Source organism: Ricinus communis, chromosome 2 (assembly GCF_019578655.1).
Source record: "Ricinus communis isolate WT05 ecotype wild-type chromosome 2, ASM1957865v1, whole genome shotgun sequence".
Classification (NCBI taxonomy): domain Eukaryota; kingdom Viridiplantae; phylum Streptophyta; class Magnoliopsida; order Malpighiales; family Euphorbiaceae; genus Ricinus; species Ricinus communis.
The window spans coordinates 4,323,472-4,389,325 of NC_063257.1; the positions used below are offsets into that span (position 1 = coordinate 4,323,472).

A 65,854-nucleotide genomic window follows, 5' to 3' on the forward strand; every position below is an offset into this window, starting at 1 on the left:
ACATATATATGATTAACTATTTTTGGAGTTTGATGTATTATTATTGGCTAGATGTCAAATTTGCAACCGTTTCTTGGCCAATAATGTAAAGTATATTAGACCACCCCACATGCAAAAAGAAAAAGATAAGAAAACTTTAGCTATATAATTGTGCATCAAAATGTACACTTTCTTTGTACTGCTGATTTTAGAATTGAAATCACTGCATCCAACATTTGTAACGGGGAAAGATATCCAAAGGGCAGTTAATAGTGAACAGCTGCTATCATACCAGGCTAAGGCTATCAATTTCAAGGTCCCTGTAATTGTAGTACGAAAGGATGGTTATATATTATAGAGTGAGCTGTCTGTTTTATTTTATTGGTGGTCTGATTTATGCTAACATTACTGACCTGCCAAACCCATGTCAGACGGTACATCTCTTTACCCTATCGCACTAGAAAATCCCACCATCTCAAGATCACGGTTCACTCGTGCCTTCACTCATAAGTCATAACTAGCAGTAATATGCTGGTTCTTGAGTTGTTACTGGCAATGTTGGTGACACTACAAAATGTATGATTAACCCATTCAATGCCACGCAACTCGAGTAAAACTAACTCAGTCTATGCTATCGTCGCAGTTTTATATTGGTATTCCATCTGGGATGCATTTTTTATTTTTCAAATATAATATGCTCTTTTATGAGATTGGCCTGTAAATAATAAGTGCTTTACTAAAAAATATGTAAGAATGTGTTTGATTCTAGAGTATTGGGTCTCTCATACAAAAAGAGTTAAATCAGGAACTCAAATACCTGATTAGTGACTTAAGCCTTCAAGGGCAATGATCATGCTCCAAAAGTCCCTCCTTATGACTTGTGTGGTCCAACTAAACGACATGTCGCCTAATTTGATGGTAATAGCCAGGGTTGTTTAGAATTGAAAAAGAAACAAGCCCAATAAATGTTTAAACGTTGGGCTCAAAAACACGCCCCAAGAATATTAGAAAACTGGGCCGGGCTGATCATTAACTTTGCAGGTACTTTAAAAATTCCATGAACTCTCGATCACTTGCCATGTTAAAATAAAAGTTAAAAACAAAAACCAGGAAAAAAAAAGAAAATTCAATCAAGAACCGTTGAATACTGTCACGACCGACAAGAACGCGCCATATCTATTAACCCGTTTCCACACTTTTTTTTTTTTTTTTTTTTTCAACAACATTGAATCACGTTCAAAGAACAAGAAGCAAAAATAACACAAATAATCAACAAAGAAAAGAAACTAGATCTAAGATTTGATATTTCAGGTGTCAAAAAGCATGACGAGGTACAACAAATTCTAAAAACAAATCCTCACTTTCTGGCTTATCTCATTGTCATTATAACTTCAATTCTTCTGATCTGAACTTATTATGATTAATGATTGATTGTTTTTGGAACAGCATAGTACTAGTGCAATTCTAGGCAAATCAAACGGTTTTTCCTTTTAAGAAGATAAATAACAGCAATGTCGAGAAGGACGGGAAATCATTCACGGAGATATGGAGATAGCGGAGGATTCAATTCAAACTCACGCTCTGCTCCTTATTTTCCAATTCTTATTTTTGTCGTGGTAACTTTTATTAATTAGGAGTTTTTTTTTTTTTTTTTCTTCTTTTCCTTTTGTTAGAATGTGTTGCATTGGGAATGAGACGGATTTGTCATTTTTCTATTTTGTGGAACTTTTCAGGGAGCTCTTCTTATTTTCGGCTATGTATACAGGAGCTCAGGTCTGGTACTCTCGAGTTATAACAATTATTTTCTTGAAGAATGCAGTTTTGACTACAACACATGCTAAAGAGGAGTAACTTTCAATAAATGAATATAGAATTATAGTTAGAATAGGTTAAGGTAGCTTTCCTAATCCATATTTTCTAAAGCGTGGTTGGGGAACTTACAGATGCAAGAATTCAGTTCCATTGAATTTCTTATTTAATCAATTCCTTACCTCATAGTATGTTAGATTCAGTTGTTTCAACTTAAAAAGAAAAAGAGAGAAATTAATCATGCCAAGGTGACATGATGTGTATGGCTCATATATATTAGGAAGGATTTAGCTCATTGCCGAAACCTTGTTAAATCTTGTGTTCACTGTTTTCTTTATCTGCATTATTTCTCAACACAGATCTTGCACGACCTTTAGTAAATTGAATCTCTGAACATGATTTATTTCAAACAAGGCCACATGGAAAATATCCTTATTTCTTACAAAGATGCCCATTGATCATCTAGACACTTGCTATGTAGACCTATGTGAAAACTCATTTTGGCAGTTATAATTCTGGCTGTACAGTTACTAAGTTGTCATGCTTTATCCTATTGCAATTGTACATTTCATGTCTTGACAATCTGTTGAAGGTTAAATGAGTTGGCTATGCTTTGACTTAACTCTGTCTTTGTCTTCATGTCATAGGTGGATATGGTGGCAAGATAGGAGCTTTTAGTAGGATTGAAGGTATAGCCTCCAGAATCTTGCATTTTATATCTTCAATTTCATAATTGCTATCTCTCAGTACCTTTCTTCGCCAATAAATGAGTTTACAGTGTTATGTCATGTATTTGGTATTAGCTACATATGCAATAGCCTAAACCTTTTTGTTTTCTTTTTTGAAAAGCATTTTATTCATTCAAAGCAGAAGTCCAAATTTTAATATTTGAAACTTTGTATTTAATAAGGGTTCTGATTCCACATTTATGAAGAAATGATGCTAGAAGTATTAGCTTTTTACATATCTTTAGAAAAACGCAACTAAAATAGTTTCAGATGAAAGTGTGGTGATGTGAATTTCAGTTGCATACTTTTTCTATTAAGCAGCTCACATCATCTGCTGTTTTGTGAGAGATTAACCATGTCCATTCTGACCTGAACTTTAAGACTGTGATTGTGAATTTTTTCCAGAGAATATTGAATCGTTTATCATTTTATTTTAACATATAATTTGTCTGTGCATGCAGGAGATTTTTCATGCACAGTAGAGGTTCAACGAGCAATTCCAGTTTTGAAGAAGGCCTATGGTGACAGTATGCATAAAGTCTTGCATGTTGGTCCTGATACTTGTTCAGTAATTTCTCAATTGCGGAAAGAAGAGGAGACTGAAGCCTGGGGTGTGGAACCATATGATATTGAGGACGTTGACAGTCATTGCCGAGCGCTAGTGCGGAAAGGCATTATACGTGTTGCTGATATAAAATTTCCTCTTCCATACAGGCAAAAGTCATTTTCTCTTGTAATTGTATCAGATGCCTTGGATTACTTGACTCCAAGATACCTCAACAAAACCCTTCCAGATTTGGCTAGAGTATCAACTGAGGGTCTTGTAATATTTACAGGTAAAAGAACTGTCTACTGTCTCTATCTTCCATGTCACCTTGCTCAAAATCTTTTGTTTGTTGAATCATGCTTTCAAATTACTTGAGCTTTTGCCATTCAGGTTTTTTTGGTCTCTATTTTTTGTAAGAGCACATCAGCCAACAACTTTGTACCATTTTAGTGTCCTACCTGCAAGATTAGCCACTGCACCCACCGTTTCTTCCAATCATTGAGTACGATCTGATTATGTGATACAAAGGAATGGGATGAAATACATGCTTGCAGGACAAATATAGACTTTTTATGGTAAACGCTTTTATGAAAATATCTTGCACCTGAACCAGCCGTTAGTTCAAAAATCGGTTAGACGAGTCTTTTCATTTTCGGAGATCTTCAACTCAAATTATTTCCATTTGACCTTCTTTTCCTGTTTGTTTCTAGCGCTCGAGTCTGATCATTTATCTAATGGTCTATGCTGCATGACCAAACTCTTTTGATATTGCAAAATGGTATGAAAGGATGTTTTACAGAAAATGTTAATACCAATATTAATCTGAAAGATGTAATCTTATTTAGTGTTTGTATGTGATAATCCTTATTAACATTGTTATATATATATAAATTCATTTATTTATTTATTTTTGCCAAGGCTCTCTCTTCATTATTTATAATATAATTTTCCTTACACTTCACTTCTTTTGGTTTGATGTACATTCTATGCATAAATTGGAAGGCCACAATCTGTGTGGCTGTCAATCATCATTTTCTAGTTCTTCGAGAAAATCATGCCCTGTTCTGGAAGTTAGCTTTTACCTGTCATTACCATTTTTCTGGTGCTAATATATTACTTGTTAACATTTAATCTTCTCTTCAAGTTACAAGGCATCTGCCTTGTTGCAATGAAGTTGAGAATTATAGATATTTTATGGGCAACCTCTCTGGGTCTTGCTTAAATGTTGGATTTACTGATCATATTGGCCCTTCCGTCTTGCTGGATACACAAATTAATATCACTTCCTTCAATTGTACCTTTCACTGGTACAAATACATATACAGAATATAGCAGCAGCTATTAAATGAAATATATTTTAAAATGATTCCTGATTTTTTGTTTTATGCTTGCAGGCTTTCCAGGTCAGAACAGAGCAAAAGGTGCAGAATTGTCCAAATTTGGAAGAGCGGTGAGTGACTTGACCATGGTTTCTATATCAATGCTTAATTGTTTTACTTTTACTTGAGTTATGCTGCTGTCTCTTTCATCCGAGCCTCTGCAGGAAGTTCCAAATGGATTACTATAAACTAACTCAACTCATATCAGCCAAGTATCGATTCTCATTTTACATGGTTCATGTTCTTCAATTTCACTCAATACAGTCCCATTTTTTACTATTTTATGATGCTACTGAGCTTTTCCTTACTACTTTACCTCTAGCCAATTTAGGTTAACCCCTGCGGGGAGAAGTGTTTTAAATGACCAATTGACGCAAGTAATTTGCTGATAAAAGGATATCAATGCTCTTCTAATATGTATAGCTTGGCTTCTTGTTTTATTTGTTATCTAGCGCTGGATGCGGTGGAAAAGAACATTCCATACTCTTAGTTGCTGACAGTCATATAGAGTTTTGGTGGCATTTATTATCTCTTGCTCTGAATTTGAAGTCCTGTGCTCTCAAAAGTAGTTGAACTTTCCCACGCTAGTTGAATTTGGTCATCCATTGAGAACTGTCTCTATGCATGTTTTAGAATATATGAATTGAAGATTTGGTATTTGAATTAAATATTCACGAAATCCAAATAAGCAAATTCTGTTGCATTTCATCCAAATAAATGTAGGAATTTCATATATGCATTGCACTGAGAAGAAGTGGAGATAAGAAATATAATAGTTGATATCTAGAATTTGATTCCTGTTCATGCTGATCTCATACCTTCCTTCATCCGGAGTTGCTGCTAAATGCAAATTATCCATTATGAATTTCCATATCGATGAAATTTATGTGCTCTGACTTGCTGCCAAATTATTTATTATGAATTTCCATATCAGTGAAACTTATATTCTCTGACATGCTATAATTTTATTTTTTTTTCTGCTTAAAATTCTACAGGCCAAATTGAGGAGCTCATCTTGGTGGGCGCGATACTTTATCCAGACGAGCTTAGAAGAAAATGAAGCTGCTTTTAAGAAATTTGAGCAGGCTGCAGCAAAGAACTCATATAACCCTGGTTGCCAAATTTTCCACCTCAAGGCATACAATTGATTTCTCTACGAATTTCTTCAAATTTTTGCTGAAGCTTATTTTATAGTCAAACCAGAATTCCTTTTGCTTCTATCTGGATCAAGTAATTTAAATTCTTTATAGAAAATCTGTTCTAATTATTATTGTCGTCCTTTATGCCAACCCAAGATGAGTGCACTTGCACTGTTAATTTCGGAAGCAGACATGGATAAATCTCCTTAGCTCAAATTAGGCTTTCACAGTCCATTGACTGTCGCGACCTGAAAAGAGGTTTTAGCCATTGAGGTTAAGTTGTATTATTTGATGAATTTTTGAATACTCAATATTGCATTCATTCACACCTGAAAAGGTAAAAAAAGATGGTTGCTTATGGTGTACACAATTCCAGTCCCGGATGATCTCGCAGGAGCAGCATTGCATTATCAATGGGTCTGTCCAAGGCTATTTATCAGGCTTGAAAATCCTCAACTGGTAATCATATTCATAGGTCCAATACAGATTGGAAGGGAATGCATGGTTTTCTGGTTTGGCTGATTAAGATAATATTTTGATTTAGCTAAATGTCATTTCCGGGCAATTCAGTATCTAAGATGAATAACATTCTCATTTCAACTGAAGTTTAATAGTTGTTATGAAATCAATCATAAGCTGGAACAAAGAAAGGTATAAGCTTTTCTAGACATGATATTTAGGAACCAAAAACAGTTCTGTACATATTAGTGAATGAATTTATTTTTTCCCTAAAGAAAAGAAAACGCATGTCCAGTAGAGAAACTTGTAACCAGATCCACTTTTCCATATAAGCATTTATATCAGTTATTTAGCATCTGCTAATAAACTGGATATATATTGTAAACAAATTTTAATATTTAATCTCTATAATGTATTGTTAGATGTTAGGTTATTTAAAGCATCTTATTTTACCGATATTTCAAATTACATCAATTAAAATATTAAGATATTAATTTAAAAAAGAATCTAATGGCATATATATACACTCTATACATCACCTGTCTCTGAGATGTAGTCATCTGTCTTGTAGGTGTTTAAGATCTCTGCCCTCCCCGTATCTGTTTCTCGTTTTCACATTTGACCTTTTTCATGAACTGTCCCACACTCTAAAAAAGAAAGCAGCGTCACTTTCATGTTAGATTCACAAAACTATGTTCCCTCTTCCCTTCCAAGGAGAGTTACCGATATATTATATATATATATGTATAAGTATCCTGAGGCACGTCCACGCATAACATAGAAATTAATCACACATGAAAATGGTGGACAATAAGCTACATCTGCAGGTGCTGCTGCAGGAAAACTGATTGCAAAACAGGGAAAACAGGCCATTTCCAAGTTACTTATTTGAATCAACATTGACACAGAAAATCATTTGACCATATAGACTGGACAAGGATAAGACAGGATACATGGATGGCCTGCCTTGCCCATTTTGTTTCTCTGCCTTATTGTTACAAACTGAGAGTAATCAAATTGCCACAACAAACATCTTTGACTTGAGTAAACCCGATTGTGTAGTTTTCATAGGAACAGCAGGCAATGGTCAGACAATTTATAAAGGGACCTAGGACTTTTTTAAGTTTCTGTCTTAGTGCCACTGAGACAAGCCTAGGTATTTTCTTTTTCTTTTCCATTTCCATGCTTTTGTTAGGCCCTAAATAGTCAGGTCTGTCGGGGATCCCTTTATGCTTGTGATGGTGCTGTTAATGTGCGAAAATTTATTGTGCAGATTTACTTATTATTCGTATTTAATGTATCTGTTATATTTCGTTTCATTTCACATTATTTAGCTTATTACAGTTAACTCCATTTAAGTTCAAAAAGAATAGTGCTCTAACTCAGAATAAGGTCTTAGCACAATTGCAAATTTAGCCAACGGGAAATGACTGCCAAGCCAAAGGCGTAGTGGAAACCCTGTAGTTGATGTTCAAGGTTAATGATGATAAATGATTAGTTTCTAGCTGAAACCATAATCGGATATTATTTTTCCAACTCTATATATGATTAAGGATTAACCCCTTACAAGTCCATAGAAATGGCCCGACAAAGTCAGTTGGTTTAATTGATTAATTAAAGGAAAACCACTTCGAAATATTGCCGAATCACATCATTTCGTACAAAAATAAAAATAAAAATAAAAATAAACTAATTAATGCTACAAAAAATTAATTTTTTTTATCTCTTGCTTTACATGCGAATACATAAATTCATAGAATGGCCAAATAAGATTAGTTGATACGTGAAAGAAAATTGCTTCTACATAAATTTTAGTAGAGTTATTTTGCTACAAAATTTTAAACTATTAGGTGGTCACAAAAATAATTTTATATCTCTAATAACCTCACATATTTGGACTTAAAATATGGATAATCCATTCTCATCTTATGTTGCTGATTCTCAATCTCCAACAACAACATGATCATACAAGAATAAGAAATGATAGATTGCTCAACTTAATTAGGCAGTAAGCATGAAACGTACGATTTTGAAGATTTTACCATTTGGGAAAGGGATATTTCGTATAATGAATGCTAAACATATTTTTAAATAGAAACATATTTAGTAGTCAAGGTTTTAGACATTTTAATTAACCTTATTAATCACTTGGCAATTATATTCATAATATGGACTCCACGTTCATCTTGTCCTTTTTTCCCCTAATATTAACCAAAGAAAAGCATAACATTGACCAACTGAACCAAAAATAAATTTGTACTTGTCAACTTCAGCGAATCACAACCTCAAAATTTTCCCACGCTATTCGCAAATCAGTAGTCATTACACTTTCGAAGTGAACAACTTCCTTACGCAATATCTAATTCGCCTCTCTAGTTTGGAATACAACATTAATCAATTCAAAGTTCAAACATTTCTTGGTAAGGAAAAAAAAAAACAAAAAGAAGAATCTTTCTTTGTCTCTTCATGATTTTTCCCATTTAGACGCGGGTAAAAAACAGTCGGCCGCCTGGCTTTGGTGGGACGGTGAAGCTTGATGCTCGTGTCAGTACTGATGGCAGCCATAAATACGCAACTATAGCAATATATTACGTAACTTCAAATCATATATAATAAGACTACTGAGATTGATTGGAATGTCAAAAAATCAAAAGGTTATACTATTTATATGTGTAAAAAGAGTCTTCGACGTTTATCAAGAAAGTTGAATGTAATTTCCTCAGTAGCTAATTTTTCTGCAGGCACACATAATTATTTAACTGATTTTTTACTTATTATGAAGCAGTAGTTCAACTATTTTCTTGACTTGGAGCATATGGTCTTTTTAGTTAATTATATTGTTCTGTAAAGTCCTTGCCATTATTATATTGGACTTTTTACTTACATAGTTAACTGTTTTGGATTGGTTTTGATTGTGTAGTTATGAGATTATTACCCGAAACCAGCACGAGTGTGTAGAAAAGTTGACTTGGTTTCTTTTCTATCTATCTTGTCCCTCTAGTAGTAATTAAGAGCAAGTGGAATAGCTGAACCTAACAGCAATAGCTGTAGCGTGGAAAACAGTAATGGAAGTCTGAAGAATTACCTAGCTTAGCATTACGATTTAATGTCAATCGTGGAAGTCACACACGTCTGTTATTCACTATAGGCAACTCATTCCATTTCTGGTGCTATTCAATTGCTCCTAGTCGGTAGATGTTGTTTTCATAGACCACCAAGAATTTTGTTTAGTTTATCTGTAGTACAATTAAATTCAAAGAAATAATGAGTTAGTTTTGGCTGTGATGGAATTCTGAAAAAAATTTGAAAAAAGAAATCGAAGAATTAGAGAGCAAAAAAAAAAAAAAAAAGGAGAATAAGAAGAAGAAGAAAGAAAAGGGTCCAATATGTTGGGGAATGGAAGGAAAAGGTTTGTCAATGGATATTATGATCAATGAGACATGGCTAACATGGGGGCCATGCTGGTTTGTAAATAAAGCGCCTGTTTATATGGCTTTCTTGGCGTCCTATGATAATTTCTTGTTTTTCTTTGAGAACAATAATATTGTTTGTTTTTTTAAAAAGGTGCCTAGGTTTTGTAGCCTCTTAACAAGGTTTTCACACATGATGTAATTCAGCAGTAACCCTTTCCTTCTGCTACAAACCATGTGCTTTGCTCCAATTATTATTTCATCTTCTTACAACATGTTGTCATGTTATGTCTATTGCAAAATAAGGAAGTTAATCAAGTTACTTTATATGGCCATAGGCTCTCTCTGTTTGAAAAGATTTAACAATTGATAATTGCCAGATTTATCAAAGACATAAAATAATTTTAGCTAAGGTAGTCAATGAGAAATCAAATAATTTCTGTTATACATGTCTACTTGCTGCTAAGGTTACTTGGATGATGGCCTATATAATTGGTTGGTTTACACTCTCTATAAGCATATAAGCACTTGATCCAACTTGTTAGTTAATATGAGGAAGGCCTATCCTCTCGTTCTTTCTTTCTAAAAAGAGAGGGAAACATGGTGAGTGTTTTTCCTTTTAACTTTTCAAGTAGTTTGGGAGAGAAACAAATGGCATTTACACATAGAAAGAGGTCCCAATGGATAGGGGCCGGCCATGCAAATATGTAATAGTTCTGAAGCCATGAAAAGACATAATTCCACTACATAACTAGTTATGGCAAAAATGAAAGATGGTTGAAACCTAGTATAATGAAGGGTTTGATTTCTTATCCTGTTTTTTCTTTTCTTTTTTTTTTCTTTTTCTTTTGAAGCTCCACTATGTATGAAGAAGAGGGAAACAAGCTGCCTTCCATCAATCATGCGTGAACAAAAAGAGTTATCGCCCAAGTTTTTTGATTTTGATTTCTTTTGAAGTTTGGTTCCTGATGGAAATATAATGTATCAGGCATTGTGAAATAAGTACAAAGGAAAATTGTTCCATTTGTCATGTCCAATATTTTGCATAATGAGAACTTTTGCATTATAGCCTCCGAACCATATTCCACAAGCTGTACCTCGCTCTTCTCCTATAAGAGTTTCATCTTGATAAAAAAATAAAATAATTATAGAATATGCTTGCATGAAATATGTTATGTATAGAAAGTCTGAGAAAATAAAAATAATTAAAGAATGCGGTTGCATGGTCTACATTTTATATTATTAGATTAGAAATTATAAAAAGCACGCACGTGGGTTTGCATGTTAGCGTGTATATAATATAATACAAGACAGGCTTTAGGATTAGTGCATCAATCTTGCACATGCGAGGAAAACGTCATCGTTTATGGGTTCACAATTTTATTTATATGAAATTAATTGGTATAATCTTATCTGTTATATTTTCATAAATCTATTAATAATAATAAAATAAAAAAGCAATTTGAATTCAAACTCCTTTTTTTCTTAGGAAACCCAACAGCCTCCACTTGATGTTTCAAAATTTAGATTAATATTCGAATGATCTAATTATTAATAAAAGTCCTAAATTTTATAGTTTTATCTAATTATTTTATAATAATAATTTTTACACAATGAGAAAGATAGTGTCATAGATTGACAAAAAAAATTATAAATCAATAAAAATTTGATACAATTAAATGTAAAAAGTATAATACATATATATAAGGCCTTTAATACCTATATATTATTAGATTTAGTATTTTACTGTATCTTCTAGTAAGTATATTTAATTTGTCATACTATTTTTATTATAAAATTACAAAAACTATCTTTTAAGAGTATTTTTAAAAAGAAATTAAAAATATGAATACTTATTTTCAAATATTGAGATAATTAAATAGAATTATTAAAAAATATAAAATTCAGAATTTATTTGATAACTACCCTTATTTGAATACATTAATACCAATTAAAACATAATCACCCATGGTGTGAGTGTTAGTATGTTTCACATTCTGATTTGACCACTTATGATTCCATTTTAATTTAGGCATATTAAACATGTCACACTCATATGTAGCATGGACAGAGTACAACTCAATATAGATAAACTATAAATTCAAATTAAAATAATTTTAGAATTCAACATTAGGTGTGACAGGGACACATTTTCAGAATTCCAAAATCTTGACCATCTTATAACTATCCGAAAATGTTAGGCAAGAGATATACAAATGTTATCTACACAATAAATATAATTGAATGATCCCTTCCTTTTTTTTTTTTTTTTTAATACTATTTCTGTCCTTCCGAGTGACATATTTAAGATAATGCAAATTATTGACGCATAGAAGGCGTCCGTGCATGCCTTTGTAGTTACCACTTTCATAAACCTTATTTACTTTCGAATTAGGTCTGTCTCTCGTTCTTTTTGAGAGGGGACAATGAATTATCATTGCAACAAAGAAATATCACAAAGCAATTGTTCTAAACAATCTTGCATTAGGTATACTCATTACTAATCCACATTATTGGCCTTTTTTCTTTTCATAAATAAACTTACGTTTAAATTATAGTAAGAAGTCTGTGCTTATTTATTACCTACCATTAGTAATAATATTAATTATTTCTAATAATTATTAAAGGTAAAAACAAAAATCCAATAAGGTTAGAGTTTTTTTTTTAATAATTAATCAACTCTAATTTAAAAAATAGTAAAATAGTAAAAAATAGACAAACAGTAATTTTACCATCATAATTACATCTCATATTCATCTATTGGATAAGGGTTTTTGTTTTTTTCTTTAAATTAACTGATGCTATTTGATATAGAATTGTTAACTTTTTGGCTTCGAATCTTTTTTTCCAATTTATCAAAATATGGCCTTAGTCATTATTTATATATATACGTACGAGTCATGCAATAGCCTAAAGTGGATGTATTGGCTTGGTTAGATTGGTTCCACCACTTAAAGAAGAAAGGGGAATCATTTGGAAAAAGAAACAACATTATGCTCGTTTTCAAACAGTCTCACCACATTATAGTTTGCAATTGTATGTTGTCTTGGAGTTCAATCATTTTCGAAAATGATCCTGAATTTGTTTCGAATTAAATCTAGCTCGATTTTTTTTTTTTTTTTTTATAACGTGGAAGAACAAAAACAAAATTCCTGATATTGCATGGATGGAGATGGAGACAGGTAAAATGGCCGACAATAATGGAGAAAACAAGAGGGACCGGGCAAGAGTCGGAGCAGGAGACAGCAGGTTCTTGGGTCAGCAATTGCACTTTCTGAGGATAATCTGAAAAATCCTGAAATGGACCACCCAGTTTCAATGTTGATCTCAAGACACGTTGGAAACAGCCGGCATCCTTTGCTTTGCACAACTACTTACAGTTCTTAATTATATGTTACTAGTATATGTCATCCTGGTTCCTGGATCACCATGCATCATCATCATATATATATGTATATATTATTTCCTTATCCAACAGGTTCTTGGCTTGTTGCTGTATTTATACATCACTCTACTCTTAGAATCAAATTTTGAATTCTTATTACTTTTTCTATTCTTTTTCAAGATTTATAAAATAATACCTATATTTATTTTTTTTTAATTTTTTTTCCAAAACAATTTCCCTAAGAAAATACAATGGATGGTGCTGAGGCATGACAATCATACTTTTCCTATAAGAAAAAGCGACGAGTTATCAAAAAATGACTGATGTATGAAAATGCAAACATAGAGTGGCTTTAGTGATTTAAGTAACAAAAATATTTATTTCCTCCTTCATATCTTCATCTTCTACATCTAAGATGCAGCTACATATTTGGATGTCTTTGAGCTGTGCACAAACTCCAATCCATCTAATATCAATTGCGCACAAGTTTCTGCGATTCAATTCATAAGCATTATCTTGAGCATTGAGTAATTAGAGTTGTAAATTTTAATTATTTTGAAATTATAAATTAACTTCCTCTAGCTAACTAATCCTATATCTGATTATTCTAGTTAAAAGAAAAGTTTCTGAGAAAACCAGATAATTATAAATGGACGTCCAAATTGCAATAAATAGAAGTATTGACATTTATGACTTTGTTTATTTCTTAATTTCTTTTTAAGACTAAGAGCTGAAATTTATGACTTCAAACTCGATTTAGCTTCTAAAAACAGAATGATGGTTGAACTCACCGGCATTGTCAGGAAATCGACTTCTTTGAACTTAATTTTCTTCTGTTTTTCTCTTTTACGGGATTTTATCTTTCATAATAAATAGATTATTATTTAATGCTAATTCAACTCAGGATTTCTCTTTCCTTCTTAATAATAAACCTCAATCTTTAAATTATTGCAGCAAACAGTTAAAAAAGAATAATAAATTTTTATATAATAATTAGAATACGTAACACATTTTTATTGTCTACAAATTTATAAATATTCTATCTACATGTTATATATTCAACTAGTACTGCACAAAAATTATTTCAAACGAGCAAACTGAATTAATCTAATTCAATCCAAATTAAAAATTATAGTTTAGATTGTTTTACTATTAATTATGGTTTTAAAATTTTTTATAAACTAAATTTTTTATTTTGATTTTAATTAAATAAATAAAAATCCAAATCCAAGCAATTATATAATAAAATTATGTTCTCTTTAGATATCTATTATATTATAATAGTTTTTAAAAAAGTATCATATTATAATAGTTTCTTAGTTCTGCACATGCAACGCCAAAGATCTCTACGTATATTTACATTCCATTTTTCATAAAATTTTATCTAATTTAATTCTTTTTTTACTTACAAACTTCTCAAAATTAAATATTAACCCTAATTTGGAGTAAGCTATTTTAGATGGATGAATGCTTTGCACTTTACTTAAGCATATGATTTACTTTAATAATATGTAAAGTATAGCTGTAATTGTTTTTAGAAATTAAAGATATCTATTGAATTTCGATATTTTAGAGAATTTTCATTTATTTCTTTGATTTCTACTAATTATTTTAATTTTAATTTTTATTATTATTATGCTATAGAATTATAAATACACGACCTGAAATTTGTAATTATATAGTATTTTTGTATAAGGTTGATTGTTATTGATAATATAATTTTACTTTTATATTTGTTAAATTTTTTTTTATAATTTATTTTATTTTTTACTTTTATCAAATCGACTAAATTATTTAATTTAGTTAAGAGTGAAGTAGTTGTTGAGTTTTTTTTTTCTTTGTTTTTGACCCATGAGGAAAGCCCAACTATTGAGCCCATTAAATTCTTATTTAGACTTTCTATTTTGGGAGCATATTATTAAAAAAACGGGTCTGCCACTATCTAAAATATAAGGACAGAAAAGAGAGGAGAAGTATATAACAAACACATAACAGAGAAAGAGAAAAGAGAGAGGAGAAGAGAAGAGAATACACAGCAGCAGAAAAGTTCCGTTTTCCGTAAATTGAACCGTTGGATCGTCGTGATTTTTGGACAGCAGCTACACAGCATCTGGGCCAATATTTTGGACGGTGGAGATCGGGTTTTGAGGTCCGGAGGTCGGGTTTCGTTGGTCTGGACAGTAGCTAATTTTCTGGTGATATATTTCTTATCTTGGCTCTATTTTGATTCCATACACCTTGATGTGCTTACTTCCAAGGATATGATGATTTTGTATGCCTCTAGTATTATCTAGAGAAGACTTTGTATTGCTCCTTTGATGATGATAGTGGATTTAAGCGGCCAAAATGGTCCCGTGGTTTTTCCCTAGTTTATGGGTTTTCCACGCTAAAATTTCGGTGTCTTTGTGTTGTTGTGTGCTTACTGTTTTAGCTCAATATCTTGGTGCATAGCAGTGGTATTGTGTGTGTTCTAATTGCATTAAGAACACCCTATTTGTTTGCATCCTCAGGGGTTCATTCAAGTTGGGAAAGTTTAGACAAACGGAGATTAATTCCGCATTTATTTATTTACCGTTTGTGGTTGTTTTTCCCATCAAATTGGTATCAGAGCCTGGTTCTTCTGTATTGGGTTAAACTTGTTTGAATGATGGAAGCTAACACAAGTAGGATGATCAATTTGAATGGTTCTAATTATCATATTTGGAAAGGCAAGATGGAAGACCTACTTTATGTGAAGGATTATTATTTGCCTGTGTTTAATACTGATAAACCTGAGAGTAAAACAGATGCAGAGTGGAATATTTTGCATAAACAGGTTTGTGGGTATATTCGTCAATGGGTTGATGATAATGTTTTGAACCATATCAGTGGAGAGACTCATGCTCGCACTTTGTGGAACAAGCTTGAACAGTTGTATGCTAGAAAGACCGGAAACAATAAATTATTCTTAATAAAACAAATGATGAGCTTGAAATACCATGATGGAACTCCACATCGCGATCATTTGAATTCTTTTCAGGGAATCATAAATCAACTTGCAGGAATGGGTATCAAGTTTGAAGATGAGATACAAGGCTTGTGGCTCCCCGGGCACTTTACCTGGGACTCATGGGAAACTTTTAGAACATCATTGTCCAACTCTGCAGCAGATGGTATTATCACCATGGAATTAGCTAAAGGCAGTGTTTTAAATAAAGAGATGAGAAGAAAGTCACAAGGTTCTTCTTCACATTCTGATGTCTTAGTTACATAAAGCAGGGGGAGAAGTCAGAGTAGAGGTCCATGTAACAAAGGGAAGCATCGAAGTAAATCCAAAGGAAAGTTTGCTGATTTTGAGTGCTATCATTGTGGTAGAAAAGGGCACACAATACGGTTCTGCAGGCAATTGAAAAAGGAGAAGAATAAGAGCGATTATAGCAATCAAAAGAACCATAAGAAAGATGAGGGTGGTAATGGCAATGCTGAAGTTAACACTACTACCGATGAGTTCCTTATTTGTTCTGATCTTGATATGATCAACATTGCACATGTTGATTCGAGCTGGGTTGTTGATAGTGGTGCTACATGTCATGTAACATCACAGAGGGATTTTTATTCATCTTATACTCCAGGTAACTTTGGTAATGTTAGGATGGGTAATAATGGACTATCAAAGATTGCAGGCATCAGAGATATTTGTTTGAAGTTTGACACTGGGATAGAGTTGGTTTTACATAATGTAAAACATGTTCCAGATATGAGACTTAATTTGATCTCCGCGGGCCTACTTGATGATGATGGTTACAGCAACAACTTTGGTAATAGAATATGGAAACTCACTCGTGGTTCTTTGATCGTGGCTAGAGGTAAAAGATGCTCAAAGTTGTACATGACACATCCAAAGATCTTCAAGGATAGGGTCAATGCTGTGGTGAATACTGACATGACTGATTTATGGCATAAGAGACTTGGTCACATGAGTGAAAAGGGGATGTCTCTTTTGTTGAAGAGAAATGTGTTACCGGGTGTGCATGATATTCATCTAAAGAAGTGTTCTCATTGTTTGGCAGGTAAACAGAACAGGGTTTCCTTTAAGAGCCATCCTCCTTCCAGGAAGGAGAGTATACTTGATCTGGTATACTCTGATGTTTGTGGTCCTATGAAGACTAGGACACTTGGTGGTTGCTCCTACTTTGTCACATTCATTGATGATCACTCCAGAAAGGTATGGGTTTATACCTTGAAATCTAAAGATCAAGTATTTGAAGTGTTTAAGCAGTTTCATGCCTCGGTTGAGAGACAGACTGGAAAGAAGCTTAAGTGTATTCGGACAGATAATGGAGGTGAATACATTGGCCCATTTGATGCTTATTGTAGAGATCATGGTATTCGACATCAAAAGAGTCCTCCCAGGACACCACAGTTGAACAGATTAGCAGAGCGGATGAACAGGACTTTGATGGAGCGTGTCAGATGTTTGTTGTCACATGCAGGGCTGCCAAGTTCATTCTGGGGAGAAGCTTTGAATACAGCGGTACATGTTATTAATCTAACTCCTTATGTTCCTTTGTCTTTTGATGTACCTGACAGGGTTTGGAGTGGCAAAGATGTTTCTTACGGTCATTTAAGGGTCTTTGGATGCAAAGCTTTTGTGCACATTCCTAAAGATGAAAGATCAAAGCTTGATGTGAAGTCAAAACCATGTGTTTTCTTGGGTTATGGCCAAGATGAGTTTGGTTACAGATTATATGATCCTGTCCACAAGAAACTTATTCGAAGCCGAGATATTGTGTTTGTTGAAGATCAGACCCTGAAAGATGTTGAGAAGAAAGAGACAGTTCCTCAACATAATGATGATGTTACTGATTTGGATCCAGTGCCTCCTCAGCATGTAGAACCATCTCTTGACGATGATGTTCAGAATGATGAACAACATGATACTGATGATATTGATGCTCCAGAACAGCCAGAGGTGGATGGAGAATTTCATTCAGAGATACCGGTACCAGACGTGCCACCATTTGTCCCACTTAGGCGGTCTACAAGAGATCGTCATCCTTCCACTCGTTTTTCGGCCTAATGAGTATGTCTTACTCAACGATGGGGGAGAGCACGAATGTTATGCAGAGGCCATGGAAGATGAGCACAAAAGGGAGTGGGTTGAAGCCATGCAAGATGAGATGAATTCCTTACATGAGAATAATACTTTTGAGTTGGTGAAGTTGCCTAAAGGCAAGAGAGCTTTGAAGAACAAGTGGGTCTACAAAGTGAAGATCAAGAGCACACCGCACAACCTAGGTACAAGGCTAGATTGGTGGTCAAAGGGTTCAGTCAGGAGAAAGGGTATTGATTTTGATGAGATTTTCTCTCCCGGTCGTGAAGATGGGATCTATTCGTGTTGTTCTTGGTTTGGCGGCCGGCCTTGATCTTGAGGTTGAACAGGATAGATGTCAAAACAGCTTTTCTTCATGGTGACTTGGATAAAGAAATCTACATGGAGCAACCTGAAGGTTTTCAAAGTTAAGGGAAAAGAAGGCTATGTGTGTAGACTTGAAAAGAGTCTTTATGGGTTGAAGCAAGCACCAAGACAAAGGTACAAGAAGTTTGAGTCAGTTATGGGGGAGCAAAATTACCGAAAGACTACTTTAGACCATTGTGTTTTCTTCCAGAGGTTTGGTGATGATGATTTCATCATTTTATTGTTATATGTTGATGACATGTTAATTGTTGGCAAGAATGCAGAAAGAATTACTCAGCTGAAGATACAATTGAGCAAGTCTTTTGCTATGAAAGACTTGGGGCCAGCAAAACATATTCTTGGCATTCGGATCACTCGAGATAGAGCTTTGAAGAAGCTACACATGTCACAGGAGCAATACATCGAGAAGGTGCTTCGCAGATTCAACATGGATAAAGCTAAAGAGGTTAGTTCTCCTCTTACTACTAACTTCAGGTTGACAGATAAAGATTGTCCATCTTCTGAGAAAAAGATTGAAGAGATGGATAGAGTCCCTTATGCCTCGTAGGGAGCTTGATGTATGCTATGGTGTGCACACGACTGATATTGCCCATGCGGTGAGGTGTTGTTAGTCGTTTTCCTGTCAAATCCGGTGTAAGAAGCATTGGGAAGCAGTGAAGTGGATTCTCAGATATCTACGTGGTACTTCCAAATTGGGTATAACATTTGGAAATGGAAAGCCGATACTTGTTGGTTATACTGATTCTGATATGGCAGGAAAGAAGGACAACATAAAATCCACTTCTAGATATTTGATGACTTTTGCAGGGGGAGCTGTGTCATGGCAATCGAGACTGCAAAAGTGTGTGGTTTTATCCACCACCGAGGCTGAGTATGTGGCTGCAACAGAAGCGTGTAAGGAGCTATTATGGCTCAAAAGATTTATGCAAGAGATTGGCTTTGTGCAACAGCGCTACGTGGTTCTTTGTGATAATCAAAGTACTATTCACCTTGCTAAAAATTCTATGTTTCATAAACGAACCAAGCATATTGATGTGAGGTATCATTGGATTAGAGATGCACTTGAAGACAAACTATTTGAACTTGATAAAGTTCATACTGATGATAATGGTGCCGATATGTTGACAAAGGTTCTAGCAAGGAAAAAGTTGAAGGTATGTTGCTCCATCGCCGGTATGGCGAACTCTTCCTCATAAGTCAAAAAAAAAAAGGGGGGAGATTTGTTGGGTTTTTTTTTTCTTTGTTTTTGACCCATGAGGAAAGCCCAACTATTGAGCCTATTAAAGTCTTATTTAGACTTTCTATTTTGGGAGCATATTATTAAAAAAATGGGTCTGCCACTATCTAAAATATAAGGACAGAAAAGAGAGGAGAAGTATATAACAAACACATAACAGAGAAAGAGAAAAGAGAAAGGAGAAGAGAAGAGAATACACAGCAGCAGAAAAGTTCCGTTTCCCGTAGATTGAACCGTTGGATCGTCGTGATTTTTGGACAGCAGCTACACAGCATCTGGGCCAATATTTTGGACGGTGGAGATCGGGTTTTGAGGTCTGGAGGTCGGGTTTCGTTGGTCTGGACAGTAGCTAATTTTCTAGTGATATATTTCTTATCTTGGCTCTATTTTGATTCCATACACCTTGATGTGCTTACTTCCAAGGATATGATGATTTTGTATGCCTCTAGTATTATCTAGAGAAGACTTTGTATTGCTCCTTTGATAATGATAGTGAATTTAAGCGGCCAAAATGGTCCCGTGGTTTTTCCCTAGTTTATGGGTCTTCCACGCTAAAATTTCGGTGTCTTTGTGTTGTTGTGTGCTTACTGTTTTAGCTCAATATCTTGGTGCATAGCAGTGGTATTGTGTGTGTTCTAATTGCATTAAGAACACCCTATTTGTTTGCATCCTCAGGGGTTCATTCAAGTTGGGAAAGTTTAGACAAACGGAGATTAATTCCGCATTTATTTGTTTACCGTTTGTGGCTGTTTTTGTCATAAGTAGTTTTATTGGTTTAGTTAGAGATGTTTATTTCCAATCTATCCCTAAATTCAATAATAGCAAAACTATGTTATTTTAAGTCAAATCACTGGTTTTGAGGTCAATGTGGCCGAAAATCTTATTGGGCGCATTTAGCATGGGGATGCTTCACTTTCAAACAAGAAATGATAGCAATACTGTCGGTAATTCTCTCCACTTTGAGTATATCCGCAATTCTAATTCTATATATTTAAATCTATTTGTATTTTTCTTTCTTTTAACGCCCAATATATAATGTCACAGTAAACTTTAAGCAACCAATCACGTGTTAAAAGGATTTCGATGTATTTTCAAAATAAGAATTATTATTGATTTATACGGCTGTAGTGCTTCACACCTTAATCAAAATATTTGGAATACACAATTTTGGTTGTAATTAATCACGTGTTATATAGTTGTGGCGTACTTACCCCACCTTAATCGGAACAACTTTAATCAAATATTTGAACTAAATTGTTTTCATCATAATGTGATAAACTAATATATGCTATCACTGACAAAAATAAATATCAAAATATATTTAGCACTTATTGTTTACATCATCATTAATATATATATGTATATATATATATATATATATATACACGCACACTAGTGTGCCTATGCATTTAATGCCTCCTATTACTTCTTATTAGAAAAATTATTATTATTATTTTAATTGTAAATAATAATGTGAAATAAATTAATAAAAAAAAGTTAAAAACTTACAAAGTAGTAATAATTTAAAATACTTTTAAATACCTTCCAGATTTTTTAATAATAACTTAAGCTTCTATTAATACAGTAGATATAATTAAAAATCACATTAAAAATGTTTATTTAAATCTTTTTGATATTTAAATTTATCTTACATATAAATATACATATTTATTGTATAATCAAAATATTAACTAATAAGTTATTTTTATAATTAAATAGTAATTTTAATCTTAAGAAATATATTAATTTTATTTTTAGTATGATATTAATATATTAGATAATAATGTTTAAAAACATTAAGTAATAAGTTATTTACATGATTTTAGAATATTAGATACTATTTGTTGTAGTGTTATTAACCATATATTCACTTAGAGAATTGGAGAGAAGAAAAAAGAGGATAGACCTCGAGGGACGGAATGGGAATTGAAAATAAGGGTTTGGATTTACCTTTTTTGTGTGAGTTTATAAGAATATAATAAAAAATTTGGCAAAGTGTTAGACGTGGAAAAAAGATTAGAAAATAAAACATATAACAATTATTAAATACAGCTTAAATTAAAAAGTAAACGTTTTATTACATGTAAGACTTATACGTGGTCTTAATTTTAAATTTATCTATTAACTTAACCTATTTTTTTTGACAGAATCATTAAAGGTAATATAATAAACGCATATTTACTAAAAAAATTAATAGAGTCAATCTATGACAAGAAAGAAAATGGATGTATATGTAATGCCACTTATAAAAAGTTTTATTATTAACATATTAAATATTTATATTCTAATATTAAATAATTACTTTGTTATATAAATTTACTTTATAAACTTTATTGATAAAAATATAAGATTTAGTGTATAGGGATACATGTTTTGGGATTTAGATGAATGGGAACAGAAACAAGAAAATTTGAAATATATTTTAAGGGATGCAGCTCTAACAAAAACAGTCTCTCGGTGGTCAAAAGGAATCAGCACCATCCATTCATTGAATGCGTATTGTCGGGAAACTTTGACGCCTCTGGGCCACTCCCTCTGCTTCTCCTATATATATCCTACTCCATATGCTTCACTCCCTTCCCAAGCTAGCTTAGCTATACCACCCTTCTCTCTCTCTGTAAATACGTGAGAGTGTCTCTCTTAGCTAGATTCTTTGTTCTTTCAAATATTCTCTCTTAGAGTATTAGTTCTAGGTACCTAGTATATTCTAGATATACATGATCAACATGTTGTCTACTAAAGCGGGTCGTCATTCCCATGGTCAAGACTCTTCCTACTTCTCAGGGTGGCAAGAGTACGAGAAGAACCCATATCACCAACTTGGTAATCCAAATGGAATTATTCAGATGGGTCTTGCTGAGAATCAGGTATGTAATGTTACCATCACATTCCTCCATTCATTCATTTCTGGATATATAAATATATATAGAGAGAGAGACAGTATGTGTCATTAAGCTATCAGCATAAGTTTAATGTGGTGGTTTTGTTTTCCCCCCTCAAAAATTCGGGCTCTTCATATTCATATGGAAACTCCGTTAGTAAACAAGCATCGCCAGTATTTACTAAATTGAGCGGCTCTGTGCTAACACAGTACTTTCCTTTATTAATATATAATGATTAGAGTTTTAACATTTTCCACATCTTTCTTCTTTTGTTTACGGCTTTTATATTTTAGAGTGGTGTATTTATGTCACGTGTGAGATTTTGCTACGACAGGAGTTCGGACAGAACTCTCTCCTTCCTCTCCCTTGTTTTTTTCCAACCGTAGGTTCAGTCTTTTAATAGTTACAGCATGCAACTGCCTTTTTTCTTTTTGCAGCTTTCATTTGACCTTATTGAATCTTGGCTGGAGCAAAATCAAGGCATAATGGATTTGAAGAGGAATGGAGAATCTATTTTCAGAGAACTCGCTCTCTTTCAAGACTATCATGGCTTACCTGCGTTTAAGAAAGTAAGTTTTATAAAAAGAATCACATATTACCCTACAAGATGGCTGTTCTTCATGTATATATATATATATATATAAATATATAATTTTAAAAGAAACATTTAAACCTCATGATGCACATAGTTATTTTCGTGCTCTTTAAAAGAAATTAAATGCTCTACCAAAAAAAAAAAAAAGAAATTAAATGAAGAGATTTCTGCCCTTGTTATATATTGAGCTATTCCTTGAATGAATTTATAATAAGACTTCTTTGTACTTTGAGTTTGTTTAAATTATGCAGAAACCTAATCTTGATATGAACTTTACTTATTTAGGCATTAGCGGAGTTCATGGCTGAAATAAGAGGAAACAAAGTAAAGTTTGATCCAGAAAAGCTTGTGCTCACTGCTGGTTCAACTTCTGCTAACGAGACTCTAATGTTTTGCCTCGCCGAACGCGGCGATGCATTCCTTCTTCCGACTCCCTACTATCCTGGGTACGTAATTAACTTTCTTCAGTATATAATTCCTTCTTATACTAAATTTAACTTATTGGCAGAGCAAATCACTGAGCATTAATTAGACTTTGTGCTTAACTTTTAAAAATTTATGGCAGGTTTGACAGAGATCTTAAGTGGCGAACTGGAGTTGAAATTGTTCCAATACATTGCTCGAGTTCAAATGGCTTTAAAATTACCATGCCTGCATTAGAAAAAGCCTACCAACAAGCCCTAAGACTTGGATTGAAACCAAAGGGGATACTAATCACTAATCCTTCAAACCCTTTAGGCACAAGCATGACCCGCAATGAGCTTAACCATCTCATTACTTTTGCCATGGCAAAACAAGTTCATTTAGTAAGTGATGAGATATATTCGGGCACTGTCTTTGACTACCCTAATTTTATAGGCATAACAGAAGCTCTAATGGACAGACAGCTAGAGAACACCGATATATGGAACCGAGTTCACATTGTTTACAGTCTATCGAAGGATTTAGGGCTGCCCGGTTTTCGGGTTGGTATGATTTACTCAAACAATGAAACAGTAGTTGCTGCCGCTACCAGAATGTCAAGTTTTGGGTTGGTTTCATCTCAGACTCAGTATTTACTTTCAAACATGCTCGCCGACAAGAAATTTACTAGCACATACATTGAGGAGAATCAGAAAAGACTCAGAAAGAGAAAGGAGAAACTGATTGCCGGGCTTGAAAATGCAGGAATCAAGTGCTTGAAAAGCAATGCTGCTTTGTTTTGCTGGGTGGATATGAGACGTCTGTTAAAAACTCAAACTTTTGAAGCAGAAAAGGAGATATGGAAAAAGATTTTAGGCCAAGTTGGACTGAATATTTCTCCTGGGTCTTCTTGCCATTGCTCTGAGCCAGGATGGTTTAGAATGTGCTTTGCAAATATGTCTGAAGAAACATTAACTGTTGCAATGGAACGCATCAAAAGTTTTGTAGAATCAATCATCGCCATCACTACCACCTCTTCCAATCGGCAAAGAAAGACTAATTATCATCAAATGATATCTGATCAACGAGTACATATCAATAAGTGGGTTTCAAAGTTATCATCACATGATCTGGTACCATTGCGTTGAAGGTTGTGCGGAAAAGCATCAATCTTCTAGATAGGTTCAAAATGTGTAGCATTTTTATGTACAATAATTAATACAGTTTTAGGGTTAGTTAGCTGGCAGTTAATATATCTACAAAATGCCAAAATTTTGATCTTCTTTACGTAAGATGGTGACTTAGGACTGGGCACCATCATGAAACTTCACATTCTCTGAAAGAAAACTTATTCTTATTGTTTTTAATGTTCGCACTTTTTTTTTTTATTGTTTTTAATGTATGCTTGCTTGGTTAGTGTTTGTTTGGTCTTATTCCTAATAAGTAACAACAGTTGTCATCATGAATATGAAACGTACATTAATAATTGAGTCCATTTTTCTTTCTTAAGTAAATGATTTGATAAAAAGAAGATCTTATAATTTTTGCAATCAGGTCGAAGATATAAGAAAAGAAAACCAACGGTTCTATGTTTAATTTCATTGCTAGGAATAAGAAAAATATATTAAAGTACCTTAAGGGGTTCTTTATATGTATATATTAAACTGTTTATTATAAAAATTCGTCTCATATAGACAAGTTTAATAGACTTTTCATTTTTAAATATAAGCTAAAAGATTGGTTTTCTTTCATACTAATAGAGCTAATTTTCTAATTTTAACTTTAATTTAATACATTTTCAAATAGTACTTTATGAATTAATATTGTTAATCTTATATTTTTGACTGGCAAAAAAAAATGAAATTGCTAAATACTAATTAAGATGTTTTTTCACTACATCTATAATCGATGCTTGCCAAGTAATGATTAATAAGTAAACAACATTGTACATCGAAAATATTTTTTTTTTCTTATTCAATTTGAGGTGATTAAAAATAATAATAACAAAACAATATCTATCATGTATTTAAGAAAATATAGCACACATGCACAGACACATAATATAGACGAACTTCCACCTTTTTGGTATCTCTATCATATGCTATAGCTTTAGTTGTCTCAATTTGGTATCTCTTTCCTTTCAATTCATTTTTTCTATCTTCTTTGTTTCCCTTATAAGGCAAGCCAGTGGATAAGAATTCAATGTATTAGTTCACAATGGATCTATCATTTATTGTCCTACTCCGCATATCACCAAAATGGTCCAAATTACACCTAACAACATATAAATGGAATGGGAAGAATCTTTGTTAGTTTAACTAAGCTTTAAATATGTAGTTGTGTAAAATTTTTAAGAAAATACTTTACTATTCGTAAGAGTCTTGACCAATACGTTCTAAATTAAATCTAAATATATATATATCATTTCTCGAAGCATGTTCTTGTGTTCCTTTAAAGTTCTCCCAGTACGTACCCAGCTAATCTACTGGACATCAAAAGTTTACTATAGTATATTTATACAAATTGATATTAAATCATTACCATGTAAATCTAACTTCTTCATGCCCAATACAATCATGTAATTATGTAAATTTTTGTATGCGATGTCTTAATGTAGTGGTAAAATAAAAATACTTATTGCTGCAATATACTATCAAATTGTAGAAATTATTCACTTTTGCTCCTTTCTTTTTTTTTTTTGAAAAGGTTTTAAAAAAAAAATTATAAAGTGGTATCTTGTAGTTAAAGACCTTTTGAATTTAATGTATATAATGTTTCTTGACATTTTAGAATTTTGTATTTTCACCTTATGGATAAATGTCTAATTTCTTTTTCTTTTTATAATAATGGGACAATAATATAACATAGGTTTTTGAATAATAAATTGTTTCCTTAAGTTATTTATAATCTCCCAAAAATCTATAAATCATTTTTCAAAAATAATTTCTCTTTTATTCTTAATAAGATATGTAATAATTTTATCTAATATGAATTTATCATAGCTAGTCATATGCTAGATCAATTAAACAAATTTTAGTCGTATGTTAAATCAGAAATTTAACAAGATTTAGTTCATAGAATACATTTGGGCAAGAAATATGAAGTCACAAAGGAAGCAATTGCATGACCCAGTATCCACAAAGTTCTCCCAATCTAACACACTTGGCCCATACGTTGGACTTGGGGCCCAACTAATCCATCCCTGATTTGAATTTTCCACATCGCCCTTCTGATTTCTACTCCACTCAACTTAACACACACCGCAGCACATCGTAACACATACTACAAACTTAAACCGCCAAAAAATAACAGTCACTTCACTGTATCTAAGTCAGTTTGGTTTGATCCAGCGTTTTACAACTTGACCTGTCCCCTGCTTGTCCGCCACGTGGTGCATTCATCACTTTCTCACTAATCTCCATAAATTCGACAACGTGGCATTCTCATTCTCGTTCGATTTTGCTTTTTTATTGACAAAATTTATATATTCTCCGCACCCATTAATCTTTTAATTTATGCGTGTAGTAACCAACTTCGCCATTTTCTTTTCCTTTCTAATCTAAGTTTCCCTGAATTTCTTTTTTATTTTTAATTTAATTTTCCTATTTCTAGGGTTTATATAGCATTCAATTCTATCTCTCTTTTCCTTTCTTCAGTTGATTGATTGATTTTTTTAAATATCATTTTCTGGTTCTTAATGTAAAGTTAAAGAAAACGCGTGTCAATGGCATATAAACTCTTTGCACGATTTCAATTATTGTTTTTCTTCTCATTTCCCTTCCAGCCTTCGGTTTCTGCTTTGTTCAATTGTTTTTGATAGGTACCGTTTCTTAATCTTTTTTTTTTTTTTTGGTTCTGTTTAGATTTTCTTTTTTGGTTTATGATCTTTTTGTTGTTGTTTCAAAGTGCAAAATTTCTTAAATTGGATAGTAGGTAGTTAATTGAGTTATATTTGGTAGGAATTGAATTGCTTTTGGATTTGCAGTTTAAAAGTAGATGTTTTTTTCTCTTTGTACTTGTATTTTCGTTAAGTCCATTTTATAGTGTTTGGAAAGTCTTTAAGAAAAAAAAAAGCAAGAATTCAATTCAATTCTGAACTCTTTTTAGTCCGTTTTCACGTTTGGAATGGTCAGAGTCGCTAGAATTCAATGCCCTATATATAAACTTAATGTGGTAATCTTTTTTTTTTTTTTTCTCCCTCTCCGGGCATTATTAAATACAGTGGAGGATTATTTAAATTTATTTTTTTTAATGATGAAGTTTGGAAAAATGAGAATTTGTAATGAATGGCTGATTTTGCAGATACAGTGTCTGACAGATGGACATTGCTGCACTTTTAACTTCAGCTGGGATCAATATAGGTCTATGTATAGTGCTTTTATCTCTCTATTCAATATTAAGAAAACAACCAAGCAACAGGGTTGTCTATTTCGGGCGGAGGCTTGCTTCGGTTCGCATAAGAAACACTGATTTTTTCTCTATCGAGAGATTTGTGCCTTCTCCTAGTTGGATTGTTAAAGCTTGGGAAACAACTGAAGAAGAAATTTTAGCTATTGGTGGTCTTGATGCATTGGCTTTTCAACGCATGCTCATTTTCAGGTATTAGATTTCTTGATGTTATCATTGATTTAATATGCTAAGATAAATATGATGGAACAATCTTGCTTCTCATAACCATTTGCCATGTCTAATTATGGATGGTTTTGCCGTTTCCAGTATCCGTGTGTTTTCAATTGCTGCGGTGATTTGCCTTCTTCTAGTACTTCCGATGAATTATTATGGCAAAGAGATGCAGCACAAATGGATACCATCTGAATCACTTGATGTTTTTACAATAGGGAATGTCAAAGAAGGTTCCAGATGGTATGATCTTTATTTTGTTAATTATCCTGTTATGTACTAATATATCTTTATAATGCCTGATAAATGAACCTGTTGTGTGCACTTGAGCGTTTATTTAACTTCTGCTTATGCAGCCTATGATGATCTATGGGTAACTTCCATTTTTTCTTATCTGTGTTTGCTTCTTTCCTTTTATTTTTATTTTCTAATAGTTTACGACTTAGAAAAGTAAGAGGAACCATTATGATTCTAGAAAAACGAACCAGGTGTAGAGATTTAAATAGAGGCTTTTTTTTATGATTCTAGAAACTTCTGATTTCTATTTGGCTATTTTGCCAACTGATGTTAATTCTGATCAATTTGTGTGTGATGCCAATCCAGTAATTTTTTGTGACTTACATTGTACACAACAAGTCAACAAGATGTGATTACTAATTCGTCACTTTCTTTTCTTTTATCCTTTTCAGGCTTTGGGCCCATTGTCTTGCTTTGTATATTATATCCTGCGCGGCCTGTGTTCTCCTTTACTTTGTAAGGGTGTAAACCATGTTCTGCTTCTTCTCTTCTTTTCCAGTTGTTAGTGGATGCACTTGTTTCTGCCCGTATGCAGCCATGTATAAATATCTTGTGATTGTTTTGACCTTTGGCATTTCTGTAGGAGTATAAAAGCATTACTGAAATGAGGCTGGCACATATAACTAAATCTTCTTTGAATGCAAGTCATTTTACAATTCTTGTTCGTTCAGTTCCATGGTCTCCCGGGGAATCATACAGTGAGACAGTCAAAAAGTTCTTTGCAAATTATTATGCATCAAGCTACTTGTCACACCAGATGGTGTATAAACGTGGCCTTATTCAGAAATTGATGGTGCGCAGCTGACTCATGATTTCTTTATCAATGTAATTTACTTTCATTTTAACGCTTTGAACATATATAGCTTAAGTTATGTTTTAGTCAACTTTTGGAATTTTTGACATCCCTGACATATTTGGTCAGTAGCAAATTTTTTATCTGTACTTTCATAAGAAAAGAAGATACAGTGACAAACTTCTGTGAATATTTTGCCATCTTAAAATTTTCAAATGATCTGAATTAATATTAGCATATGCTTCGAAGTTTGTCAGGAAACTCTTAAAGTTGCATATGTGTTTTAGATGTTTGAAAGACTTTCCAATTATTTTCTTACTTTTGCTTTGCATTTAATTTTGTAGCTCGTGGGTCAACATACATCCATTATTTTTCTCTTCTATGTTAATTCAAGAATAGTAACTGATTCCACAAATCTATGGGTTCTTACTCATGTACTTAGTATATCACATTTACTTTATGTCTACATGCTTGATATCTGATCTTTTTCCTCATGTATTATAAGGTAGTGCTGATGATTGCAAATTAAACAACTTTTTCTTCTTCTTCATTGCTCTCCTTGTTACGTAATTTACCTTTGCATTGTCAATCCTCATGCATTGTTTGTTTGTATCATATGGTGCATGATACTATTTGGAAAATGCTTTTTTTTTTTTTTTTCTTTTTTGCAGGTGGATGCAGAGAAGATGTGCAGCATGATTATCCCTGTTCCTATTGATCGTCCGAGTCTAAGGCCATGTTGTCTTTGTGGAAAAAGTACTACTTCCTTTAAGATCCTTGCAAGTGAAGCAGAGAGTGTAAAGGATAGCATCAGCATTGCTGATTTAAATGTAGCTACGCCAGAGAATGTAAGAATCTTGAGCAGTCAAATTTTAAAATGATATAGTGGATATTCATGATCCCTAAATATATCCCTTTTTTTGTTTGGTTTTTCATTGATCTGATCCGGTACATTTTGCTTTACTGCTGGTACTCATGCTGGTTTTGCATCATTTAAGTGGTATTCCTTCCACATCCCATGACATTTTCTAATTTGCTCTAAAATCTTTATGTTCAATTCGTTCTAGCCCTTACTAGCTTTGAACTTAAGTGTAAACTATTGCATGGCAATCTAGTAGTTTGTAATTTAGTTGAATGGCACCTTTTCATTATCTGTTGAGAGCACTTTTATGTAAATATACATGTAGAACTTAGATTAAGAACCAATTCTGAACTGGGACATATAACTGATTCACAAATGTACTGATCAGAAGTAACATGTAAATATCTAAACTTTATTTAACTTTGTTGATCTTTTATGCAATTTAATTATCATGCTTTGATTTTTTTTTTTCTAGTGCCTGTGATTCCTAAAATCACAATTGGTTACTAGAGGTAGGATTATATAAGAATTATAGAACTAATTCAACTAAAGCAAGCCAAGTTCTTCATGGACTGGGTGGATTAGCTAGTTAATTTAACTGATTAACTGGTATGCATTGGAAATTTTACTCCAAAGATACTTGCATTGTTATGCATCGCTTAATCTTATTTTCTTATTTGTTTATGGTTGTTGCATTTTCTAATTTATTTGGGTATAGAAGTTTGAAAAGCCAATTTTTGTTTTTAAATTTTGATAATTTTGGATGAAAAGTGTTGCATTAAAGCTCAAATTATATTTGGTTTAATACAGGAGTGCGCTGCTGCTTTTGTTTTTTTCAAGACTCGATATTCTGCTGTGGTTGCCACACAGATGCTTCAATCACCAAATCCCATGTTATGGGTGACAGAATTGGCCCCTGAGCCACATGATGTTTTATGGTCAAACCTCTCTATACCATATAAACAGCTTTGGCTTCGTAAGATAGCTACACTGCTGGCTGCAATAGTCTTCATGTTTTTGTTTCTTATTCCTGTGACATTTGTGCAAGGTTTGACTCAACTAGATAAGCTATCAAGAACCTTCCCATTTCTGAGAGGACTTCTAAAAAAGTGAGTACTCTGTTGTTATGATGAATGGTGCCTTATGTATCTGTTAAAATTTTTGGTGTACTTTTGATATGACTTATTAATTGATTCTTTTAATGGATAAAGAATAAGTTTCACATGTAAAAAACAAATGGCTTTTAAAACTCATAGCTAAATTATAAACTACAAGTAGTTGACATAGGCTAAGATGTACACGATTGCTTGCAAACTTATTTATATTTCTGTGCAGGGACTTCATGAACCACGTGGTAACAGGATACTTGCCAAGTGTCATCCTCATGTTGTTTTTGTATACTGTTCCACCAGTGATGATGCTCTTTTCATCAGTTGAGGGGCCTGTTTCTCGTAGTGGAAGGAAAAAAAGTGCAGGCCTGAAAATCTTGTACTTCACGATATGGAATGTTTTCTTTGTTAATGTTCTCTCAGGTTCCGTTATTAGTCAGTTGAATGTCTTCTCTAGCGTAAGAGACATACCTATGGAACTTGCCAAAGCAATACCTACTCAGGTGATGTTATTGTGATTCTGATTATGTTATTTTGATGCATATGTTCCTATAACTTGTACTACTGTATTGAGATTCTCACATATGGTTTCTGTTTAATTCTCTTAGTTTTCTGCTTTTTTCTTTCTTGTGTGTGACTAATATTTTAATTTTGATTTTAATTTTGAGATTGTAAATCTTCAGTAACTACTTGATAGAATTTTAAATTTATACCGTACGTAGGACAACAATTGAAGCCCTGAAAATGTTCTTATAGTAATTTGGATTGTCATATCGAGTGGAATGTGGGTCATATCACTTATTATTATATACTGATTCCTTATATAAATACAGTTACATATATGAATGGCGCACTGTCTTTACATATATAATTGTACTTATTGAAGAAGAAGTCGGAGATAGATTGGAAAAGATTAGGATTGTCAATTCGTAACTATTGAATAGTGCATATATTATTGATATCACTCTATTGCTTAATTATATAGGTTTAGTTAACATAGATTCACTTTATGTAGAAATGCCACCACAAAACATTATGATCAATTTGCATTTTCATTAATATTCTCTTTTTCGTATTCACAGGCTAGCTTCTTCATGACTTATGTTTTAACGTCAGGTTGGGCAGGTCTGGCCTGTGAGGTGATGCAACTTTTCCCTCTTAGCTGCAACATGATCAAAAAATTCATTCTCAGAAACGACAAAGATTCATCTGATGACCTCATGACCTTCCCATACCATACGGAAGTCCCAAGAGTCCTACTGTTTGGTCTTATTGGGTTCACCTGTTCAATCATGGCGCCCTTAATATTGCCCTTTTTGCTGGTTTATTTTTCATTAGCTTATCTTGTATACCGTAACCAGGTTATGATCTCCTATCTCTGCTTTCTGTTCCCATTTAAATTGTGTCCATTGCTGAATTGAAATTAAATTCAAATGATGTTCCTCTGAGCAAGCAAAGTCTGCTTCAAGAATTAGTTGTTTGGCCTGCAAATGAACTTGTTTATGCAATTTATTCTTCAACTCATAACATTTGATTTGGATCTTTAGAATTGAGACTTCCTGCTTTATTTTGAAACTTTCTGTGACAATAATTTTATTTATAGAAATTGCCATATGATTGTCAATTTCATTTATGTAGTTGCTGTAAATTGAACAATTTGGGTATGGATACCTTAGGGGACATGTAGGAATATATTCATGATTAATAATTTTTAGATGTGCTATAGCACAGTGATAGAACTGCACACAAAAGAAGAGAGTGGATTCCTAAAACATTCTATGCCTATTCTCTGATACCATATTCAATTAATCTGGTTTTCATTTCTTGCAGATTCTCAATGTATATATACCAAAATATGAAGGTGGAGGGCATTTTTGGCCTATTGTTCATAACACGACAATCTTTTCATTGGTTTTGACACAAATTATAGCTCTTGGGGTCTTTGGGATTAAAGAATCACCTGTTGCTTCAGGTTTCACCTTTCCGCTGGTTATTGGCACTCTTCTTTTTAACGAGTATTGCAGGCTGCGATTTTCCCCAATTTTCGACAAGGATCCTATAAAGGTAGCCTTGGAACTGGATTTTTCTGTGTTCTTTTCTCCATAGTACATGCTTTGTGTCTACTTGTATGTTGTTATGATTTTTATTTTTCTCGAGTTGATTAGATTCTTATAGAGATGGATAGAGACGACGAACAATCTGGGAGAATGGACCAGATCTATCAACAACTACATTCAGCATATTGTCAGTTCCCAATAACTGCTCATGAATTCTGTGGATCTGCACAAACCCCTCAACATAAATGTGGCAAAGACCCAGATGATGTTAAGTCAGGTTTGATTTGAGTTTTCAATTAACTCAGGAGATTTACTTTTTTTAGGATCAAAGAAGTAATTGGTTCTATACGTTTTACTTTTCAGGAAAGGAAATAAGTGAAGTAAGTGAAACATGGGCTGTTGTCAATTTTGAAAAAGAATAGCCTACTGTGAAATTTAGTTCATGCATTCTGTATATTAATTACACGAAATTTAGTATATGTATTACACCAGCGTCATGCTGAAAGGTACCTGAAGTGTCGTCCTGAAAGGTAGCACTGGGACGCGATACATGATAGGAAAATATAGTGATACGTAAATAGGTATAGGATTTCCTTTTGGATTTCTGGAGGATGGGGGACGATTAAGCGTTGTGTAATTGATACACGGTAAAATTCACACGTCAGAGGAGAGTAGCAATTTTGATTTGTATTTTAAGCTAATAGTTTGTGAACTCAACTCTTCAAGCTTTTCAATAAGAGAATGCCAATTATCGAGCACTAGGTATTGTTTTGATTTTCCGTATAGATGACTGGATGTGTAATCAGCACCAGAGCACCTCCGTCTGCAGCTTTGATCACAGACAAAGTGTCATCCATAAAATGGGAAGGAAAAAGGGGTAAAGAGGGTCTCACGGATTAGGCTTTTAACATTCGTTGTGTGATTTCCTAGTGTCTTCGTCTGTATGCTTTACCCTTTTCTCTGAAATGTGTTCACTGTAATATCCAGTCACAGTGGGATAAATGAGATGAAAAACAAGCCCATAGGGCGGGCATTTTCTTTTGATTGAGATGCTCAAACATATATAAGTGTTTATGTGCCAGGGTTTGTATTCGACCTAAGTGAATCAAACATCTTTAGTAAGAAGGTACCCCATATCCATGCACTTTAAAGAACTTAGGACCCAAACTTTCTCAAGGCCATGATTTATCGATGTTAATTACAGTAATAATGGATTCCGGAGTTCATTTCTCAGCAACTAACGTAGACCTAGCATCTTTGGTTGGCGAAGAATTCTCAATGTTGTGTTCACCATTTTCTTTCAGTAAGTATCTCCACAGCCACACAGCTTGCAGCAACCCACCATTGGCAACATGCGAAAGAAGCATTTGTGGCCGTGATATAAAATATGCAGACATGACCTTGACAAAAACGAAGAAACAACAAATAATCACAAGGGGGAAATTCAATTCCTTATCCTGTTCAACAAGAAAACAAATTCCATCAGTAAACCAGCACAAGTCTTCAAATATTGTTAATTAGAAACTGGGAACATAAACCAAATGCACGACAAGAGCATTTACCTCTGAGGCTTGGAACAATTCCTGCAGTGTCTCTTTTAAGAAGTCAGTCATCAAGCAGCCAACTAGGAGACCAATAGGAATCATCAACTCCTGGTTTCTAGAGATGGAAAAGATGATATCTGATATACAACTTAAAACGAAAATTACTGCAAGGGACCATTTCAAAACCTTCTGTCCGATAAACAATAATCGCTTTAGCAGCATATCCCCTGCCTCTCTCCAAGGAAACTTTTTCACAGGGTTCGGGGTGGCCTCCCACAACTTTTCCTTGGCACTACTCAGTTGCAATCTGACTTTATTTGGTTCGCCAAACTGGGCTTTTGTTAGTTTCATGAAACATAAAGGAAGCTGCCGGGGATGCTTATGTAAGACTGTCCATCCGCGGAGTTGAAAAGTTTGGTTTCTGAGTAGTTTAATCTGCATAAAGGGCAAGTATATGTCATCCACAAAAGGCTTTTTTTTTTTTTTTTTTTTTTTTGAGGAGATGCTGCCTTTTGATTTAAGCTTCAAGATAAGAACTTAAAATGATATACAACAGACTCTAGAAAGATTCTCCGTGTGGCTAAATGGTGACAGAGATTTACAGGGAACACTTGCAATTACAAAACAAATGCTCACAATCTTCACTATACATACAAGAACACATAGCAAGGTACCAACTTAAAAGGGCAAGTTCTTCAACAAAACGCGCAACACCCTTATAAAGGAAAGGCTAATCTTCAAAATTTACAGACTTTTATTATGCAGTTCGGTAGCTAAGTCTACGCCCTGATCTTTGATTCACGTTTTGTACACAAAAGCAGCACTTCATTAAAAAGATTATTCTGAGCTAACAAGAAAAGTGAGAGTCATTTGAGAGTAACTGAAATTGAAGTTAATCAGTGCCATAACGCAAAAGCGCACCTGAAATCTTGTATTTGGTGTAAGTAACGAAGACGCGGGAACCGCCATTCAAGAGACCGTTGGGTCAATTAGGTAATACAGTTGTTCTTTCTCCACTTCTCCTTCTTCCTCACTTCCTTTGCTCTCTAGGGTTTAGCAGATTTGTGCGTGTGTCTGGGCATATTAGTCATTTTGTCCTACATTTGTGCTTTGTTCGGGGCAAACTTAAATGGGTTGGGCCATGGGCCGGGACTCACTTACAAGTGGCAGCCCAGACAGATACAGTTTTCTTGTAATTTACCAAAAAATAAAAAACGTATATATGAGCTGAACCAGGGACGAAAGATCAAATATCGCCTCAATTTGTAGGTCAAGTTAAATAAATTTAATTTCGATTATATTAATAAAATATTTTAGGCTAAATAAAATCAGATTTTAATTAAAATTAATGAAATTGATAGTAACGGTATTAAAAATAATTCAATAAACTCGATGATCATAGTAAAATAGAAATAATAATTATTAATTTTAATTTTTTAATAAAATATAAAAATTTTAATATATAAAATTAAAAATTTAAATTTAAATTTTATTTTGAATATTAAACTTAATTTAAATAATGAGTATGATAGATATATTGATAATTTTTTAAAGATTTAAATCTATTTGACCCTTAAATAAAAATTATGAGATTATTTATTAATATAGTTGAAATTATCCAGACTTAACCATCAACTACAAATTTAATGGGGGTATTGTACCCTTTATCCGCTGAACAATTATTCAAAGAAAAAGTTGTTTCCTATTTTGTGTACAAAAGTTAGACCCAAAAGATTACTGAATCTTAAACCCCAAAATGTTTTGATTCGCACACTGAAATCCATGAAATAACTCCTTAAAATCAAATTATCGATAATATGCAAGTAAAAATAATAGAAATGAAAAAAAAAATTCATGAATCATATAAATTTCTACTCACAGTCAATTAGATCTTTGGAAAAAGAAAGATTAAAAAAATGAAGAAGAAAACAAAGTAATAAAAACTGGAGACATGGTATCATCATCTCCTTATCCAACTTTTGACAACGTCTAGGAAATAGTAAAAATTATCGGTGTAAAACAGTTAATATATTTTGAAATCTAGCTTAAGGATTCTTTATTATTTAGCTCATAGAAATAAGAAATGCATTTTATAATAAGAACAAGATGGACAGGTCTAACAGTAGGACAAAAATCTACCAGAATTTATCATGTTAGTGAGTGTCACTGTCATTGTATAAAGAAAGCAAATTAATTCGTGTATATATATATTCAACTTAGTTTTTACTTTTGATAATGCACAATTAATTTAATATTGGCGTGTTCAATATAATCAAGACAAGTGATGACAATTCCATTGTCGTTTGGCTGTTGTCATGGCTAGGGTTGCTTCTTGCCTTAAGACCTTAATCACAGGTACTCTTTTAGTGTTGATTATCGTCATTAAATTGATAGAAAATTCAGAAAAGCTTGGTCTTTTGTTAGGGTCCTTTTCTGTTATGTTTGTTCTTCTTGAAGGATATTCCTTTTAACTTTACAGGAAGGAAATTCAGTTTATCAATACGATTTTTGTTTATTATGCATATATAATGCAACTTTCCCATGACAGAGTATTACATTGAACTATACAAAATTAAAGTGTCTGCCACTATATATTTTTAAGCCGGATAATCTTAGGGTATGCTGGGATTAATATCAACTTCTAAAGTAACCTGTGTGTAATTAAATTGATAAGGATATTGCTCTTTCAATTTAATTTTTGAATTATAGGCTGTTATATATTATCTGTATTTATTATATTAATTCAATGATATCTCATATCATACCATTTTATTAAAATATAATTAATATAGGCAAGAAATGCTAACTAGTGCTCGGCAATAATGCTTGTAATAGTATCTCCGCACTTAAAAAAAAATTTCACTTAAACCCTTCTAAAAAAAAAAAAAAAAAAGAATTCAACCCAAGTCATTATCAGACTAGCTACTAGCTAGGGTTCATGCCTTACGAGGATTTTACAATATTATATCCTAACTCTCATATAGAACAATTTTGTTTCATTTTCTTTCGTTAATTTTATCTTTTATTTTTTATTTTTTGATAAAGAGAATACAACTTTTATCAATTAACGAATCAAAGAAATGCAAATTTGCAAGCATATAGTTTCTTGATATGGTGCGGAAAGGCCACTTAAATCCTAGTTAAGATCTCAAACTATCAGAATTTCTTTTTCAGGAAACCTGAAAATCAAGATTTAGTTTCTCAAATTCTCTTGACATATAAAACCTGATTATATATTCATGACGCCAACATAATTATCTATGTTGTATTTTCCCCATAAACTGAAGGAAAGTGTTGTCTTTCTGCTACTAGTAAGTAGTAGTGGGTGAGTAGATTGACAAAAAAATAATAGCTTCTTAGTTTCAAATTTTGTCAACTAATCTTAACAAATCAAGACCAACATAGCTTATCAAATAAAGATTTTGTCAACACACATACAAATATGTAATGCATTTTCTTTGTCTAGAAAGTAAAATCTAACAACTGTAAACAACTATATATGTATATATATACATTTAGTCAGCCAAAGGGATGATATATATAAAACATTTCTTTGACCTTTAATGAAAAATTGAAAGAATTTATTTCTCTTTTCTTGCAGCCTGGACACAAGTCTTGTTCAACATCTGCGGATAACAAAATAAAAGCAAGAATATGGACTCTTTTATCCTATATATTTACCTTTACCTGTTAGAGATATCGTCACATCATTAATGGCAATGTTTTTCTGAAAATTTGTAGCCAATCGTTCGAGAGAACGAGTGGAACACGCCAAGAGAATATTATTAATTTCGGAAAACATGAAACATTTAATAGTCTAACAATGCTTGGAAAAATGATGTACTCATATGATTAGAGTTGGAAGCCAAACCAATAGGTAGATAACAACCTAAACAAGAACTAAAAACCCAATTACAGAACCAATGGTTAAGTGGTTTCCGAATGGAGTATATATATATATATGGTGGCTCAAGAATAAGAATTTATGATATTCATTGAAACCGCATATCGTTTAGGTTTATATACTATGGGTTACCACATTCAACTGTAGGTTGAGTAAGTCGATAGTTAAACGACTAAAAGAGCTTGTTAGGTAACATAATTTGACTAAAAGTTTGATGGCTATTCAAATTATACACCCAAAAACAAGTCTTACGAAGAGAACCTTCAGTCTAAGTTTTTTCTTTTCTTTAACGATACCTCACAATTATCAAATATAATGGGATCATACATCTTCAAGGCTTCCTCAATTCTCTTTCTTCTATTTCTGTTAATTTTCTTATATTAATATTTACTTGCATTTTGAGTTTGAAAGAAACAATTATCGATCACAGCAAGTGGGTTATGTCCAAATGTAATTCTTTGTTCATTAATATCAGAGGATACAAACACAAATCTCAATCAGAAGATGCAAACTGCAAAGGAAATGAAGCATTCATATATGGGAAGTAAATAGACAATGAGTACAATTTTTAGGTAAGTGGCAGTTCTTTTAGTCATTCATTACAAACAGCCTGTAATTAATGACAAACTGACCAAACTATTATATTCTTTGTTTGACACAAAATCTAAATCTCGCTTGTAGCATAGTTCAAAATTGTCATGCTGTTCCCGCATTAATTACATTTACAAGATTGCTTTTCCCTTTACCGAATTAATTAATTATGATATTCATATCACTGGAGCCTTCTTATTCAACAAATGAGCAGATGGACGTTGAAAATACTGATACCATCATCACATCCTTTATGCATGCCAGAGTTCATATATATCAAGCGTCATCCATTAGAACATTGCTGAATTATAAGCATTGAAGTGATGCGCAAGGCACTTAGAAAGCAGGAAACGAATACAAAAAAATAAAAATTGAAAATATATAAGAAGAAGAAACCCCTAAACTATATGGAAGATTAATATTGAATTGCTGATGAAAACTCTTTACAGTGATGAGTATATAGAGAAGCAGGTGGATAGTTAGGTTAGGTTGATATGTTTCCAAGGTCAAGATCATTAGCCGCCATACGCCTTTTTGAGTATATGGACTAATGTCTAGGAAATATTGCCTGAGCCTTAAGTACAGGGAGAGTAAAAGATTACTCCTATGCTATATAATTAGCCATATAGGGTACTTAATTATATGAGAACAGGATGATATCTTGGACCAATTATTTTTTTTTACTGAAGGATTAAAAGAATGCTTGATTTGAAATGGTGACAGTGATTTTAAGAATGAGTTATTCCAGCTCTTAGGTAGGTTTAAGGCATTCATTGAAATAAAAGAATGTGCCTAAATCCATATTTACTCCATTTCTTAATAGGAGAATTTGAGGCCTTTTTATAATCTATTAGTTCCTCTGATTTTGATACTTAAGTTTTGAGTTTGGACTTCATTAATACTAAAATGGTATTAACGCCTATCCCCTCTTTTGTATTAACTTTTCAGCACATATCTCTTCTTTATAATATGTTGTCTCTCAATAACTGATTTTTAAGTTTAAAATTGGTTGATTACTAAAATTAGTGCTCAGGTGTTAATCTTTTTTATAATTTACAATTTCAGCGCCTAAATTTAAAGTAGGACTTGGTACTAAAATTAGTTCTCAGAGGACTCAGGATTTAATCTTTATTCTTTTTTTGAAGGACTTGTAAAATTTATTGAAATTTGAGATATATAATCTTTGATAATCTCCAATCCTTCATAGCTAGTCTATACCTTCTACTAGGGTTCTGAAAGAATAGCATGACACACATTCATATTTAATGCTTCTACCAAGGGGAAAAATCATATAATATGTTGCTGAATTTTTCAAGGATTTTCGATTGTCACCAAGAAAATAAGGGAATTAACTCATTAATATGTTAAATCTGTCTTTTGTAACCAAGAAAAAATATATTAGACCTGTCTTCAGTCTAGAATCTTTGAGTTGATTGATCCAATCTGCAGCAACATAGTAGAAAAGAGCTCATAACACCAAATAAACTAATTACACAAATTATACTTCCAATGATAAATTCGAAACGCAAACATATCACAGATGATCTTATTAGGGTTTTCAGAAATTCCAACACCATGTTCCCTATTGCTACAAATCTATAAAAAATTTCTACACTGTCAATGTACACAATAGATTATTAATTATAACGACCCAGGTCGGCACCTCCACTCATCAAAGGTAGCACATTCTTACAGCAACTTTTGTTGTAGGATCCCTTCACAGTTTGAAGCAACAGGAGGATAGACCAGGGAGCTCATCTCGCCCAACGAACCATTTAGTCTATCATTTAAAATATCGTCACCGAGTAGAAACTCCAGCCCATCCAATCTTTTCGTGTTGTTGTTATATGCAATTTCCTCACTTCCTCCATGGAAACTGCTTTGTCCTTGTAACATTTGTAATCCGGACCAGTCTATGCTGTTGTACTGTGTTTGAGCAAACTGAGCACTGGCATTATTACTTAAGGCCTCCATTGAAGCAGAAGAGGAGATATTGGTGGTCTGATCATAAAGCTGTGGAGTATAGGATATCTCATTGGGGAATTGAGGATTTGACGAATTGTGAATCATTAGATCATCATCATCAGAAAATCTTCCTCCAAGCTTGGTAAGCAGCTTCCTAATAGACGCATGATCATTAAAGCGAGGTTCTTGGTATGAGTATGGTACGGGATGAGCTAGCAAAGGCAATTCTGGCCAATAAGGGTTTTGACTATTGAAGTTATCAGCTGACGAAAACATTATTGGATTGGCATTTCCTTTCTTCATTTCTTGCTTCAGGCCATTACCCCTTCTACCTTGGTGCTCTTTCCGCTGCTTACCAAGAAGCTTCTTCTTCAGCCTTGTGTTCCAGTAGTTCTTTATGTCATTATCGGTTCTTCCTGGCAATTGGGCTGCGATAATAGACCACCTGTCCATGTAAACAAGAGTAATCATATGGCAGCAGGTAAATCCTAAAAAATATAGTCTTAGATTTTAGGTCAAAAAAAAGTCATTAAAAACCATCCTGTTCATGGAAACAAAGTGATCATAGAAGATGATAATCCTGTAGCTTGTAGGTCAAACTTGGGAATAGGAATAAAGGAAGCATGATTACCTGCTCCCAATACTAATATAGAGGCTGCAAATTATGCTGTCTTCTTCCTCAGAAAAGCCTCCATGCTTAATATTTGGGCGAAGATAGTTTAACCATCTAAGACGGCAGCTCTTGCCACATCTTTTAAGGCCTGATTCAGAAACAAACTCTCAAGTATCAAGGATATATACTGCATGAAATAGCTGCATATAAATCCAGTTAACTGAACTTTCATTTTCTTAAATTAATTATTTCTTACTAAGGTACTCTTTATGGTCAAATAAAGAAATCAAGCAACTAAAGATAAAGGGATAAACAAGAGAAAGACATAACATAAGGGTATGGGATAGAAGTTTGAATATACCAATTTTTTGAGGCAAAGCAATCCAGTTACCACCAGTGCCATGCTTCTCTATGTAGGATTTAAGCTTATCATCTTCTTCAGGTGACCATGGACCTTTCTTCACGTTAGCTTTGTCGCAGCAAGGAGCTCTCCCCATACCTGCCCTTTTGTGTGTTTCTTGAACTTTTGATGTAAAGTTCTGCTTCTCTAATTTCTAGCTCAAAAGGCAGCAATTATAAGAGAGAGAGAGAGAGAGAGAGAGAGAGAGAGAGAGAGAGAGAGAGAGACTCAAAAAAGGATAAACATGGTTCTTGGAACAGCCATAAGACTTTTAAAGAGAGAGTATGGAATAAAGGAAGTACTTTGGTATATAAAATTGGAGAAATTGTGGAATGCCAGAACAGGAGAGAAGAGTAGGGTTTTTTTCTTCTTGTCTTTCTTCGTTAGTCTAGAATCAATTTTAATCTATCCAGTCCAGGCCGTTGATTTTATTGGGACTGTAAGTCTATATGATCAAATAATTTAGTGAGGTCTTACATTAATTTAATAGATAAATGGACACGTGATTAGAAGTACAGTGTGTAAATAACATCAAAATGTTGTATGCAATAAGCACAATAATTTAACCAACGGACTTTTTTATTTTTTAGCAACCTATTTGATTTACTAACTATTAGTGACATTTCTGTTCTAAAAGATTAAAAGAAAAAAAAAAAAACTAATACTTTTGTGGTACATTTTGTTAATCAAAGATTGTCATTTAGATTTATTCATTTTTATAGCTAATTGAATATTTATCCTGTTAACAATTCAGCTAATTGTTTCACTTTTAAATGAAAAAAGCCTTTCATAAGTAAGGAATGATTCTTGTCAAAAAGTTTCTAGAAGCCCTGACCTTTCCATTGTAGATATATACAAAACAAAGATTTATAGTCTATTAGCAGAGATGTTACACAAGAAAAATAGCCACTGAAATCATTAGAATAACAAAACACAAACACATTGAGAAAATGTCAATCTGAAACTGAAATTGTTGCAAAACTAATCAACTAAAAGTGTCTTTGAAGACTCTTAAGTTAACGTATATAACATAAGGATGAAACAAATAGTCAATTGGTGCATCGTATTTGATGACAAATGTCACATCCAAAGGTCAATCCTTGCCTTTGCCTTTCATTTCCTTAGTACATTAACAGTCGTGCTGCGGCCAATGAAGCACAGCACTTGTTCCAATTAAATTAACCTAATGCCTTGATTAATATTGTATGCAAATAACTCCTAATCTTGAGATAAAAAGAATTTCATCAAAATCAGCTAGTGGTTGCTGATTTAAGATAAGAAAAACAAATAAATTCAACCATTAGTGTTTTTTTTTTTTAAGGGATTGGAAAGATTCATTTAAATTTCTTTATATAAGAGTTATCACTTTCATAATGCAAGATAGGTGCTTTTCTAAATTAGACACTCAAATTGAGTCCTCTTGTAATTCATTAACAATCTGATTATGCTAACAAACTCGATTCATTTATTGATTTAATTAAGATGAGTGGGGTTTGAACATGTTTGACTTTGTGCATGGATGAAGTAGCCCCAGTCCCAGACTGCAAACACAGGTCTTTGAGTGAGTGAAGAAATTCAAACATGTTTTTTCATATTTTAAGAGTATCATTGAAATGAATTGCTGAAATAGGTGAACGCTATTTCTAAGTGGGTTCACAACATATAATGCAAAGATTTTAACAGTACCGGAAAAGAAAACTCTTTCCAAAGAAAAACGAAACATGTGATTGACAAATATATTTTCTTTTACCAATGAATTATGATTTTGTACTGAACTCCGTTTTCTGTTTTTGTTCTCTCTTTTACTACTTTTCTTCGGTAGCAGGGTCTATATTTCTTCCCAGATTAAAAGGAAGACAGAGAGAAATGATTCGAAAGTACTGAATGGATATATACAAGGCCAAAGCCAATGCTGAAGAACACATCGTACTGACTTAAAACAGACTAAACGAGAAATCAGAAATAGCATGTCAGAGTTGCAGTAACTCTCTAGAAAAAGAAACTAGAGAAATAGGAACATACTGAAAAATGTGCAGAGAGGACTCCAGGTCACAACCACCATATATATTTGTTTGTGGTGTAATTTATTATGGGTACCTCATTACTCAGATTTGGTAGTGGAATTCTTAACATTCTATATACTTTGAATTGGCACCATTGGAGATTTAAAAATTATATTATAAGATTTTGATTTTTAAATTTTTTAATAAGCTGAACTGTTTGGTTAAAAAAAAAACTGACCTACCAAAATAAATTTTAACATCTTATAATTGATTATTAAGTAGTCATTGCAAATCTCACAATAACTTGCCAAATAAACTATATTTTATTCAAGTTTACATGCTTATAAAAAATATAAAAAAGAAATATATTAGAAGAAAATATTATATCTTAGTTTAATAATAAAGTGATATCATTTTAGAAATGTGTCTTTCATTCATTAAAACTAATTATAAGAAATCTCAAATTTACGCTTGTTGAGAATTAGGATTTATGTATGCACATTAACGTTTGTTCCAATAAAGAATCAAAATTAACAAATTAATTTGAGGCCTTATGTAGTGATTGATGGAATGTAGCATTAGCCCCGGCTATATCCCAAATACCCAAATGACTATTGTTTTTTTTTTTTTTTTTTTAAGCAATCATGAATCTTTTGTACATTCGAGAGAAAAAGTATTACTTGATTATACGGGAAAATGCATATTTATATTTTTTTAGTTGCAATTACAAAGCTTTTCTAATATATAATTCGAAGATCTACATATTTCATTCATTAATTTTTTTTAAAATTAAAAAAAAAAAATTATTTGGTCTTTATGTGAATTTGATTGCAAGAGTATCAAATTTATTAAATTTTTACAAATAGTTCTATAAAGGAAAATTAAATACACTATAAAATAACTCAAAAAATCTTAATAATTAATAAATAAATAAATAGACTTGAAAGATCCATATTTGTTGAATCAAATAGAGTAATATGAAATAGAAATAGTAAAACACTATTGTTGATCTAAAAGATAAGCAGAGATAGACCAAAAGTACAAACTTGGATGAAAATAATAAGATAATAATTGAAAAGAGGAGATGGTTAGGATTTTCTTTTTACGCCAAAAAGAAATATATAAATGCATATGAATTCATAAATTCAGTTAAGGTTTTTTAATTCTAAAAACCGAATCTAAAATTTTCAATGAAGCATAATAAATTATTAAATTAAATATCTCAAGAAAATATTAAAAAATCAAACTAGTAAAAATCTTAAAAACATAAAAAGTTTCTGAAGCATATATCTTTAACGATTTTAAATTGGTCTATATTATATAAGTCTAGTGATAAGGCAAGATTTCAATCTCATTAATATAAAATTTCCATCCCAATACTCAAATTAAACTTGAACAGCCTCAAAATTCAGTAATCAAAATTATGCTCATTTCACCAAAATGAACGAAGTCAAATTAGCAAAAAGTAAGTAATAGTTTATTACACTCAATGTAATGATTTGAACTGCAATCACATAAGATATTGTTGTTTTGATTTTTATCAGTTTTACAGTTTTATCCTCTTAACAAATTTGATAATAAGAAGTTAACTATTTTGAAATTCTTTTGAATCCCAGCACACTTAATTTTAAAATTTCTTTAAATATCACAGCTAAACAATTAAAAACATTTTATGTGATCTGTTCTGACATTTTAGATATATATTATCAATTATTTATTGTCTTATTTTAACATGTAATTTGGTTTATTTATATATTTATATATTCCAAAGTGATATCAATCTTAAAAGTATGTTAGAAGCCACTTTTTATCCAAGTATTCTATTATTATTTCAATATCTACTTCACATCTTCGTCGGATCGCTTATTTGGACCGGACTATTGCACAAACATTATAGAGTTGAAGTGGTTTAAGTAAACCATAAATGTGGCAGCCATTCCATATGTAAATTAACGAAATGACCTACTAATTTTGGTGACAGTTTGGTGCACTTAAAAAAAGACTGTTTGGCTTGATTAAATGAGACAAGGACACTTTGGCAACGGCATGAAGCAGGTTCCGGGAGTAATTAATGACAGTAGATATGAACATGGAAAACTACCATAATTAGCGGCTTACCATCTTTATATGTGAAAGAAGACAAATTTTGCCTCTGAAGAAGAAAATAAATTTAGTGCAGACCCAATTAAGCCTTTCACTTTCATCAATCAGCAAAGAAAGACAAATAATTGAGTATGGTTACGTGCATTGAACAGAAAAACATATTAAAAAGTTTGGTGGTTAAACTAGCTGGGAGCTACTTCTTGCACCCCTCACATGTTACAGTGTAAGCCAATTCGAGTCAACATTATACATAGCTGTAAATTGTTATCTAATTTTACATTTATTCTAAGGTTAGGTTATAAAAAAGATTTTAAACTAAAAAGAATGACTTTTGGGTTTTTGATGTTAAAGAGAATATACTTCTTTATTTAATAAGATTGAATCTTAGAATCTCTTATAAGCTATTTTTATCAAAAATATTAATTTACTTATTTCTTTCTAAAAATAGTTTTCAACAAGGTGTTTTGAGAAAGAATAGTTGCATATGGGTTCCAGGTTAAATCTAGTAGCAAAACTGTTCTTGTCCGAATTTTGTCTCTTCTACTGTAAGGTTGAGGTATGTTTTGGTCAATTCTGTGTCAATAAAATAATAAACACAATTATAAACCAATTAAGCTAACTAATAAAATATATAATTTTTGTAGAATACAAAAATGTGGGCTATATTAGAGTAGCTTGATTTTCCGATATGGTTGGTGCATGGTTGTTTGATAGAGAAAAATGGCAATTGGTCTCTACTCTCTGGTCACCAGTTTGACAAGGACAGGATGCGAATCCAAGGGAGAGAGAGAGAGAGAGAGGAGCAATCCATGCACAAGTCCAAGTCCTTGAAGAAAACAATTCCCCAGTGCATTGCTTACATATGCACATCATTTTCTTCCATCATTGGGTATTAGCATGCGAAATAGTTATTACCTAATCTCTCATTTGTGCTCGACATTACCAATTAATTAAGTAAGACAAACTTATCTCACCTTGTGGTGACAATGGGGATTTTACCTTCTGTTCTGATAACTGCAATACAACAAGAAAGATAAATTCCAGATTCTAATTCATAAATTCAGGAACTGCTTTTTTCTTTTTTCCTTCATATAATATCTTGGGAAATGAAAAAAAAGAATTAGAAGAAGTAGAAAGATAGCAATAGACAACGAGAATATGGCAACGACAATACAGAAACTTCCACGCCAATGCCGGATTTATAAGACAGCCCTATCACCTTATGTTCAACTTTACAGTTGACCGAATAACTTGTTTACCGAATTCAGTGGTTTGGTTTCAATGTCACTATGTACTGCCGTAGTCCTTCTAGACAACAATATATTCCATGAATTTGTTTAAGGGATTCCATTTTATTTGCAGCTTCCAAAGTCAATGACTGAAAAACAATTGCATTACAGTTTCAGAGGCACATTATTGTGTTACTTACTTGATCAAACACTTCCTTCTTTAAATAATTAATCAACTTAGCTCGGTAAGCTCCGTAATGATATACACTTTCTGACTAGCTTATTATTTCTCATGTTGATTTACCAATACAAGAACAATTGAAGTTTAGATTTGACCAAATAATAAGATGGTTAATATTTGAATTCTCCATTACACATGAACCTTTGGAAATTAGTGTGAAAATTATTGACTAATCAATTCAGATGACTTTCTAATTTAATAATCACAGTCACATGATATTATTACCACACCTTACTTTTAAAGTAAGATTAGAATAAAAAGAATTTAAAATATCATTTTAACCATCAATAATGAACTAATATATAAAAAGAAATTCAAAATATTTGATCATTAAAAAATAAATAATTTATCTAGACTTTGTATATCTCTCTACTTATACACTAAACTAATATATGATTGATACATATTTATTATTTTTAAATAAATATGTACGTGTCAATCGTCTAATACTAAAATATAAAATACTCATAATATATATTATTCTTTTTTTTAGCAGTAAGCGAAATTTATGTAAGAATTACCCATTTTAAGAACAGAAACTCCTAAATACAGTTAATTCCTTTTATCAACTGAAGCAAGGTAACTTATCTAACGCTTGAATTTAATTCCCGCATCTCACTTCAAGCTGACATTGATGACCATAGGGTGCCTACTTGGTAATATTAAACATAATATATACAGTAATCACAGAGAACTCTACTGCCTTGTAAACAAGAACTGCTATTAATCCTAACGATCACTTCAGAAGAAAGTTCAGGCTAAAACAGAGGAGAAAAGGTGCAGTAAGTATAGAATTTTGGAGTTCAATGGAGGAGAGAATGGCAATATGTTTACTACAAATCAACCTGTACTTAGTTCAAGTGTTGCAACTCTCTGCAGCCTAAAACACGAAATTCTTTCAAAAGACCGAAACTTGAGATCCTTTATGATAAAACCATATACCACATAGACATTTTAGAACCCAAAAAAGAAAAGGTTCTATTACAAGTCTACAAGAAAATTCAGTAAAAAAAAGTTTATCGTCTTCCTTGGATAGCTCCATGTTCGCTCTTCTAAGAAAGAAGTCCTCAACATCTTCACTAAAATCGTACATAACGGCACTATTGTTGCATTATTGAGGCTATCAACTAGGAGCTAATCCTTCAGTAATTTCTTGAGCAAAAACAGACGCAAACTTTACATATTGTTCCTTGTACGTTCATAACCATTTTCTTCATCCCTACTTCTAGCTAGAAACATTCTATCAGGAGCAATAAAATACTGACTCGAATTGGATTATCACTCTCGATCACTGACACATCAAGTATAGATTTTGCAACCTTTCTGCCTCTTATTCTTTGGCACATAACTTTCAAGATTACCAGGAAACGCAATATAACTTTGATAAGACCATTTCCTATCAGCTCATTTCTTTCTCCAAACTACCTATTATAAACCAAAGGACTTAGAAGTTATACTTAAAACAATTTTAATTGCAGATCCATTATTCGTCGTGAATCTGATACAGGAAAATAAAGAACTCCAACTTTCCATATACACGATAACAGAAATAGGGAATCCAGTTAGCACGAGAGTGTATATCAGCAATTCACTATAGATATAAAATTTAACAAGTTGTATAAGAATTATAGCCAACTCCCTCCTCAAGAATTATACCCAATTCTACTCTTTTCTAACTCTAGCTTCACGTTCTATCACTGCCTTATAGTAATTTCTACTTTCACCATTCTAATGAGCAGACGCATTAGATTACCAGAATCTAGGATGTGCGAAAAACGACTCCTAGTTTGCAAGTTTGTCCGTGGCACCAAAAAGGAGACCCAACTAGAAGTTAATCTCGCGGCATCACATCACACTGCAATGTGGACAATTATTTACCAAGTGGCATTCAGGTTGCCACATCATTAATATGAGCCACTGTATCATTGTTATGCCAGGCATATTCTGAAGAATTGGACACATCAACAATTGCATGACACGTTTTATTCCAAAGGGACATCTGCAAGGTCGTCAATGTCACTTACATTCTCCCTTTCTCAATCAAATTGGAGATTCCGCTGAATTCTGGCGTGCGCCTTTTGTTCTCTACGAGGTAACAAAACCTTTGGCTGGCCTGACCATGTTTGATTTTTCAGATTCCTATACTATCTTTGCTTGAAGCATTTGTGGTCTTAAATGCGTAAAGTTTGCTAGCTTTGATTTGTATAGACAATTGCCTCGGCATAAATTGTCTAGTTTATTGTTACTGCTTGCTTTCAGTTGTGGTATGTGACTTTCTGTTACTAAACTTGCTTTAGCATGGTCCATTTATCGATCTTTAATTGCCTTTGCCTTCCTAAAAGCATTCATGACAAATTGTGTTATGTTAGTCAGCTTTTCTAGATATATTTATCATTATATTAATCAACTTAATGAAAATTAATAATCATATGATTCATTCTGCTCTTACAATACAAATAAGAGAATTTTCATTAAAAAGGTCAGAACAAGAAACCATAAGGTGTTTGGTTCTGGTCTTCTGGATGTTGCATTTCTGGCATTGTCCTTTCTTTTTTTCTTTTTTTGTATGATTATGGACCATTATTCTGCTAACATGAGTAGCCTTTTAAAAGCTCAAGCTACATCTTCGCATTTTGGGAACCAAACCAAAAAATGCACATTTTATATTTGTTGAATGCTTAAAATGCCTACTGCATCTCGAGAATCCAGCCTTTCTTATCCTCAATGAGACCCCTTTTGATTCCTTCAAGAGTTGACTGCAACTCCTGAGAAACTGATTCAGCTCTGATTTTGTATTCGATCCTGCAAGGTTAGATGTTTATGTTAGATGAATTTACCATAACATGCACTTATGTGTTCATGCTCTTAAAAAGTTAGAATCTTGTAGTGAAGACGGGAAATCAAGGTATAGATGTATAATGTACATATATTCTATCATTTTACCTTCTGTCCTGATAAGTGATACTGCCCACAGGAGCAACACCTACTGCGGTTCCGGTGCAGAAAACTTCATCGGCATCCATCAGTTCATCTACCGGAATAGCACGTTCCTCAACCTGATTCAATTTCATAATTTCTTCAGAATGAACCCAAGAGCTTTGAGCTAGGGATGTGTTATACAATTTGCATATTACATCATATGCTGCAGGAAACTTGATTTACCAACAAAGCCCTTCCCATTTTACATGTGCATTGATAAATTACACCTAATATCAGTCTACTAAGGGGTGAATATAAGCCACCTGGTAGTTGAGATCACAAGCAATTTCGATGATGCTTCTTCGAGTGACACCTTGCAGAATAGTACCATTTGCTGGGGGAGAAGAAATTACGTTTCCCTGGAAAGCAAGATTGATATGACATCAAATTTATGCCAGTCGTAAAACATAGTCATAATTCAAAAGCTTAATTGAAAACTTTATCCGAATACCTTTACAACGAAGATGTTGCAAGAAGAGACTTCTTCCAGATATTTCTTATTCACTGCATCAAGGTACAGAACATCAGAAAATCCCCTGCCTTTTGCTCTGGCTATTGCTTTTAGAACCTACAAATAAGATACAGTAATATGCTAATCTATAGTACCGCACTAAAGAAACCTTCAGATCCGCAAAAGTAATATTTCATTCAGATTCTTGTGTAGCTATGTTAGAGATGAATTTACTTACAGGTGCATAATTCGTGATGGACTTGACACCGCCAGCTCCTCCACGAGAGGCACGATGAAACTCCTCTTCAATATATAGGTTCAACGGTGCTGAGCCCTCCTATATCCAGTCAAAGGAACATATAAACCCCTGTATGGAAAATCAAAGAGGAGTTAAGTTTAAGCAAGCAAAGGAAAACCACCTTGAAATAGTTTCCGACAGGAGAGGCATATACGAGGAATGTGTACTCAGGAGCTGGCGCTAAACCCAATACAGGTCCACTGCCCATAAGCAAAGGTCTAATATACAAAGTTCCCTTCCCTGGAGGAGGAACCTGTGTACAATTTTACATGAAGTGAAAAAATGCAAAATTGATACAACAATAATATAATGCAGGAAAGAAAGATGTACTAGAAACTTATTACCCAACGCTTGTTGGAAAAGGCAACTTGTTTAACTGCATCAACAAATTGATCGATGGAGGGACAGGGCATGCACATTCTATCAGCACCCATTTGCATACGAATGGCATTTTGATCTGGCCGAAAGAGCAGTAAACGACCATCTTCTTTTCTATATGCTTTTGTGCCTTCATATAATCCCTGAGTAGATTTTTATCACAGATTGAGTTCTTTATTTGAAACTTCAGTGGCCAAGGGAAAACATAAGGATATTCTATTGAATAAGAGAATCATGTGCAATTTCTTATTCTTTTGGAACTATTTTAATTGCGAATTACTTGTCCATAATTGAGGACTCCTGCAGATGGGCTCAATTCAAGATTTCCATAGCGACTAAGTTGTCCTTGCACAAAACTTCCATCTTTAGCACATTTCATCAGGTACATATAATCAGTTGGAGTTACACCAAATCCAAGATTATCCCAATCCAGATTAGCATACTCATCCTCACCATCAGAACTACCACCCAACAAGAAAAGAGCAAAAATACTGAAAGTAAGAAACTAATAACATGGGAGAGAAAAATGTGAAATGGTATTAGCAGACAATGTAAAGGAATCTTTGTGAGTGGTTACCACTTACAAGTTAGCCGATGGCTTGTTCACTCGCTGTTGAGAAGATGCAGCTTGCGAAGTGTAACAAATGTAAGCTCCAAGCTGCAATCATGCAGGAAAATTACATGATACAATGTCCTAATGCCTTCAAGAAAAGGAAAAGAAAAAAAGAGCTACGTCCGCATCCAATGAGATTTTCCTTTTCATCATTTCTTACCCCTTCATTGAGCATCCGTGTCATATAAAAAATTTACAATTCTCAGGTCTTATAACCCATAAATTAAACCCCAATTAGAAAAGAACGTAAAAGAAAGTAATTATAACATAATCAAAGATTTAAAAAAAAAAAAAAAACTAACCTGTGATGAAGAACTAATTCGTAAAGATTGAACCAAACTGTGCAAGCATCGACCCCTACGAATCATTGTTTTCTTACCAAATGAAAATAGATTTTACGAAGGCTAAGAGAGAAGATAAAAAGGTTGGCAGAGAATTTTCTTGCAGAAGCAAGCAAGGAACGGAAATGGATTAAAAGGGAGCGATGTTTTAGGAGGCGAAGAAAAACAAGAAGTAACGCCAAAAATATAAAGACAAGTTGACACGGAACTGTTCCACGTATTTAGTATCATCTGATTTTGGATGACTAATCCTAATTTAATTGCCAAGTTTAATCTGATTTGCATCAGTAACTGCCAAGTCATGTCTATTTTCTTTTATATTGGGAACTTATATTAGAATAAACTTTCAGCAGAAATTACATCAAATAGAACCAGAAATAGAAATTACATCTAACTTATACAGATGCAATTAGTAATCAAAGAGGATTATTTTAGGCTAGTGGTGATTAGCGAGCTTTCTTTTCTTGTATTGGACAAGCATCGTTGAATTTGGACTTCTTCTTTTTCTTTCTTTGCCAATATTGAATTTGGAGAATTGTCTGATACAATTTTTATAAATCCAATAGTCAATGTCGTGCCACGTCAAGATGTTGGATTACAGTATGTGTGCCTATACCTACACCTGCTAAAAATGGGCATATACACGTTAGATCCATTTGTTCTCTTTTGATTTTCATCAAGAAACAATTTTTCCTTAAAAGTAATTTACATATTCTTAAAATCCCACAATCCTCTTATGCTGGTGGAGTTTCAGGCTTGTAAAGATGAGACTGTTTTAAATCATATAAAGAGTTTAGTAATTTGTAAATTCTATTTTTAATGAGAAGCAACACAATTTTTATATTGTATTATATAATTTTATTTTATTTTAAATCACCATTTGGAAAGCAATTTTAACATATATTTAATGAGTAAACTTTTTTATGAATTGAAACAAAAGCAATCAAAATTGAGATAGCTTATGGCATAGGTAAAAGTGTCAAAATAATTAATATTTTATTTTAGAGTAAAATTTTTTACAACTAATCTTACTTTCTACTTTTTAATAAATTCATTAGGATTATATTTTCTTTCAAAAATCCATTTGCAGGTAATAAGTTTAGCACAATTAGGAAATTAATCAAAATTTAAATTTTATTTTGTAAAATATTATCAATTTCAATTTTAATGCCTTTTTTTTTTAAATATAAAGTGAGAAGAAGAAATAGCATCAGAAAATGGCAAATGATCATTTTCAACAAAATAAGTGTAAAGAATTATTTCTAAAAAAAATTCATCTTTTGTCTCTTACTTCTTAACTCCTCAAAAGAATTTTCAAAACATATTTAACAGGTGCATGAGAAACAATCTCAGATTTTAAGGAAATACATGTTCAAAGAACTCATCATTTTTTTTTCAACTATAGTATGAATATCAAGTACATCATTTTTTCAAAATAAAAAATTTATATGCAACAATGTGATCGACATAACCAATAAAATATGCGATCAGATATTTTAGAACCAATTTTCCTTTTCTTTGGGTCAAGTAACATAGCCTTAGCAAGACACCCCGTTACTTTTAAATATTTAAAGTTAAGTATGTAGCCCTTCTACAACTCATATGGTAGCTTATCGGTTTTCTTATATAAAATCCTATTTTGTAAATGACATACAGATTAAATAGCTTCACTCCATAATTTCTCAACTGAAGAAGAACTAACAAGAATAACATCAATCAGTTCTTTTTAAGTTTTATTTTTTCTTTCAGCTACTCCATTGGATTAAGATGAATAAGAAAGAGTAATTTCATAAATTATTCCTTTTCTTCACAAAAGTCATTAAACAAACTATTTTCACTACACATATCTGATATAACCCTTTTAACCTTTTTATTTAATTGATTTTCAATTTCAGCTTTATATAAAAGAAACATGTCAAAAGCCTCATCTTTATTTCTAAGTAAATATACTTTAGTATATCTAGAAAAATCATCTATAAAAGTTACATAATATTTCTTACCACCTTTAGTCATAGCTTGCTTTAAATCTCCTAAACCAGTATGAATTAGATTAAGCAATTCAGATTTTCTATGGACAGGAAAAAAAAAATTCTTATTTAAGTTAGTTTCACAACATATTTCATGTTTATTCATGCATGTATTTTTGATATAAGAAATTAGGTCATAGATTGCATTGTATGTATATAACTAGCACTAGCATGTTCTAATATAGTATGCCATAAATCAATTGAATTAATCAAGTAAGCAGAAGAAGATGCATTTTCATTTACAACATTAGAAATATTGAGTACAAAAAGTCCTTGATTATAATAACCTTACCCACAAACACATTATCTTTATCATCACAATCTTTTCATATTGAAATGATACCTTAACTCCAACATTTCCCAATAGAGCCACAAAAATTAAGTTTAGTCTGATATTAGGTATATGGAGCACTTCATTAAGAGTCAAAATCTTGCTTAGATATGAGTTTGAGAAGAGCTTTCTCTTACCAAGAACCTTTGTAGTTCGAAAATCACCAAGATATATATGTTTTTCTTCATCCCCTATTTGAATGTAGGAAGTAAAAGCATCTTAGTTTGCACCAATATGCCTGGTAGCACTCACATTGGCCACAAGATTAGCCTGAGAAATTACCGCAATAATTATGTCATCTCATTCAACCAAATTTGCCTTTGGCTTAGGAGGTTATCATTTTTCACTCTTCTCCTATTCTGAGGTGCATGATGATCTGGCTTTCTACAAACAAAGCAACTTTCTTTTTCCATGTAAGTAGTGGAGTTAGCAACTTTAGGTTGGTAATTAATGTGAGGAGGTTTATTGTCGTACCTTTTATTGTGAGTTTTTCCTTACACTAGATTTGCTTTTGAAACCATCTTCTTTGCTTTAGTAGTTTTGAGTTGGTGTCTTCGATTATAATATGGGTGATCAAATATGCAGGTGATAGTTGCTTGTATTTCAACTGTTGTTTACAGTCCTTTTATGAATTTGGCATTATAATACAATATCAATAGAAAATTTAAGAGATATTTATAGCAAAAAAATAACAAAATAATAAGTGATAAGATTATTAAAATTACTAAACCAAAAATAAACATTTTAAAATAAGATAAATATAAATAAATAAATAAGTATTAAAAGTTAGGTTGAATTAGGCTCAAGCTTATTTTGCACTTACACTTCAATTGGACTTTTGGCTCAATTTTTAAAGGCATCAACCCAGTACCCTCGTAAGGTAGCTAAAGAGAATGACTTCTGCTTTTACTCATTTTCATTCTATCAAACCGTAGGCCAGTCAAGTACCCATTCACTTACTTCACTCCGCTTTATATTAGCTTTGCTGGCCATTTGATGTACCTAAACCGCTTTCTAAAATATGGCTTCTTGAGCCAAAAACAACCGAACTTGGCATTCTGTTCAATGAAGGGCACAGTTTGCCGATTCACCCTTTTATTATGTTCAAGGAATATTGTATGCATTTACTGTTCTAAATTGGCGAATATAACATTAAACAGATTTCTTACATACGTTTTAATTTTCTTTTTTAATTTCTAACGGTGTATACGAATAGTATTACTTGAGTATGCCAACGATAAATAAATTAAAAAGCTGAAATATAGAAATTAACTTTATATTTTATAGTAATGGTGTCTGTGCACTTATAAAAAGTCAAAAAAATATATTATAATCTTGAGAAAAATAATAAATTATCATTTTCTATTGAGTAATGGACTAATAGAAACATAAAATTTTAAACTTGTGACTGTAAAAAAATGAATCTAAATAGAAAATTTTAATTTTAAATCAAACTAATCGTTTGCTCATGCATTGCACAGTGTTATTAATATTTTGATTATAAAATTAAGTTGATAGATACTATTTAATAAAAAAATTAATATTTAATATTATTTTATAAATTTTGAAAAATAATATCAAACTAACTATTTTTAAATGTTCTTAATTTTTTTAAATCTTAAAATTGTATAAATGCAATAATATAAAAATTATTTTATAAATTATTTATTAATTAATTTTATTATTATATAAATTAACATATCAATATAATTGATATTACTATTTTTAAGATTAAAATTTATTATATAATTAAAAAATTATCTTATTATTAAATATAATATTAAAAACATAATTCAAAAATATTATTTTCTAGAATTAGAATTAATATCTAATTAAAAATTAATTTATTAGTTAATATATATTAAAATATAATTAATATACTACTTTTTAGGAAAGAATTAGTATCATTATCTTATTAGAAAACTATTTATTAATTAATATAATTTAAATATAATTAATATATACTAATTTCTAGTATTAGAGTCAGTATTTAATTGGAAATATATATTAATCAATAAATTATAAAAATTATAAAATTACACACAAATTTAAATCATATGTATTACGTGTCAAAAATTAAATATACATATAAAAAAATTAAATTTCAGAAATTAATGTATATTTAGATTGTCATCACTAAAATCAAATAACTATATATATCTAAAGAATAAAAATAAAAAAATATATTATTTTAATAATTTGAGAAATATTCTGTAAAGAACTAACCAACAAAACACCTAATGTAGTAATTAGAAAAAAAAATAACTATTTCAATAGCAGAAATAAAAGAAAATAGTCTTAATTATGAGTAGTGATATTTTTAAATCAAGAAATATCTTATTATTATATTTTTGAAATAAAATATATAAATAATAATTAAAAAGCACAATTTAAAAGAGATGAGTAGATTTAATATAAAAGTTAAGTAAATAAATCCAATTGCAAAAATGTAAACTTTCTCTAGTTGATATAATATGTAATAAAAATTATTAATAAAATTCTAAATATTAAATATAACTTATTTTAGATAAAAAAAAAAAACAAATAATGAATTTTCCCTGACAAGAAATTCGTAAAAGTACTTTTAAGACAGTGGATTTGAATAGACTATCTAATTACTCGCAACAAAATCAAATTAGTTGAACAAAATCTAGTATAAATAAATTCTTATCAGGAAAGAAAGAAAGAGAAGTTCTGACACACCATCCATTTGCTATCCATCAATATCCTCAATAGTTAACACATATTTTAAAGACACATCATCATTATTTTTTAGTATTTTTATATATTTATTAAATAGAAATAAAAAATTAAATTAATTTATATAGAATTATTTCAAAGAAATTTTATTTATTAATATTTTAATATAATATAAAATATTTTGTATAAATTTAATTTAAATTTTTAAATAAACATATGAAGCTATTTAAAATCCAGAATAATCAATTTATTAATAGATTAGTTCAAGTTTAAATCCAGACCGCAAGGCTGAAAGTAAAATTCTCGAATTCCATATCTTTTTATAAAGATTAAAATTAAAAAGAATATAAAATTTATGGAGCCCATCCAGAAATTCCTCCGATTCGGCTGAGTTCCGCACCAAAACTGTACAAGTAGAAGTTGTTGGCGGTGGTACCTTGACTCTTCTAATAAGGTATTGTTTGGCATGGGGCTCTTTGTTGGAAGCTTCAAAAGATTTTTTTGCTTTAATAGTTAACTTTTTATTTGGCCCTAATTTTTCTTTTCGTTTATATATATATATATATATATATATATATATATATATATATATATATATATAGAGAGAGAGATATTTGACCTGCGGTTGCACCAATATACAAGTAGAGAATCTAAAATAGGAGAATACGGGATATATATATATTAACTTTTAATATTTGAATTTTTTGATAATATATATTTAATCTTTAATACAAATTTTTTATTTTAATATATATATTATTTTTGATATATGAAATTTAAATTTATATGTAATTTTATATTTTTTTATTAAATTATTAATTAATTAATTATATTCTTAATTAAACACGAACTCCAATTCTAAAAATTAAAAATTAATTATATTTTAATATTATTAATTAATAAATTATTAATTAAATAATAGTAATAATTCTATCCTAGAAAATAACATACTAATTATATTTTAATATTATATCAATTAATACATTAATTTTTAATTAGATATAATTTTAATTTTAAAAGATCTATTTTAAAAAAATTTAACATTATATTCAAAAATAAATTAACTTTTTAATTACATAATAAAATTTTAATCTTAAAAAAATACAATATCAATTATATAAATAGCATTAATTTAAATAATACTAAAATTAATTAATAAATGTTCTAAAAATAAATTTTATATTATTATTAATAAAAATTATAAAAGTTTAAAAAATGTAAGAAGCAAATCTAAATATAGTTAGTTTGCTATTATTTTATTAAAATTTTATAGATTAATATTAAATATTAAGAAATTAAAAAAATTATATTATCAATTTAATTTTATAATCAATATAATAATAATAATACTTGTGCAATGCATAAGTACACGATTAGTTCTTTTTTATCTTTAAAAGACTAGAAAAGTTTGTAAAAACTCTTATTTTTGAAACTAGAATTGTGAAATTCTATTTATTCTTGAGTTAATTTTAATGAAATAAATATTAGAAGAGGTGTAATAATGAAGTACTTTTTGGGAAAAGTATAGTACCCATAGTCATAAGTAAAAAAAATTCGATATTAAATTGATAAAAGTAATGAGACATCATATTTTATTAATTTAGAATGATATTTTTATTTTTATATAAGTCTATATTAAATAGAAATTTATTTTAAAAAGAAATAAAAATATTTTTCATCTAAATTAGAAAAAAGTACTAACAATTTATTTTTGTCTATCTAAAAAAAAAATTTCATACTTAAAAAAATAATAAAAATGAAGAACTGAATAAATTTTATAGCTCAATAATATCATACAATACTAACACTTAATTAACACGAAAAATGAAAGTATATATTATTAAAAAATAAGAAATGTAATTGCAGGATATGCCAAAGCTGAAGGGGTGTTCATAAATTCCCCAATTTCTGCCCAAATAACATATGAAAACAAATATCAAACTTTAGGAAGCCAAAACCAAAAAGAAAATAAGAAGGAAGGCAAGGAATCAGTGGAAGCTCTCCCTGCTGCCTCACTTACTAGAAGTCTTGTCATTAGATATAAACCTTTATATGGTTTATGCCCGCTGTATAAACTTGTAATCATTAGTTTGCGTAGTCTTTCCCATGTCTTTTGGAACTAATGCTCTTTTACAGGCATAGGAATTAATAAGTATACATTTATTCGGTGAATATAGAAGAATACCTCTCTTCCTTCTAATTCCTCTCATTTCGAAACCAGATTGAATTTCGAGACTTTTCAATGAAATCCTCAAATTTTACGGCCGAGTCGTCTTCTAGAGGGCCACGAATGTTTTGGTCAATGGAAGTAGCTTCAATTGTCCATCCCTTCTTATCCTTGATTAGACCCATCTGTATTCCTACAAGATCTGAGTACAGCTTCCAGGATACAGATTGACCACCTGTTCTGTATTCCATTCTGCATATATGATGATATTCTTTTTGTAAGAGAACCAAATCATTTAAGTAGAAGTAAATATTTGATGCTTGCTATTTTTTTTTTTTTTTTAGATTCTTCTTTCGGAAATTAAAAGTCTCATAGCAGCATGGAATGGAAACACAATATCAGTCACCTTTTATCTTGATGAGTAATACTGCCAACAGGAGCAACAACTACAGCAGTTCCAGTGCAAAAAACTTCATCTGCATTGATCAAGTCATCAACCGGAATAGCTCGTTCTTCCACCTGACGCATACCGAGAATATTTTTGGTTGTCAGGAATGAATGCATTTGTCAAAAGAAATAGTATAAACCTATCAGGTTTCTTGTTAAATAGGTACATTTTTTGTCTGTCCAAAAGGTACATGACAATCACCTCGTAACCAAGATCTTGTGCAATTTCTATGATGCTTTTTCTGGTGATCCCTGGAAGAATAGTACCATTTGTAGCAGGAGTTGAAATTACATTGCCCTGATAAGTTTACAAAACAAAGCAGGAGATGAGACTATGTAGTAATGGAATTTTAAACTGAAATAGAAAATGATATAATTTAAGCTGATATATACCTTGACAAGGAAAATGTTACTAGATGAGACTTCCTCCAAATATTTCTTATTCAAAGCGTCAAGGTACAACACATCAGAAAACCCTCTTTTATTTGCTCTATTTATTGCTTTTAGAACCTACAAAATTAAAGCCAGCACACGCTATTGGATAAAGTCTTCAGAATTTACTAGCTAGATGACAGCAGGAATTACTTACTGGGGCATAATTGCTGATTGTTTTTACTCCTCCAACTCCGCCACGAGATGCGCGGTGGTATTCGTCTTCAATATACAAATTTAAGGGTGCAAAGCCATCTTTAAAGTAATTACCAACAGGGGAAGCATATACCAGGAATGTGTATTCGGGTGCTGGTGCCACACCTAATACAGGACCGCTGCCCATGAGCAATGGCCTGATATATAAAGTCCCTTTCCCTGTAGGAGGAATCTGTTTAATTACACAAAGTCGTAAATTTAATTAGTTCTATCTATTGTATCATCAAGATCTAGAGAGGAGAGTAAAAAGGTAATTAAATATTATCACCCAACGCTTGTTAGCAATGGCAGTTTGTTTTACTGCATCGACAAACTGTTCTATGGAAGGAGAAGGCATGCACATTCTTTCAGCACCAATCTTCATTCGGGTAGCGTTTTGATCAGGACGGAATAGGAGAAGGCCTCCATCTTCTTTTCTATATGCTTTTGTACCTTCAAAGAGTCCCTAATTACACATTGGTTTGGAAATATACAAGTTAGTAATTCATTCAATGAAGCCTGAATCCTGCAAACGAAATGAAGTTGTGCTTGCCTGCCCATAGTTTAAGATTCCTGAAGAAGGACTCAACTCAATGTTGCCATAGCGATGTAGCTGTCCTTGCTCAAACTGCCCTTCTTTGGAAGATTTCATTACGTACATATAATCAGTTGGCTTGAGACCAAATCCAAGATTGTCCCAATCAACATCAGCATATTCATCGCCACTGAAGTTATGATCACAAATTTGTTCCAGAGAAGATGCACAGTTAAAGTAAGCTCCAAGCTACAGGAAACATGCAAATTAAGGGATGAGTTCTTTGTATTGAACGAAAAAGACAGAGCTCTCGCACTCAAAAGCTAGTGTTCATGATAAAAATTGTTTTATAAAAAGTAGTCAACAGATACACTTGCTATGCCCAAAAACACATGCGGTACTATAACCTTATTAGTACAACTAGCTACTGCGAATTAAGCTGTGGGAACTTGGGATCAAAGTCAGAATACTGATAACTAGCAAATGGTCTGAAGAATATACTAAGCTTATAGCTAGGAAAGGGGTAGACCCCTGCTTTTCTGTCAAAATCTCGGTTACCAAAATATTAAAAATTTAGCATAGATGGAAAAACTATAACTTGGAAACTTTCTGAACGTAAGTATGTAAATTATTCTGTGGTTTAACTCCCTGTTTTTATCCTGCTTCAGTTTCAAATCTGATGTCGGGATGACCATATTTTTGTTTTTTCTTAAAAAGCAGGAAGAGGACATGGTTAATAATCTTAATTAACACTACGAAATGTGTATCGAATACATATTATATGTTAGTAATTTGCTAAAATTCTGGATGGCTTAGGACCTGCGAGAATTAAAATATATTGATGAAGCAGTAGGAAGCGTCAAGACTTACCTTCGATTGAAAAGAACCAAGTTGCAAAGATTGCACCAGTCTCCGTAATCCTGCACTTGTTTGAGTCATTGTCTGTTTTCTACCCTTCCCTTGATCAATGTTGTGACACTATATACATATGGTTAAACAATCTCAGTTCAAGAAAACGAGGTATGGTGAGAAATAGACGTGTACAATTGGCAAGAACATGAGCTGTTTGTTGGTTTATCAGGATCTCAGTGCAATGAACAGAAGAGGAAAGAGACAAATGAGAAGATGAGGCAATTGAATACGGGACCGTGCATGTCTACTTATAATAATGGATTATTTTGCTAATTAGAAGTTTTCCACCGGATGGGAGAGAGTTGGCAACATCCCATTACCATCTCTTTTAGGTCATAGTTCCACGTCACTGAAAAGTTATGTTTATCTTAATGTCTATTGATTTAAAAAAGATTCAAGTTTTTTTTTTCTTTTTTATTTTGATGATTCTTTTAGGCCCTTTTTATTTATAAATAAAAATATTTTAATAATTATAATAAATTGTTATAACGGGTTAAATTAAATGACACGGCAAACATATGTATTAGAATTGTATGACCTCATAGATACACATGACAAAAATTATTAGTCTAATGAGTCATAGTTTTTATCAAATAAAAAAGAAATCAAAAACTAGTACAACAAAGAACTAATAAAGTAGTATGAATTGATGAAAAATTGACAAATCAGGGGATTTGCCACGTTTCTCTCTCTTCATTAAAAGAGAAAAAAACCAATAATAATAATAATAAAATTTTTATTTAAATTTGACGTACACATCATAACAAATATAAAATTGATACATGTTATGAGTATTAAATATTAAGAATGAAACATATTTTATAATTTAAAATTAATAAATTATATCAATTGTCTATCTATTTAATATATAAATAAAAATATATACTGAGATTGAATAATTTTTTTTTAATAACAGTGATAGAAACTCTCCCTACAAAGTGGTTCCATTTTGGAAATTCACTTAAGCACATGAGTAATAGAATTCTCACCTTTTATATAATAATATTTTTAGTTTCTCTCAAATACTAATTTGAATATTAAAGTAATTCTTTACACATAATGTCTTATATTTAATATTGTGTATTATACGTTTTTTACATCTCACAGCCATTTGGAATCTCAGTATAATAATAATAATAATAACAATAATAATAATGATTATAATAATTATAATGATCATACATTTAACTGTTTGAAAAATTACAAAAATATACTCAATGTTTCTCATAATTGCATACCCATGTGTGCTAAATAAGTGATGAGAACTTGATTATTCTATTGGCTTATTTTTATTTAAATTAAATATGTAATGTACAACAAATAAAAAATAATATATATAAATTGATATTTTATATTTTAAATTAAATAATTAATATATATTTCATAATTTAAAATTAATAAATAAATATCTATAATCTATTAATTTAATATATATATATATATATAAAAGCATACACCTACATTAAATAACTCCCCTATATGATAGTGTATAGGATGACGGACCCTAAACTAGGGCTTATTAAAGCGAACGTGAAATTGAAAAGGACTGCCGGACCCACTGGACGAAGTTGCTCATTAAGATTTTTTCTTTTTCTTTTTTAACAACTGGAAATATCATTGTAGAAGATCAGCCTTTAAAAGGGCTAAAGGACTACACGGGTGTAGCTACCATCAATTAACTAGGAAAATAACAATTTGAAGAGTGGATGTGGCCATCCAATCAGCTACCTGGCTAAGAGTTTGGAATAACAGATAGAGCAATGTCCGAAAGACAATCAGCAGAATTGGAAATGGAAATGGCCTTAGCCAACAAAAGGTTATCAGTTTCCCAAAAATGCAATTAGAAGCACCCATGGCCTTGCCTCTAGAAGAGCCTGAGCTTCAGCCACAAGAGGGGATCGAGCTTTCGAGAAACCATCTACTAGGCGGCCACTGTGATTCCGACAAACCACAGTAAAAAAGGAAACTGGAGCCATCTAAAAAGAAATGGATGAGCAAAGATAAAACTGGGTAACGACAGTCGTGGATTGCATGGAAATCACGAATACAAATGTCCAATGTAGCAAATAGTTAGTGTATATACTTTTGTCTAGGAACGTTCCAGATTTTGCCGGATGCATGATGAAGATTAGCTATTGATTTTAAAATAAAATAAAATAAAATAAAATTACTCCTCTCGATTTTTAGACTGAAGCAAATTGGAAGTGGAATTATAAGATTTCAACTGAGTGCTTATCTTTTATTTAAAAAAAAAATACAGATAGAGTTGTTGCTTTGACAAGGGCAATACAATTAGTCAACAAAAATTGACAAAAATATAAAAATGTCATTTAACTTATTAGAAAAATCTAATTAAGTTTTTCTCATTTCTTTTCTCAATTAAACCTATTAACTTTTATAAAAAGTTCAATTAAGTTTCTATTTTATTTTCTAGTTCAATTAAACCCATTAACTTTTATAAAAAGTCCAATTAATTCATAATGCTAACAGTGTTCAAAATGTCGTTAAGTATAAGAGTCTCATTATTTTGAAAGCACAAATAATAATTTCTCTGAATATTTTAAAATCAAGCCTACATCACGTGAGGGAGAGAAAGTCACTTTTTTTTTTTCGCACAATTAGTATCTAGGAATCATAATTTACAAAAAAGAGTAGTAATTTCTTTCCTTATCTGAAATAGCAGTAATATATTTCAGTAGAGGGTGACTGCAAGTTATTGAATTAGATTACACTTCACTACCTCCAATATATTTTTGCAATAAAACCATAAAGATGCACATTTTATGGCAGGAGACTAATCCTAGAAAGAAGTTCTACAGTCGTAGGAGCTATGATGTAAATTAAATAAAGAAAAAGAAATGTATTTCTCTCCCTCACATAATATAGACATAATTTTAAAATATTCAGATTGGTTATTATTTACGATCTTAAAATAATGACACCCTTACATTTAATAATATTTTGAACGCTGTTAACATTAAAGATTAATCAGACATTTTATAAAAGTTAATGGATTTAATTGGTAAAAAAAAATAAAAATTTAGTTGAATTTTTTATAAAAGTTAATGAATTTAATTGAAAGAACTTAATTAAACTTTCTAATAAGTTTAAAGAGACTTTTTGTACTTTTTGCCAAAAAAATTATATATAAATCTAATTAGAAGTGCGAAGACATGCAACTTTACAAGCCAATAGAATTAATCAAACCTTGAGACAACAAATACAAAACAAAATTCTTAGATAGATTCATTCTATTATGTCATCTGCAGATTAAATCAATTATATAAATTGACTTTTAATCATGAGTT

At 31.8% G+C, this 65,854-nt stretch overlaps 7 protein-coding genes across 21 annotated transcripts; 3 read left to right on the top strand and 4 right to left on the bottom strand.

Annotated features, from left to right (window-relative positions):
- Positions 1 to 902: 902 nt before the first annotated feature.
- Positions 903 to 5,709, top strand: LOC8265241 (probable pectin methylesterase CGR3). 2 transcript variants are annotated; one of them, XM_025157861.2, is made up of 7 exons: positions 903 to 1,310; positions 1,431 to 1,595; positions 1,713 to 1,752; positions 2,436 to 2,477; positions 2,978 to 3,352; positions 4,458 to 4,513; positions 5,438 to 5,709. In XM_025157861.2, the coding sequence occupies exons 2-7, from the start codon at positions 1,491 to 1,493 to the stop codon at positions 5,588 to 5,590; spliced, it is 771 nt and encodes a 256-aa protein (XP_025013629.1). In that variant the 5' UTR covers positions 903 to 1,310; positions 1,431 to 1,490; the 3' UTR covers positions 5,591 to 5,709. The 2 variants fall into 2 exon arrangements, with proteins under 2 accessions (XP_025013629.1, XP_002510039.1); XM_002509993.4 differs by having other exon boundaries at positions 910 to 1,310; positions 1,426 to 1,595.
- Positions 5,710 to 22,163: 16,454 nt separating this feature from the next.
- On the top strand, positions 22,164 to 25,011 carry LOC8265240 (1-aminocyclopropane-1-carboxylate synthase 9). The gene is made up of 4 exons (XM_015717380.3): positions 22,164 to 22,397; positions 22,850 to 22,981; positions 23,293 to 23,453; positions 23,573 to 25,011. Exons 1-4 carry the CDS (start codon positions 22,248 to 22,250, stop codon positions 24,555 to 24,557), a joined length of 1,428 nt encoding a protein of 475 aa, XP_015572866.3. The 5' UTR covers positions 22,164 to 22,247; the 3' UTR covers positions 24,558 to 25,011.
- A 1,786-nt stretch (positions 25,012 to 26,797) lies between these two features.
- On the top strand, positions 26,798 to 33,905 carry LOC8265239 (CSC1-like protein RXW8). Of its 12 annotated transcripts, none has more exons than XR_007214727.1 (13): positions 27,244 to 27,582; positions 27,712 to 28,008; positions 28,126 to 28,272; positions 28,719 to 28,782; positions 28,910 to 29,119; positions 29,791 to 29,967; positions 30,792 to 31,090; positions 31,317 to 31,593; positions 32,173 to 32,451; positions 32,921 to 32,951; positions 33,063 to 33,154; positions 33,266 to 33,424; positions 33,511 to 33,905. XR_007214727.1 is itself a non-coding variant. In XM_048370771.1 (13 exons), the coding sequence occupies exons 2-13, from the start codon at positions 27,728 to 27,730 to the stop codon at positions 33,567 to 33,569; spliced, it is 1,863 nt and encodes a 620-aa protein (XP_048226728.1). In that variant the 5' UTR covers positions 27,247 to 27,582; positions 27,712 to 27,727; the 3' UTR covers positions 33,570 to 33,905. The 12 variants fall into 12 exon arrangements, 9 of the variants coding, with proteins under 9 accessions (XP_015575716.2, XP_048226724.1, XP_048226727.1 ...); XM_048370771.1 differs by having other exon boundaries at positions 27,247 to 27,582; positions 32,173 to 32,229; positions 33,256 to 33,424; XM_048370769.1 differs by having other exon boundaries at positions 27,248 to 27,582; positions 33,256 to 33,424.
- Positions 33,906 to 34,154: 249 nt separating this feature from the next.
- On the bottom strand, positions 34,155 to 35,789 carry LOC8265238. Its single transcript, XM_002509990.4, has 3 exons — positions 35,613 to 35,789; positions 34,710 to 35,126; positions 34,155 to 34,604 (listed from the first exon to the last, which is right to left on the bottom strand). Exons 1-3 carry the CDS (start codon positions 35,658 to 35,660, stop codon positions 34,371 to 34,373), a joined length of 699 nt encoding a protein of 232 aa, XP_002510036.2. The 5' UTR covers positions 35,661 to 35,789; the 3' UTR covers positions 34,155 to 34,370.
- Positions 35,790 to 40,690: 4,901 nt separating this feature from the next.
- LOC8265236 (transcription factor RAX3) lies at positions 40,691 to 42,493 on the bottom strand. Its single transcript, XM_015718863.3, has 3 exons — positions 42,126 to 42,493; positions 41,783 to 41,912; positions 40,691 to 41,596 (listed from the first exon to the last, which is right to left on the bottom strand). Exons 1-3 carry the CDS (start codon positions 42,259 to 42,261, stop codon positions 40,876 to 40,878), a joined length of 987 nt encoding a protein of 328 aa, XP_015574349.1. The 5' UTR covers positions 42,262 to 42,493; the 3' UTR covers positions 40,691 to 40,875.
- Positions 42,494 to 50,148: 7,655 nt separating this feature from the next.
- On the bottom strand, positions 50,149 to 52,957 carry LOC8265235 (branched-chain-amino-acid aminotransferase 2, chloroplastic). 2 transcript variants are annotated; one of them, XM_015721544.3, is made up of 10 exons: positions 52,762 to 52,957; positions 52,431 to 52,504; positions 52,127 to 52,307; positions 51,813 to 51,989; positions 51,590 to 51,721; positions 51,409 to 51,507; positions 51,171 to 51,287; positions 50,983 to 51,078; positions 50,684 to 50,796; positions 50,149 to 50,542 (listed from the first exon to the last, which is right to left on the bottom strand). In XM_015721544.3, exons 1-10 carry the CDS (start codon positions 52,825 to 52,827, stop codon positions 50,428 to 50,430), a joined length of 1,170 nt encoding a protein of 389 aa, XP_015577030.1. In that variant the 5' UTR covers positions 52,828 to 52,957; the 3' UTR covers positions 50,149 to 50,427. The 2 variants fall into 2 exon arrangements, with proteins under 2 accessions (XP_015577030.1, XP_048227343.1); XM_048371386.1 differs by lacking the exon at positions 52,762 to 52,957 and having other exon boundaries at positions 52,424 to 52,504.
- A 6,713-nt stretch (positions 52,958 to 59,670) lies between these two features.
- LOC8265234 (branched-chain-amino-acid aminotransferase 2, chloroplastic-like) lies at positions 59,671 to 62,992 on the bottom strand. Of its 2 annotated transcripts, XM_048371421.1 has the most exons (9): positions 62,505 to 62,992; positions 61,653 to 61,883; positions 61,389 to 61,565; positions 61,062 to 61,292; positions 60,866 to 60,982; positions 60,675 to 60,770; positions 60,432 to 60,544; positions 60,044 to 60,277; positions 59,671 to 59,924 (listed from the first exon to the last, which is right to left on the bottom strand). In XM_048371421.1, exons 1-8 carry the CDS (start codon positions 62,571 to 62,573, stop codon positions 60,055 to 60,057), a joined length of 1,257 nt encoding a protein of 418 aa, XP_048227378.1. In that variant the 5' UTR covers positions 62,574 to 62,992; the 3' UTR covers positions 59,671 to 59,924; positions 60,044 to 60,054. The 2 variants fall into 2 exon arrangements, with proteins under 2 accessions (XP_048227378.1, XP_048227377.1); XM_048371420.1 differs by having other exon boundaries at positions 59,671 to 60,277; positions 62,505 to 62,988.
- Between the last annotated feature and the right edge of the window lie 2,862 nt (positions 62,993 to 65,854).

Coding starts and splice junctions, on each gene's coding strand:
- LOC8265236 (XM_015718863.3), bottom strand. CDS start 42,261: ATGGGGAGAGCTCCTTGCTGCGACAAAGCTAACGTGAAGAAAGGTCCA. Junction 41,913..42,125: donor TGCTTTGCCTCAAAAAATTG/GTATATTCAAAC, acceptor TTTCTGAATCAG/GCCTTAAAAGATGTGGCAAG. Junction 41,597..41,782: donor TATATTAGTATTGGGAGCAG/GTAATCATGCTT, acceptor TTACATGGACAG/GTGGTCTATTATCGCAGCCC.
- LOC8265241 (XM_025157861.2), top strand. CDS start 1,491: ATGTCGAGAAGGACGGGAAATCATTCACGGAGATATGGAGATAGCGGA. Junction 1,596..1,712: donor CAATTCTTATTTTTGTCGTG/GTAACTTTTATT, acceptor GGAACTTTTCAG/GGAGCTCTTCTTATTTTCGG. Junction 1,753..2,435: donor CTATGTATACAGGAGCTCAG/GTCTGGTACTCT, acceptor TTCATGTCATAG/GTGGATATGGTGGCAAGATA.
- LOC8265234 (XM_048371421.1), bottom strand. CDS start 62,573: ATGACTCAAACAAGTGCAGGATTACGGAGACTGGTGCAATCTTTGCAA. Junction 61,566..61,652: donor GAATCTTAAACTATGGGCAG/GCAAGCACAACT, acceptor ATGTGTAATTAG/GGACTCTTTGAAGGTACAAA. Junction 60,278..60,431: donor ATTACTCATCAAGATAAAAG/GTGACTGATATT, acceptor TCATATATGCAG/AATGGAATACAGAACAGGTG.
- LOC8265235 (XM_015721544.3), bottom strand. CDS start 52,827: ATGATTCGTAGGGGTCGATGCTTGCACAGTTTGGTTCAATCTTTACGA. Junction 52,308..52,430: donor AACAAGCCATCGGCTAACTT/GTAAGTGGTAAC, acceptor GTTGGGTGGTAG/TTCTGATGGTGAGGATGAGT. Junction 51,288..51,408: donor CCATCACGAATTATGCACCT/GTAAGTAAATTC, acceptor TCTTATTTGTAG/GTTCTAAAAGCAATAGCCAG.
- LOC8265238 (XM_002509990.4), bottom strand. CDS start 35,660: ATGGCGGTTCCCGCGTCTTCGTTACTTACACCAAATACAAGATTTCAG. Junction 35,127..35,612: donor CACCAAATACAAGATTTCAG/GTGCGCTTTTGC, acceptor CCCTTTATGCAG/ATTAAACTACTCAGAAACCA. Junction 34,605..34,709: donor AATTGTTCCAAGCCTCAGAG/GTAAATGCTCTT, acceptor CTTGTTGAACAG/GATAAGGAATTGAATTTCCC.
- LOC8265239 (XM_015720230.3), top strand. CDS start 27,728: ATGGACATTGCTGCACTTTTAACTTCAGCTGGGATCAATATAGGTCTA. Junction 28,009..28,125: donor CAACGCATGCTCATTTTCAG/GTATTAGATTTC, acceptor TGCCGTTTCCAG/TATCCGTGTGTTTTCAATTG. Junction 29,120..29,790: donor GCCTTATTCAGAAATTGATG/GTGCGCAGCTGA, acceptor TCTTTTTTGCAG/GTGGATGCAGAGAAGATGTG.
- LOC8265240 (XM_015717380.3), top strand. CDS start 22,248: ATGATCAACATGTTGTCTACTAAAGCGGGTCGTCATTCCCATGGTCAA. Junction 22,398..22,849: donor TGGGTCTTGCTGAGAATCAG/GTATGTAATGTT, acceptor TTCTTTTTGCAG/CTTTCATTTGACCTTATTGA. Junction 23,454..23,572: donor CCGACTCCCTACTATCCTGG/GTACGTAATTAA, acceptor AATTTATGGCAG/GTTTGACAGAGATCTTAAGT.